Genomic DNA, 65,232 nt, shown 5'->3' on the forward strand with positions numbered 1-65,232 from the left:
ACACTCACCAGCCCGTCCATCTGCTGCTGAGGCCCGTCCTGAATCCTGGCATGGCCCGAAGTTCTACTTACCTTCTTTTCTATCTGTGAGTGTTTGGCCAGCAGGTATGGGCAGCGCTTGCATGCAGTCCTGAAGTGACCAGGAGGGCATCCGAGCCCATGGTTATGAGCTGCCATGTAGGCGCTGGGAACCGAACCTGGGTCCTCTGGGAGAACAACCGGTGCCGTGAGCTCTGAGCCTTCTCTCCGCCCCACGAAGCCTTTTGGCACTGATGTCTCTGCGCACTGGAAAAGGTTGTCTTTGTAGATTCAAATGATGATTTCTCTTCCAGCAGAGAGCCGAGCACACGTTAGGCATCGCTGTCACTGGTGTCTCGGCACACTCCTTTAATGCCGGCATTTGGGAGGCAGAGGCAGGCGGATCTCTGAGTTTGAGGTCAGCCTGGTCTACAAAAGGAGTCCAGGACAGCCAGGGCTACACAGAGAAACCCAAAACCAAACCAACCAACCAAAGTATTACCTGTCTTAATGTTTTGTAAACCTTGTTCTCCATCACTCTCTGGTTGGTTAATGGAAGAGCTGTCCAGCCTATAGCAAAGGTGGGAGAGAATTGGCAGGACTTCTGGAGTTACAGGAACGCTGGAAGAAGGAGGCACAAAAAGACCTGCCTACGAGGCATAGGAGGAGCTGGATGGATGAAACTGAGGAGAGCTGAAGAACCTCATGGTTGGTTGGTTGGTTGAATTTATTTATTTAGTAGACAGTGTTCTGCCTGTAGGCCAGAAGAGGGCGCCAGACCTCATTATGTGGCTGCTAGGAAGTGAAGAGCAGCCAGTGTTCTTACCTCTGAGCCATCTCTCCAGCCCAAGCCTAGTGGTTTTAACCGGTCAGTTTCTGCTGGGTGTTTTGGCTGAAATGATCCAAACTTTTCTTTTTTTTTCTAGGCAGGGTTTCTCTGTGTAGCCTTATTTTCTTCTTCTTCTTGAGACACTCATCCTTTATAGCCCAGGCAGGCCTGGAACTCATGATGTCGTGGGGGATGACCTTGAAATCCCACCTGGGCACTGGGCTGACAGGTGTACTGTGAGCCTGATTCCCGTGGAAACCGGGGGCCCTGTCCAGGTAAACTGGAACGGTACCCTCTGAGCTGGCTGCACGGTTTATCTTTAATCTGCAGCTCTGTTACTCTGGGTCTACCTCCCCCCAGCGCCATTCCCCCTGCCCTTCTGTGGTCTGGAACCGCAGGTGCTCAGGAATAATTCTCAGTATTGAAGAGGTAGTGAGTCCCCACACTTACAAATTAAAAGATTCTGGGCTGGAGCTATAGCTCAGAGATTAAGACAGCTGCCTGCTCTCCCAGAGGTCCTGAGTTCAATTCCTAGCAACGACGTGGTGGCTCACAGCCATCTATAACATGATCTGATGCACTTTTCTGGCGTGCACGTGCGCATGCAGATAGAGCACTCACATACATAAAATAAACAATAAATCTTAAAAAAGAGAGATTCAAAAGTACATCCAGCAGCTGTTGGACATAGGATCAGGTTAAGGATGTGTGTGTGTGTGTGAGAGAGAGAGAGAGAGAGAGAGCGAGAGAGCGCCTTCCCTACACTGCCTGATCATTATTCTGAGTCACAGCCCTAGATCCTAATCTCTTCCTTTGTAAAACTTCCAAGTTGGGGCTGGAGAAATGGCGTGGTTAGAGCACCGGCTGCTCTAGCAGAAGTCCCAGGTTCGGTTCCCAGCACCCACAAGACTGCTCACAACCGTGATTCCAGGCCGGGATGACACTAGCACCCTCAGCTCCCAGGGTACCCTAGGGTCCTCGGTGTCTGGCAGGGAAGGGTGCCGATGCCTTTGAGACTGTACTGCTGCCTTGGCTTGAGGTGAGGTCAGAACAAGGAAACGGGAGGCGAAAATCAAGAGTCTGTGAGGGTCTGTGTGGGCTGCGGCTCCTGGTGGTCCCGAAGCTGCCCCCATCATTCTGTCTTGCCTGTTAAAAAAAATATTAAAATTTCATATGCGTGAGGGTTTTCCTGCACGTACGGTGGTGCGCCGTGGGCCTCGGGAGGCCAGAGAAAGGCGCCGAATGCACCGCAAGGGGCGTCACGGTTGCGGGCCACCGCGTGGGTGCGGGGCGTCAGGCCTGCGAGCTCTGGAGGAGCGGCCGGGGCTCTGACCAGGCGCTCTGACCAGCCCCACTCTGACCTCTCTTTCACCCAGCGACTCCCTCACCCTCCGCCTCGGCCCCTCTGCTTCCCCGATCCCTTTTCTTTAGATCCATCTTGGTGCTCGCTCAGTCGGCGCCCGCCTTCCACCGGGGCCCGCCAGGCCCTGCCCCCGCCCGCCCGGCCGGCCCCGCGCGCGCGCAGCACCGGACTCTGCTGGCGGCCCGCGCCGCCCCCCAGTGGCCTCGGAGGGACCGCAGACACACGCGTCTACGGACGGCTGTTATTTTATTTAAAGTTGTGTGTGTGTGTGTGGGCACGCGTGCCCGCCAGCGGAGCCGTCCAGCTTGTCGGTCCCGGGGATCGAACTCGGGTCGTCGACTTCGCGAGCGACGCCCGGACCCGCTGACCCAGCTCGGCAGCCCGGCTGCCGTCTCCTGGCGCTCCGCCCGTCCCGGCCCGGGCCTCCGCGGCGGCGCTGCACCGAGTTTCCGCTACTTTTTGACCTTTCACCCCGCCGCCAAGGCCGTTGAAAACAAGCCCGGGCTGCATCAACTTAGGGTCCCACGAGCCTCTCTCCCCCCCCCCCCCCCCCCCCCCCCTCGCTGCCGTTCCCCGGGGACGTTGACGCGCGTGAACTCTGACCCGAGGACCGAAACTCCGAGGTCACCACCGCAAGCCCCGGGGTATCGCCGGTCAGGCTCGTTTGCTGACGGGCGTCTGCAACGGCCATTGAGGGGCAAAGTCCCGCCCCCACAGTCCAGCACCGACCAATAGCCTTTCTGGAGCCCACTAAAGGGAGGGGCTTGCCACAGTCTACAGTAGCTCCTTAACAGTCGCTCGCTCACGCCAACTCCCATTGACGGGCGTTCGAGTCAACCAATGAGAACGTAGACCCCGCCTTCTCGGGCGGAACCTGATCTGTCCAATGTCAGCTCGGGCGCCCACCCATATCCAAACAGCCCAATCCGCGTTCGGGATTGAGGCGGGCTAGAGGGGCGGGGCTTGAAGCTACAGCCAACTGCCGCGCACGTCAGCTCCGCGAGGGGGCGTGTCCGCCGTTGAGGCGTGCGACGACGGCACGGCGCAGGGCGGTAAACAAGATGGCGGCGGCGTGTCGGTCCAGGAAAGGGGAGGCGGCTCACGGCGTCCGCGAGTGAGGCGCGAGCCGCCGAGGGCGGCGCCGGCGTGGAGTTTTCTCTCGCGGGCAGCATCTTTCTGCCCGGAGTTCGATTCCCCCCTCGCCGCTCCGGCCTCCTGCCTGTCGTGCGGCGGCTAGGCGGCGAGGGGGACGCGCCGCCCGGGGTGATTTTTCCTCTGTGGGTCTCCGGAAGATTCCCTGCCCCGACTTCGGTGTCCCGGCGTCCCGCGTCCGGGTGGAGTCCGCGCCCGGGGAAGTCTCGGAACTAAGGGGCCGCGCGCGGCGTCGGCGCGGGCCGGACATGGACGGCGCGGACCGGCCTCGGCGCGGCCGCCTGGGCCCCTGAGCGCGGGGCCCTGGTGGCGACCATGACCTAGCGGCCCGCGCGCCGCGACGGCGGACCGTCGCCTCCGTCGGAAGCAGCGTCCCCGGGGACCCGAATTGGGGGGACGCGAGGGTTGGGGGGGCTCGTTGCTTTTTTTCATTCTTATTTTCGTTACTTTCCCTCCTTGAACATCTCCAAGAAAGGGGGGGGAATCAAAAGTGAAGAATTGGCTCCCACGAAGGGGACGTGGACCCGGTTAGGGGACCGGGAGGGTTGCGGAGTCGTTCCCTTTTTTTTTTTTTTTTTTCTTTTTGAACATTTGGAAGAAGCGGGAGGGGGGGGTTCGAACTTGAAAAGAATTGGCGCCCCCGAAGGGGACGAGGACAAGGACTGGGCCAGAATGGACGTGGCAGATCCCCAGCCGCTGGGCCTGTTCCCTGAGGGCGAGCTGATGTCGGTGGGCATGGACACCTTCATCCACCGCATCGACTCCACCGAGGTGATCTACCAGCCGCGCCGCAAGCGCGCCAAGCTCATCGGCAAGTACCTGATGGGGGACCTGCTCGGGGAGGGCTCGTACGGCAAGGTGAAGGAGGTGCTGGACTCCGAGACCTTGTGCCGCAGGGCAGTCAAGATCCTCAAGAAGAAAAAGCTGCGCAGGATCCCCAATGGCGAGGCCAACGTCAAGAAGTAGGTGCCAAGGGCCTGGGGCTGACGCGGGCGCTGCTTTGAGCTCCTTGGGAGGCCCTTCCTCCTGTACTTCCTGGCTCTTTCCTTTCCTCCCTTCCAACCTTCTTCTCCTTCTCATTTCTTTCCTACCTCCTTTTCCTCTCTCCTAACTCCCATATAACTATACATCTACTCCATATATCCTCGAGCATCACTGCATGGGGTCAGCGTGCTGGGGCATCCAGCAGGACTGTCCTCAGGGGTGTCCTAGAGGAGAGAGTGTGGCTGTGACTGTGTGCCTCCTCTCTTGGCCGGGTCCTGGCTTGAGGCGCGCCTGGCTTCCTTGGCGGGCGTTGCCAGGCGGGTGGCTAGTTTGTTTACACAGTCAGAGGGAACCAGTGGGGCCAAAAATAATGGTGAACAGAGACTTGGGGGTGGGGGGGAAGTGGCCAGCCAGTGCTGGCGTGGCTCCCTGCGGGTGTCCTGTGTAGTTGGCGTTGTGAGCCGTGGGGACGCTTTATCGCCTGCCAGGCTTGCTGGAACTTGGGAAACTTCACCCCAGCTTCCTAGAAGGGTCCTTATCTGTGGGGCCAGCACTGGTGGGGACACTCTGCCTGGCTGTGACCTTGCCTGTGAGCCTGTCCCAGGAAAGACTGGGAGCTCCTTGTTTCTGCCAGCTGGGCTCTGCTCTGAGTGGTACCCACAGAAAGGTGGGTAGATAACTGGGCGCAGGTGTGTGGACTCGGGCGGAGCAGGACAGGCTGGTGTCCTAGGCTAGGACCTGCTTGGCCTTTGGTGCAGGAGTCTGGCACTGGGTGACCTGGGGACCCAGCAGCAGGTGTTCCTCCTGGGAGCAGCTGAAAGTGGACTCAGAGGCCTGGTCTGTTCCAATCACTGTCTTAAAGTGGAGGTGCCATAGGCTGCTCATTTCTGGGTGGGTCTGTTGGTCTTCCATGTGAGTGGCCTCCTTTGGCTTTGGGTTAATGGCCTGTGGGAGCCCAGTGTCTGGCTGCTCAGGCCTGGACCCCGGCTTGGGTCATCAGCACTCCAGGGTGCAGTGTCTGCCTGTGGCTGAGGCCTCCACAGCTGTCTATGAACTTGTAGCCCTCACCTGCTACTTCAGGCTTTCCGAGGACTGTGCCTGCTATTGCAGGTCAGGGTGTGGCTTGCAGAGACAGGCTGGTTCAGGTGAGAGAAGTTGTTTTCTAGACCCTGCATTGGCCCTACCTGAGTTAGTGGAGAAGCATGGGGGTGATAGGTGTCGTGAGTGAGCTTAGAGGGGTGTTGGCCACAGTCCACTAGAGGCCACCAGCTAGGGTGCCGTAAAGAGCCTGGGCTGTTCCTCAAGACAGGAGTTGGTCTGGGCAAGTAGGCACACACTTGTCATCACAGTGCTTAGAGAACAGGGCAAGAGGATTGCTTCTGGGTCTAGACCAGCCAGGGATGCAGAGTAAGACCTGGTCTCATAAGGAAAACCGGGGTTGGCAAGATAGCTCAATGGTGAAGGCCTCAGGAGTCACACCGTGAAAGCAGCCCCAGCTCCAACAAGTTTGTTCTGACTATGAAAACCAGGAGGAGAAACAGGCCAGAGCTGCAGCCTGTCTGGCAGACTGCTCTGAGCTGAGAGCCTCATACGGCACGCTCCATGGCCAGGTGTCTATGCTGGAGTGCTGGTGTGGACACACTGCCTGAAGGGTTTGTGCGGTGGACATCCCGAGGCTGTGGGCACCTGCTTGGGGGACCCACACGCACAGAGCCACAGCCTTGAAGGGACAGCTTGGCTGGCAGCTGGCTCAGGCAGAAAGGCCCCTTTGTCTGCAGGAGCTTAATAAACTGCACTCAAGTTGTCTCTCTCATGGTGAAGTGTCCGGAGCCTTCCAGACAAGCCTCTGGGGTCCTGTCCTTCAGTCTGCACACAAAGCGTTCTCCTTCCAGTACCATGCTGTGGGAGGATGCCAAGGCATGGCACAGTGTGGCGCCTCCAGTCCTAGGAAGGCTTTAGGGACCTGTGCCCTTGCTCCTGTCGCCCAGCTGTGACAAGTAGCAAGATCTTAATGCCTACTGAGGGGAGAGATGAGGGAGTTGCTGGTGACCTGCTGGCTCTACAGCTCTGAAGGGCCCGTCTGCCTTGCTGGTGGGGCTTCATGTGGATATGGGGTATGGCCCAATGTGAACCCCCTTTTTGCATGGGCCTTGCTGCCTGTTGCTTGTACATAGATATACTTCTGAGACCTGCTTGCAGGAACAAGTTGGAAAAGCCACCCCAGAATGTGGCAAGGACATGACTTCCAGTCTAGTGTGTGTTTTGTACAGGCCTCGGACCTGGTGATAGCCCTCCACTGAGGTGCTCGCCACTCGGGAGAACGCTTCTGTGTGTTCAATCTTGTTTTTGTTTTGTTTTCTTGTAGCTTTTGGGTTTTGTTGTTGATGTGTTTGTTTTTTAATTTCTTTCTCTCCTGTCCCCTTCCTCCTAGACAGGGTCTCTCTGTGCAGCTGTCCTGAAACTTACTCTGTATACCAGGCTGGCTTCAGCTTCAGAGATCCACCTGCTTCTGTAGGGCTGACAGTTGAACACCCCCGGCTAGCCATTTAGATTGCTTTCATGCATGTGTGTATGGGGGGGGAGGGCAGTGTGTTAGGCTGCGGTGGCCAGCATCCCCCGGAGCTGGACTTGGTGGCTGACTAACATGGTAGTGGGAGCTGAAGCCAGGTCCTCTGCAAGAGCCAAAAGCCTTCTTACTCGGCCAGCATCTCTCTGCATCCCCGTTTGAGTGTTTTAGACATCTCGTGTAGCCCAGGCTGGCCTCCAATCTGGTGTGAACTTAAGGTGACCTTTCATCTCCTGAGCAGCGGGGATGAGGGATGGGTACCACCATGTCAGGCATTTATTTTGCTTCTCTGAGGCACTGTCTTGTCATATGTTTAATCTTGAGCTCTGGGTCTCAAGGATTCCTCCTGCCTCTGCATATGTGTGGTGAGGTCAGGCACCCCAACCCTGCCCCATCTGGTTGCTCTTTGCCAGTTGCAGGTCTTGGATGGTCAGCTGTGGCTGTAGGGCTCCTGTGCCTATGTTCTCCTGGTCCATTAAAGCAAGGGCTCCTGCTGGCCCTCCCCCTGACCCTCTTCTTTCTTAGTTCCCTTTGCCCTCCAGGCTGGCAGTTAGGGCTGAAGGCTCTTCTGACAAAAGCTGGGTCCTGGCAGTATGGACCATGCTTAGCTGAGCTACGTGCCCTTTGCAAAGTGCCTGGCCATCATCTCTCCTTGAAGACAGGGAGCACCTGCTCGGGCAGAGTGGCTTGTGCTGGATGGCCACTGGCCACTTGGAGATGGGGGGGGCAGTGTGCTCAGCTGTTGGGTGTCGCCACACTGTCCGGGATCTGCACCTGTCCGAATTGCTTGGGCCATGGGAGGTGCTGGCAGCTCTCCAGGGGCAACTGGAGGCCACGCCAGTGGCGACTGGCGGGCTCTGTGATGTGCATTACACATAGTTGGGATGTTAGCGAGGTGGGAAGCAGAGCCCTGGACTTTGTCGGCTTTCAGCCTTCAGCTCACAGGACATCCAGACTTGACAAGCTGCTCCTGCTGCCTGCCTGAGGGACTGCTGTGAGGCTGCCCAGTGCGCCCTCATCTACGCCGTGACCACCAGGTTACTTTGTTGTGTTCATGCGTACCCGTGTGTACATGTGGAAGGCGGAGGTCGGCCTCAGGTGTCACCTGGCAGTGCAGTCCACTGTATTCAGATGACTGAGACCTGGGGCTTGTGACAAGACTAGGTGACTAGGCCGGTAGCCAGTGAGTCCCAGGGCTCACAGGTGTACACCACCACAGTCAGGTTTTTATGGGTGTTGGGGGATTAAACTCAGGTGTTCATGCTTGCTTGCCAAGACATACTGTCTCCTCGGTCCACTGTTAGCTACTTACCTTGGCAAGGAATTGATGCTTCCAGTGAGGGAACCATGTTGGTCCCCAGAGCCAGTACTGCAGTCAGCCACTGGACTGTGGCGGGTGGAGCTCCCGTCTGCCCGACGGCAGAAATCCCAGCACAGCGTTCGGGACCAAGCCAAGGTTGTCGGCCTTTCCTTCTCAGTGCTAGCCTGCACATGTGAGGTGGGTGCCCATCGATGAGCTCTTTGCCTTGAGAACCGAGTTGGCTTGCTGCCCTCTCTCCCAGGCCACCTGGTCCGTCTGGGGTGCAGGGATGCCTGTGGCTGAGGGCCTGTCATTTCTCAGCTCCAGCAGGTTTGTGGTCTCAGCTTGGGGTAGTCGGCCAGAGGGCAAGTGTATGCGTCCTGCCTGGGCCTTGACTGGGCTGCTGAGAGGAGCTTGGGTGGAACCCAGCGGAAGGAGCTTCCTCCCTTGCCTGTGCTCGGCTGTGCCGAGCCGGCTTCCTACTTCCTTCAGCACGAGCGTTCTGTTCTTTCTGAACGGGGGCTGTCTTTGTAGCCCAGGCTGACCTAGACCTGCCTCTGCCTCACTCTAGACTACAGGCATATGTACAGCGGCTTCCTTTTCCTCTTCTGCTTTTCTTGGTTACAAAAGACAACATGGGGAGGGTGGCACAGAGCCCTGAGGCCAGGAGGGTGGGGCCCTTCCTGTGCCTGAACCTGCCTCGGCTCCCAGGCCCTTCCTGCCCCCAAGTACTGTCCTGTGGGTGGGAGTGGGGTGCTGGGGGCTTGGTCAGGGTCTTCAGCATTTGACCAGTTTGCTGCATACAAGCAGGAAGTTTTGTTTTAACAAACACTTTATGTAGATGAGTATTTTGTCTGTGTGTTGTTTTAAATGTACACAGTTCCTGGGGGAACCACAAGAGGGCATCAGATCTCTTGGAACTGGAGTTGTGAATGGTTGTGAGCCATGTATGGGTCCTGGGACTTGAACCTGGGTCACCTGGAAGAACTCTTAACTCCAGCCGTACTTGTTTGTTTTGTTTGAAACTGTTTTGTTATCAGTGTAGCCCAGGTTAGCCTCAAACTCATGCTCCTCCTGCTTCAGCCTCCTGAGTGTTGGGTTGCAGCTGTGTACCAGAATGCCCAGTCATCAGAATACTGTGATCCTGGCTTTGTCTCTTTGCTGCCACCTAGCGCTTGACAGAGGCCACTTGAAAGAGGGGTGTGCAGGCCTAGTTCTTCCCTTTAGGGAGGCTTGGTAGCAGAACTGCGAGGCAGCTGCTCACGTCACATCATATCTGCAGTCAGGAGGCAGACTTCCCCTCAGCCCATGCATAGGGGATTCTTCTTGCCAGCCCTAATCTGGGAACTTGGCCAGTGGCTTGGCTCCTAGGTGCATCTAGAGTTGATGATCACCCTCAACCACCCCACCATCCGCTGTGTGACAAGACTTCTCCCGGGGAGACACACACCCTGTCTACTCACCCACACAGGGAGCCCACGCCAGACCAAAGCATGGAGGTCCAGTGTGGTGGACCAATGAGTTTGGGGGAGTCACTTACGGGAGCAGAAATGACTCAGATAGCTACATCGCTGAAGCCAGCCTGGGTGACGGCTCCCACAGCCGGGCACCTGAGCACACTGCACAGCCTGCATGCCTGGCCGCACAGGCTGGAGAGTGTCCTTCCCGAGCGACATGGCTGCCCTGACACTCTTCCAGGCGGCTCAGCTGGGTTTTGTGTTTTTCAGGTTGGCTGGTCTCAGAGTCCTCTTTGCAGCTTGGCTCCTGAGAATGACTCTGAGCAACTTTTATCTCTTACTGTAGGAGGGAGGGGCCTAATGCATCTGGTCCATTTCATGGCCTTCCTAATGCTGTTTTGTAGTGTTTACCTTTAGGGGTTTTTGTTTGTTTGGTTGGTTGGTTTGGTTTTTTGAGACAGGGTTTCTCTGTGTAGTTTTGGCTGTCCTAGACTCACTTTGTAGACCATGCTGACCTTGAACTTACAGCTCTGCCTACCTCTGCCTCCCTGAGCACTGGGGTCAAAGGCATGCAACACCAAGCCCTGCTGCTTTTTTGTTTTTTGGAGACAGGGTTTCTCTGTGTAGCCCTGGCTGTCCTGGAGCTGGCTCTATAGACCAGGCTGGCCTGAAACTCAGAGATCCACCTGCCTCTGTTCCTTGGCCCCCAAGTGCTGGGATGGGCCATCCCTTACCCTCAGCTATGTTGTTTACCTTCTGTCTTAACTTAAAGATCTTTGCTGCAAGAAGAATGTTTCACTCAACTACTGTGCTCAGGAGTGGGGGTCAGACCACCACATTTTATCCTTTTTTTTTTTTTTTTTTTTTTTTTGACATGATCTCTCAACATAGTCCTATCTCCTAGCTGTCCTGGAAGTCAGTTTGTAGACCAAGCTACCCTGAAACTCAGAGATCTGCCTGCTTCTGTCTTCTGAGTGCTAGGATTACAGGCATGCACCACCATGTTTGACTCTAGGTTTTTGAGTATTTGTTTTGTGGTGCTGCAGATGAGCCCAGGGCTCTCCAAGGTGGGTGTCCTGCCTGAGTCTAGCTCTGCCTGCTCTTGCAGGGTCTGTTAGACACACTCTGATGCGTGCTCCCTGCTGTGGGTAAAGTGGTAGAGTTCAGAGGGTGCTCTCTGGCCACTGCCTCCCACAATCTGAGCTCCATGAGTGCAGAGCCATGACGTACTGAGACCCCAGGGTGACTGGAAGCAGGGCTCTCTCCCCCACACTCTGTGATGTGTCCATAGTTGGGGCGGACCTTGAACTGTTTCCTCTCTTTAAAATTGAAAACAGCGTGTGTTTGTGTATCTGGCTGTATGTATATGTACTACGTGTGTGCATTAGCCTGTGAGTCTCAGAAGAGGTTGTGAGCTGCTGTGTGGGTGCTGGGAAGTGAACCTAGTTCCAGCACAGGAGCTTACAGCCACTGCTTGAACCATGTCCAGCCCTGGCCCTATACTCTTGGTCCTCCCACCTTACCCTCCTGCATAGCTGTGACAGACCTGCCAGTCACACTGCCCAGGGGCATGACGCCTATGTGCGGCTGATGGCCTGGGGCGGCCTTACTCGAGCTGTCACGTCAGTTTGAGTAGGGGAGATGGCATAGGCTGCAGGGCAAGGTGCCCTGTCAGGAACTGATGGGAAGGTGGGCATATTGGATATTCCCTTTGGGGTCTTGCCCTGCTCCCATGGTCTTCATTGACTGCTGGGAAGTCACAGGAAGAGTGCTGGGATCCAAGGGCCTGTAAGCACCCCCCCCCCCCACACACACACAGATGACACTGAGCCCAGGGGTTTAGTTGATGGACCTTAGAGGTCAGGTTCTCAGTGCTGGGGCTCCCTGAGGGTGGTTGGCTGTGTCCAGGGACGTTGTTGAGGCTACGTGATCCCCGGCTTGCTGCTGTGCGTAACCCTAAGGGTAGGAGCACGCTCAAGACTCCAGAAGGGAGGGGTGCAGCCACTGCTTACACAGGCCCTGAAGAGAGCAAGGCGCTGGCTCAGAGCCACCTGCAGGTGTGTCTGTTCGGTGGAGTGGGTGCTCCAGGAGGCCAGCTGGGCGCTGCGCGCCGAGCATGTGTGTAATGGCCTAAGTTGGGGCTGCTGGTAAATAGGGTCCAAGGAGAGGCCAGAGGGTGTCTGGTGGACAGAGGTGAGCCGCTTGGTCCAGAGGGGTGTTGGAGAGCACTGCCCATCATAAGAGCAGTGGCTGCAGTCTTTGTGGGGAGGGTGTGTGGGAAGCTCTAGGTGTGGGAAACGTGGGGGCGTCTGCAGAGCAGCAGACTTGGCACACAGGCCGGCACCTAGGAAGTAAAGTTCTAACCGCAGGGTGGGCAACGTGGCCCTGGACCTCAACAGGGCAGTTGATGCTTATTACCCGGGAAGGTGGCATGGATCCACATTGCACTAATGTGTGTGCTGATGTCTCAGTTGGTGTGGTCTGGTCTTGGTTGCAGGGTGCTTCCTAAGCCTGAGAGTGAGGTGGGGGCGGCTGTCCTATTCTGGGAGCCTACAGCCTCATGCCTGGGGCCTCTGCCTGGCCCTTCCTTCTGTTATATGCAATACCCAGGAGACTGGGGGGGGGGGGGGCTCTGTAGAGCATAGCTGTCAGCCGACTCTGCTCAAGTGCCCCCTCTGCCCTCATTGGCATCCGTACAATGAATAGTGGCCTCTGTCACAGTGCTGTCAACTGGTGTGCTGGGTATGGCATCAGCACCCACCCTCCTAGTGGGCTTGAAGCCCTAACCTGACATGTGGGGACATCAGGATGGGGGCCTTGGTTCTAAAGCTGTGGTAACTGCCTGGAACTCAGTGTGGAAATGGGGACTCTTAGGGGTCAAGGGTTCAATCTTAGCTCTGGTCCAGGAATCTTTGAGGTGGCTTCCCAGGAACCCCATGACCAGATGCTGTGGCTCCCTGATGCCGGTGCCCCTCTGGTGCCCGTGGGTGGCTCACATCTGCTGGGGCATCTAGCTTGTGCAGTTTTCCTTTTGTGTTTGTGTGTCCCTGGGGACAGAAGGAGAACAAGGGGCTGAGCTCCAAGGCTCTTGTACCTTGTACAGTGAGGAAGGATGGCTGCTCTAGGCCCTGCGTGCTTAGACTGGGTGGGCAGTGTTGAACTTGGGCAGCACTCAGAGCAGAGCACCTCTTTCTCTCAGCCTGCACACAGCCCCTGCACACCAGCTCTGTGAGGAGGCCAGGAGGGAGACAGCCCAGAACATCTGACTGATGCCCAGTGGGCTGTGTGCAGGGAGACTTCTGGAAGCTGTGGGGCCTGAGAAGGTGAAGGCAGGCAGACCAGGAAGGTCACGCCCACCCAGCTGAGCTTGTTCATGAGGGTGCAAACCAAACTAGAGAGCAATGCCATGCTGGCCTCCCCCATTACAGTATGCCAGCCTCTTGAAGGATGTGCATATTGTGGCTGTTACCACTGTCTGGTGCCACAACATTCAGTCACCGTAAAGGAAGCCTTGTGAGCTGTCCACTCCAGCCATACCTCTGCTTTGGAGTCACTTGTTCTGGACATTAGCTGTCATGGAGGCCCACACTGTCTGGGTCTCTTCACTGGGCCCTCTAGGCTATGACAAGTGCCAGAGCCTTGTTCCTGCTCAGACATGTGTGACACTTCGTTATGTGGCTGGGGCATGTTATGGTATCTGTCAGAGTGAACCTGCCTGCCTGCCCTCTGCCCTTTGGTGGCTGGACACCTTTTGTGGTGAGATCTGAAAGGTGCTGTATTACTACAGACCTGAGCTAAGGGAATCCTCCTGGACTGGCCAGCGGCCCATCAACCTGTTGGACAGTGGCTCTCACCAGTGGTCATTGCTGATGCTGCCAGTTTCTGGGCTGACCTTCAGCCCAGCTGGTGGACACCCAAGGTCATGAGGTGGGACAGTGTTTGGGAGAAGCCCCTGTGGCCGTATCATGGCCTAGCTTCAGGCACATTAGGTGCTGGACCTGTGTCTTACAAGGAGCTTTTCTTTTATGAAACACTCTTAGTGTCCCGATGGTCCCTCCCTGGAGGGATGGCCCCAGGCCCCATCCCCACCCCCCGCTGTGGCCTGAAGCCACCACAGCACAGGTGACCGTCCACTCCCTGGGATTGAGCCCCGGGTGTCACAGGCAAGTTGGAGTCGTGCCCCACCCCTTCCCTGTGTCCTGTGTGTTCCCAGGTGGGCAGCTCTGTGGCGGCCGCATGTGGGCCATTCACAGCAGGCAGGTGGGCTGAGCAGTGTCCTCTATTGCAGGGAGATTCAGCTGCTGCGGCGGCTGCGGCACCGGAATGTGATCCAGCTTGTGGATGTGCTGTACAATGAGGAGAAGCAGAAGATATATCCTGTGGGGTGGAGCGGGTGAGGGCGGCCCATGTGTGGTAGGGAGTGGAAGCCCTGGGCAAGCCTCTGGCTCAGCTGCATTCTGTGGTGCCTGGCAACTCAGCAGGCTGGGTGAGCAAGGCACAGAGCGCCCATCTTATGCCAGCTTGGTCTGACCATTGTGGCTGGCCCGGCCTCACTGGTCTCCGGGACCCTTCATTTATGGCCAGGGCCTTGGTTCAAATGGTTTCCGTGCTGCCCCTTTGCAGAGGTAGTTTGCATGCTGTCCTCTGGATCTGGGCATCCTCGGCGTACTCGCAGAACTGAGTGCCCTGTGCCTGGCTGCAGGCCTGACGCCCAAGCACCCAATTCCTCGCTGGTGTGACGAGTAGACCAACTCATTTCTGGTCCTCTTGTGTCATTATGCTTGCTCCATGTGGTTCAAGGCAGTGTGGCAGCCCTGTGGGGCCTTGGGAGCACTGGTAGGGAGCACAGAGGATGGCCAGAGATCAGGGCAGTGGCAGTCAACTGGCCCAGGAGGGCCCTGCATCCTCAGCAGTGTCTTCACTGCCTCAGTTGCCCTCACCTTCAGGGTAGTCCAGACTACTGTTGCTGGGAGCACAGCTCCCAGGGCCTGCTGTGTGCTGCTTTCCTTAGCGCCCTACGTATATGGTGATGGAGTACTGCGTGTGTGGCATGCAGGAGATGCTGGACAGTGTGCCGGAGAAGCGCTTCCCCGTGTGCCAAGCCCATGGGTAAGTGGCTGCTAGGTGCAGGAGAGGCAGGTAGCACCTTCTGTGGCTGGTGACAGCCATTGTCAGGAAAAGCAAGGTGTTTCTGGGCACCCAGTTCCCCACCCAGTGTGCTTGAGGTTGCCGTCCTGTTAGGCCCTGTGGGTCCACTTCCTTGCTGAGCCACAGTGGTTCTCAGGCCTGATTAACCTTCCAGTCCAGCAGTCACAGCCCCCTGGTTAACACAGACCAAAGGGGAGGGGGTGAAGCCAGAGGGGAAACCTGGCTCCCTGGGCCTGCACGGCAATGGCTGTAGTTGCTCTGTGAGACTCCCAATGAGCCTGGTCTTCTGACTGTCAAGCCTGTGTGCCTGAAACCCAGATTCCTGTCCCTTTGTGGGCCAGGCTTTGTGAGTCTCCCAAATTTCATCGCAGACTGTGTAGACACCATGGTGTGGGCTGAGACCCTGTGGGTCCTGAGCCAGTCCCACCCATTCAGGTACTTCCGCCAGCTGATTGACGGCCTGGAGTACCTACACAGCCAAGGCATTGTTCACAAGGACATCAAGCCGGGCAACCTGCTGCTCACCACCAACGGCACGCTCAAGATCTCCGACCTGGGTGTTGCCGAGGTAGGCACCATGTGCAGGGCTCCCGGGCCACTTCTCCTGGGCGCCCCTGACTCTCGCTGCCCTGCAGGCCCTGCACCCTTTCGCTGTGGATGACACCTGCCGGACAAGCCAGGGCTCCCCAGCCTTCCAGCCACCAGAGATCGCCAACGGACTGGACACCTTCTCAGGTTTCAAGGTGGACATCTGGTCGGCTGGGGTCACACTGTAAGTGTCTTGTGTGTGCAGAGGCGGGACTGCAGATTTTCTCGAGTGTTCTTATGCCTCGTGAGCCACAGGATGTGGTGAGCGGCTTGGACGGCCCAGGTCTGTGGGTGAAGTTCCCCTCCACTCACTACCCACGGGGCTTTGCCACATGTAGCTTCTGTGGCTACACATGGACCACTTAAGAGTTACACTCTCTGGGAGTTGGGGCATCTGGCCGGGCTCAGGTGTGGCCAGCACTGACACTGTCCTCCCATGTGAAGCTACAACATCACCACGGGCCTGTACCCGTTCGAGGGGGACAATATCTACAAGCTGTTTGAGAACATCGGGAGAGGGGACTTCACCATCCCTTGTGACTGCGGCCCACCACTCTCTGACCTACTCCGAGGTGGGCATCTCTGGGTCTCCTGAAGGCCAGGGCAGCCAGGGGAGAGCCCCTGGTCTGTGGAGGGGTTCTGAGTCAGCCCCTGGTGGGGCAGAGGTGGCGTGGGGCAGGGTCAGTGGCCTGACTTGACTGATAGGACAGCCGCTCTGTTAGCTGCCAGCCAGCATGGGAGATCTCTGGTGCCATGCCCGGTGTGTCTCTCTGGGGCCTAGGAAGGCAGTGGGGTGGATATGGGGTGGGGTGTGGCACAGGTAGGCAGGCAGCTGTTCCATTGACCCTCTGTCATACAGGGATGTTGGAGTACGAGCCAGCCAAGAGGTTCTCCATCCGACAGATTAGGCAGCACAGGTGAGCACGGCTGCCTGGCTCTGCCTGCTGGGGTCCGTTGAATGCATGTGAGAGCATGGCCTCAGGTGCTGGACGGTCACAGGAGAAAGAATGTGTTTGGTGTCTGATGCTATCCTGGGAAGGCTGTATGTGAGCGGGATATGAAAGGGGTGCCCAGTGTAGACCAGGGTTAGAGGTTCTTCTACCTCTCCCTTCCTGTCAGGAGTGCAGGCAGCTGTGTGCCTGAGAAGTTGGATCTTCAGTGATGGGGTTTGAGGTGGATCCTCCCACTGAGGGAAGGGTGTGGCAGGAGCTGATGAGGAAGGGCCACAGCAGGCCCTGTCAGGCCTTAAGGGAAGTGTCAGTCTGGACCCCAGCTGGTCCCTGGCCCAGTAGAACCTGGCCATCTGGACATGGGAGTACAGCCAGGGAGCCAGCGGGGAGCATGGGGCATGGTGTCTTCTCGCGGCTTGAGGCCTGGAGCTTTCTGGGTGGCAGTAGAGCCTTTATCTACCAGCTGCTCCTAACACTGGCTCTAGGGGTTCTCTGCCCCTGCCATTTGTCCCCAGTCCTGTTGTCACTTCTTGATGGCCTGGCACTGGCTCAGCTGGCTGTTCCCCAACAAGGCCTTTCAGCCTGTCCCTGTTCAAGGCTGGGACTACAGGTGCAGGGCCCTATTTGCCCACCCCAGTCCAAGGTGCTACGGCTGCCGTCGGTGGGTGGGGGTGTGGGGGAGTGTCGGCGTGTCGGTGCACGTGCCGAGACCCTGGGCCTGCAGCCTGAGCACTGAGGCCTTGCCCTCTGCATGGGCAGCCATGGGGTGTGGGACTGTGGTGGGTCCTCGCAGGGGTGGCACAGTGCCTGATGCCTCTGCTGCACATGGGCTTTTGCAGCTGGTTCAGGAAGAAACACCCGCTGGCTGAGGCGCTGGTGCCTATCCCCCCGAGCCCAGACACGAAGGACCGCTGGCGCAGTATGACTGTGGTTCCCTACCTGGAGGACCTTCATGGCCGAGCGGAAGAGGAGGAGGAGGAGGCGGACTTGTTTGACATGGAGGACGGCATCATCTATACCCAGGACTTCACAGTGCCTGGTGAGCTGGCTGGCATGTCTTGCCCAGGAGCTCCTGCCTTTGTGCAGTCTGGGACTGGCCCTTCCCCAGGCTCCAGCTGGCATGAGCCTCCAGGCCTGTCAAAGCCATCCTGTGGCTATGGCATTTCACTCTGGGCTAGCTGGGGCTCCCTGGGCCCCGTCTACAGCTTCTTTAGGCCTCCCTGGCCGCGTCTAGCAGGAGGATGGGACCCGGAGGGCAGTGGGCAGGTGCTCTGAGACAGCCACCTGAGGGAGGGTCCGGTGGCCCTCCGTCCCGGCCACGCCTGACCTTCTGTCGCCTTCTTCCCCAGGTGCCGAGGAGGCGTCCGAGTCAGGGCTTAGCGAGGACGCATGCGACACACGCATGTGGAAGAGCCAGGGCGCAGGCCCCCCTGGAGAGGAGCCCGAGGAGGGGCTCAGGGCCTTAGTGTAGCTGCCGCCCCATGCCCGCCATAAAGCTTTGCCACTGTGTCTGCAGGTGGATGCTTGCCGCGACTGCCCCTCCCCACTGCTGTCCCGGCAGGCTGCCCAGCAGGGTACCAGAGAGCAGGCCTGGGTCCAAGGCCTGAGCCAGGCCCTCAGCACCAAGGTGACCACTGGCCAGCGCTCTCGGGGCCTTTGTCCCTGTGCCCCTCAGGCCAGCCCCACTGGTAGGCCACTCCTGGCCTGTCAAACAGCTGTGTGAAGGAGGGTGAGGACCCTGGGCTCCTCGTGTCCCTGTAGCAATTGAGGATTCTGAGAGCAGTGCCTCAGAATCCGGAACACCTGCTGGGTGCCAGGTGGGACCCACAAGGACATGTGTATACCTGATGTCCACCTGGAGTCTTTCTGAGGCTGTGGCCACAGGCTGGGCTCCGAGCTGAGAGCTGGTGCCTGCAAGGCCCTCTTCATGTGGGCCCCTCAACTGGGGAGGAGGAACGCTTAGAAGGCTGCTGACTGCAGGGGACACCCTTGGGGCTGCTGAGGTTTGAAGGAAGGCAAGGGACACTGCCTTGTGTCTGGGTGGCCATGGGTCCCATGTGTCACCTGGGATAGTGACGTACAGAGCAAGATTGTGGTTCTGCCTGGTGCCTCTGTAGTGACAGTGCAGGCGGCTTTGTACCCAGTGCCTTGTGTGGAGATGAGGAGGGGTGAGGCGGGGAGGGATTTCCTGCTGCCGGATCTGTCCAACCTCTTGCCCAGTTTCATCCAGAATGGGGGGGGGGGGGGTGCTGCCAGTCTGGGCCACGTCAGAGACATTGTGGGAGAGGAACTCTGGATCCAAGAGCACAGGCAGTGGGGCCTCTGTTGAGTTCCCGCAGCCACATCTCGAGCTAGAGATGCTGCCCACTTGAGCCTGAGGAGCTTTAGGAGAGGTGACCTCCTACCCACCGTGAAGGCAGGCTGCCCAGGCAAGCTAGGCCTGTAGCCCCCAGCCGGATGGTCCCTCCCTGTGCTCAGCACAGCTAGTCAGTAGTCCCCAGGCTGAGGGCTTCATCTCCTTGGGCCTGTACTGTGGGCCTAGAGCCTGGTGGCTCCCTTGGAGAGCTCTGTGAGCTGGTGCTGGGCTGCCAAGGCTAGACAGGCAGGTGAGCATGGGTGTGCTGCAGGGGGGGGCCAGGGTATCTCACTATGGAAGGCATTGGGCCTGGCTGGACAGGCCTTTGGAGCTGCCGAGGGTTGGCCTCGGTGGCGAGAGAGCAGAAGCCTGGCCAGCCCCTGGCGCAGTTGGGGCTTGCGGGCCCCGGGACTTTGGGCTGCCTGCCCTTTGGCTCAAGCCGTGCTTGCCATCTTCCCGCAGGACAGGTCCTGGAAGAGGAAGTGGGTCAGAATGGACAGAGCCGCAGCCTGCCCAAGGCCGTATGTGTGAATGGCACGGAGCCCCAACTCAGTAGCAAGGTGAAGCCTGAGGGCCGACCGGGCACTGCCAACCCTGCGCGAAAGGTGTGCTCCAGCAACAAGATCCGCCGGCTCTCGGCCTGCAAGCAGCAGTGACTGCGGCCACAGGTAGGCACCGGGCACCACGGGTCGCAGGGGTGGGGTGGGGTGGGGTCTGAGGTCGCAGTTTTACAAAGGGCTTCCCAATCTGGGGTTGCCAGCACCAGGATCCGGATCCCGGTGCTGAGTGACTGTCGTTCCACCAGCAGTGTGTCGCCAGGAACTCTGGGCAGGTACCCCGCGAGGCTGCGGTTCCGGGCCTGCCCATCCGGACCCTTCCGGACTTTGGAGCCGAGGGCGGACCCACCGCCCCAGAAGCACTTTATGTCGAGACCACTGGCCGGCTTCGCCCGCATGCCGCCCCGCGAGCCTCGCTGTCTTTGGTTTGGTTTTGTTTGTTTTTTTTTTTTTTTTTAAATAAAACAGGTGGATTTGAGCTGTGGCTGTGAGGGTGATTGGAAATGTGGAGCAGGCGGGGCACAGGGTGGCCTGCAGAGAAAACGCAGAGCGAGCGAATATGCAGAGACATTTATGATCAACCAGACAACACAACTACCCACGGAGGGCGCAGGGCAGGGAGTGGGCGGGCACTCGCGGCGAGGCCGCCCTATCTTTTGGCAATAAATAAAGCTTGGGAAACTTGAAGCTGCCACCTGGGCTGTTCTGTCCGTGTGTGCAGAGCCCGAGGCTCTTGGGGAGGAGCAGGACGGGGCGGGGCCTGTGCACATGCGGAGAGCGGGCGGTTATTGCTGAGGGAGGGCACAGCTGCTGCGAGCGCACACCATGGGGAGGTAAGTGGGTTCAGGGTCTGGGGCAGGGAGCTCCTTTCTGGTCCTCAGCGCCCCGTGGTCCCCTCCAGGAGGTTCACGCATGCTTAGGCAGCAGTGGCGCTGCCAACACGTGCTCAGGAGTGGATGTTCAGCTGATCCTGGAGGGAGGCTGCGCATGCGCCTCAGAGCCTGCCCCCACCCACCTCTGTGGCTAGAGCTGGGTGCTGCTGTCCACCGTACACGGACCAAAAGTCCGACCTCTTCATTCTCCCTGCAGCTGAGCCTGGGTCCTGGAGCCTCGTGCCTCGGGAGGCCACTGCGCCCTGCTAAGTGCCCGAGGGGACACTGCGCGTGCGCACTTGGGATTTGGACCGCGCGCCCGTACACGACAACCCCAGGTTTCTCCTGTTGTCGCCACCATTCCCGTGGCTTCCCCAAGTGCCGCTGGAGGAGCTGCTGAGAGGCGGGTCGAGTCACAGAGCTTAGACCGGGCTGTGGTCGGGGGACGTGGGGGCGGCAGCAGCGACCACCAGCACCGGGGACGAAGCGACTGGCTCGGCAAGGCGGGGTGCGAGGAGTCTCTCGTCGAGGCTGGCCGCCAGCTTGTCCAGCAGGGCCCCGGCGGGCTCCACACAGGGCGCAGGGCCTGGGCAGCCGCCGCCGCCAGGCTCCTCCTCGATGACGGGGATAGAAGGGTCGTCGCCGGCGGCGGGCAGCGCGCGGCCGCCTTCCGGGGGACAGTCGACGCTGTCACCACGGCGCAGGGGTGCACGCGTGGGGCGCGCGGCCCCCGGGGGCGTGACCACGCGAGCCCCGCCAGGGTCGCTGTGCTGCCGCCCCCTCTGTTGCCACTGCTTCCGCGCGTGGGTGTGAGGGTGCGCACGCGCGCGGTGGCGGGGTGCGTCGTCGAAATGCGGGTCGTGGCGCAGGAACTCGTGGAAGAGAGCATCCGTCTTCTCATCGATGCTGTAATCGCGGCGCGGCCTGCGTGGCCAGGCTCGCGGGCTGCGGGGAGGGCTGCGGGCTGCAACAGGAAGTTCAGCGGCTTCGTCGCCCGCGCCGCGGCCCTCGATGCTCGCGTACCCACTGTCCATCTGCAGCAGGCGGCGGGCCTCGCCGTCCTTAGGCCGCAAGGCGGGCGGAGACTCGGGAGGAGGCGGGAAGGCGGGTGCTGCGCCGCCACCCCCAGAGCCCGAGCCCGAGCTGTCCCCGCTGCGCACTGAGTCGCGGTCATTGCCGCTGCTGCTGTGGTCCGACGCAGTGGCCGCGTGGAGCTCTAGCGAAGCACGAAGGCTCCACAGGTCACGGTAGCTGCACTGCGCATGCTCGGCGTCCTGTTCTTGCTGCGGGTCCTGCTGCTGCGCATGCTCGGGCCCCAAACAGATGCCATGCTCCGGAGGAGTCTCGGGGCTTGCTCCTCCCGCCGCCTCAGCTGCCTCTAGCCTGCAAGGCCAGGCCCACGTGGTCAGAGCCTGCAGGGAGTGCCCTGCCCTGCCGGCTGGGCCACTGTTGGTGCATTAGGGACTATGGACATTGAGGGACTCCCATGGAGCCCAGGCCACTCCTAGGTACGTTCTCTTGATGTGCGTGCAAGGAGACTTGAGGGAATGGCCTGAGCTACACTCCAAATTGGCCCCTCGTCCTAGACCGTTACTTCACCCCGCTGGTCATGGGCTGATACGGCCAGGTGTGGATCAGTGAGGCCAAGGGGCACCCCCAAGTCTGCAAGGCCTGTATCCCAGCGGTTTTAGCATTGGGGAGTTTTGCTTTTGCATTGGGGAGGGAGGTTACTTCTGAGAGAAGCAGTTACCAAGGCTCTTGTGAGGGGTCAGGCAGACTTCAGGAGTGCAGGTGGGCAGAAGGGTCGCTGGGACCACCGAGGAGCCCTTCAGGCCTCGGAGCCTGCTGCAAACCGGCAGGGCCAGGGTAGGCCCAGGCCCGCTGCTCTGCTCAGGTGGGTGTCCCAGCTTGGAGACCCTGGGGCCAACAACTGCCCACCTACCCTTACCCAGTCTCTCCCTGCTTCCCTCCTCCTTCTCCGGTCTGCGCTGGAGAGGTGGCCCCCATGAAGTGGCCAAGGTGACTCGAGTTCGTGTCCACAGGGCCAGGAGGGCAGTCCCCGGGCCACCTACAGGGGACGGGGCAGGGCAGGGGCCCAGGGGCCCACCCTTAGCACCTCTATCTACTGAAAAATACCTGCCGAGAGTGGGGGGCGGGCTGGTGGGGCTGGCCAGAAAGGGGCGGGGGGGTGGGAAAGCCACCGAGTCGCCTGCGCTGGCGATGTACTGAATGAAGTCCGCGTGGGGGACATCGCCTTCCTGTTCCATGCTCTCACTGGCTGCCCGCTGCCGCTGAAAATGGTGCCGCTTAGGAGAGCCTGTAGTGGGGCAGAGTGGATCGGGAACAGAGATTAGGCGTGGGCTGAAAGACCTCGGGGGAAGGCAGTCCAGAGAGCCCTGGCTGGACAGGAGTGGCCGTGAGAAAGGACGTCCATTGGCCAGCACGGCCGAGCTCTTGCTGAGGCAGGGAGGCTGGGGTTGGTGGGGCCCTGCATGGGAGAGAGGAAGGTGCTGCCTCTAGGCGGCCCCCACCCCAGCTCCTGGCCACTAGCCAGGATCTTCCCCAAAGAGAACGGCCAATGGGCAGGCCTCCAAGTAGGAGGGTGGGTGGGAGACGCCAGCAAACAGGTTCTGGGCGGCCACAGTGGCCTGCGGCCAATCCGCACCACCTGGGAAGCCAGGCTCTCACCTGGGCAGTCAGCAGGACCACCCCTCCCACAGGAGCACCCCGGAAACTGGCAGCCTCGAGCCCTCTGCCACCCGGATCCTCCCCAGCGCTCTCCCACTGTCACCTAAGCAAGGCCAGGGTGTCCTCCCCACAGTCCCGCCACACTGTACCCTGGGGCCGACAGGCTGCCACCTGTTTTCGTAAGCAGCTTTCTTGGCACAACCACACTCATTTGCGTTTGGAAGCTCCACGGCAGCTGCCGGGATGGGACACTGTCGCCACAAAAGCCCAAACTGTTACTGTCCAGGGCCTTATCAAAAGTGTTTGGGGGTTAGCTGGGTACAACTCATGCCTGCAATCCCGGGGACTCAAGGCCTTCCCCAGGCCACACAAGGAGACAGCTTCTCAAAATAACAAAAAGGCATTCATGGATCCTAAAATTAGTCCACACTCCCTCTGCTTTCTCTTTTTGGAGAAGGGTTCTCATGTAGCCAAGGCTAGCCTCAAACCTGCTACACAGCTGAAGCCGACTGAATTCCTGTCCTCCTGCCTCTGTCCTCCCAAGTACTGGGATATACACCTCCACACGGGGCAGGGAAGCCAGGACCTCCTGCGTGCTGGAGAGGTCCTCTACCACTGAGACTTGTTCTAATAATCAGAACTGTACAGGCCAAAGGACTGGGTGTGGCCCAGGGAGGCTGGGGACTGCTGGCATGCTAACAGATGCCCGTGCACACAAGCCTGGGGCACCCTGCCTAGGAGACACAGGGCACTGACAGCCTTCCTAGAGACGGACATGTTCCGGCCCTGGGCATTCCGGGCCATCTGCAAGGCCTCCAGGAAGACGGCCCCCGGAAGTCACGGCCACTCTGGGGTGCCTTACCTCTCGTGTCCAAACTGGATGCCCGCTGGCTAGGCTCCAGCTTCCATTTCTTGACCTTGAAGTAGGGGCTGGCCCCATCCAGGCTGGCATGGCGGCGAAGCCTTGTAAAGAACTGCAGCACAGTGCCTGCCCCCGAAGAGCCTGGGCCCATCTCCCCAGGCTCTGTCTCAGGCCCGGGCCCGGCGGCCTTGGTACCGCATGTGCCTGCATCTAACTGGGGGGTTGGAGGGGAGGCAGCAGGATGACCGTCAGGCGTGGAGTCCCCTCCCAGCCAGCCCCGGCCCAACCCCTGGGTCCCTGCTGAGCAAGCCTGCAGCCCCTTCTAGCAGCCTTCTCTTTCAGGCCAGCTCTGCCTCCCTGAATCTTGTCTTCGGTGGGGGAAGGACTGTGACTGGAAGCTCTTTTCTCCGGGCTCCTCACCCTTCCCACCAGCCTGGCTCTTAAGGGAATCCTAGGGTGCCGTGCTCTGGGAATGGAGTGGTTCTGAGGGAGAAGGTGGCCTCGAGAAGGGATGCCGAGGGGAAACCAGAGAAGACCCTCACCGAGGCGGCCTCCCCGGAGTCACTGGAGGCCGAGGGGCTGATCTCTGAGAAGTCCACAGAGTTGTAGGGATCACCTGGCAGGGCAGAGCTGGGACCGCCTGAGCGGCCAGCGAGAGCCTTCCCAGGGGGCTGTGAAGCGGAGAGATGGGGAGGGGGGTGGAGTAACAGCACAAAAGGATGAGGGGTGAACCCGCCGTCTCACCCTAGGCAGCCGGGGCCCTCCTCAGCGTGCCCGCCGCCACCTTGCCGAGGATGGGGGCTAGCAGCAACCGTGACCCTCACCTGGAAAATAGCCAAGCTGTCCTTGGGGGTGGTAGCTGGGTGGGGCGTGGCCGCTGCGCTGGCCTCGCCCGAATCACACTCATGGATAGTAGCGATTTTGAGGGGCGGTAGGTGGAGGTGAGTGAGGCGGGCATTCTTGAGGTGATGGAAGTCCCCCTCTGTCAGGGTGTACCTATGTCAGGGACCCCAACAGTCAGCCCATGGCAGTCCCTAGCATAGCATCTACTTTAACATCTTGACAAGCAGGTCTCTAACTTCTTGTTCAAGGATGACTCTGAACTTCGGATTTTCATGTCTCCACCTATTAAGTGCTGGCATGACAGGGTTTTGTTTATTTTTTTAGGACACACTCTCTCTCAATGTAGACCAGCTTGGCCTTGAACTCACAGACTGTCCACCTACCTCTGCCCCTGTCACACTCAACATCCCCCCCCCTTTTTTTTGTTTGTTTGTGGGTTCTTGTTGTTGTTCCATTTTTTTGTTTGCAGATTTTTGTTTTTGTTCTGTCTCAATCCAGCCTCGGTTGGCCTTGACCTTTGCAGCCTCTGCTGGTCATGTGCTGGTACTCCAAGCCTGCTGGTGTTCTTTCTAAAGGCAGGTCTTAACATGCACCCTTGGCTGGCCTGGTACTGCTTATGCAGGCCTCAGATTTGTAGAAATCCAGACTGGAGCGATGGCTGGGGCATTCCCAGCACCCATACCGGGCCCCTCAGAACCACCTGTAATTCTAGCTCTGGGGAAATCGGCCGCCCTCTTCTGGCCTCTGTGGGCCCTTGCACTCACAGGTACCTACCTGCCCGCCAACATATGTAAATGAAAATAAACATTCAAAGGAGTCCGGTAACCCTCCTGCCTCGTCCTGCGGTTTGGATCTCTCTACTAACCACCCTGTGGAAAGCCGGGGCCCCCGTTTTCACACCAAGTAGCTGTGACCAACCCCTTGACTTCCCTCACCGGCGGCCCTTGTCCTGAGCCTTGCGGCTCTGTTCAAACAGGGCAGCCTCGTTGAAGGACACCCGGCGGCCGGTGGAACTGGTGGCTAGGAAGCGCCCGGTCTCGGCGTCCTGACACTCGGGGTCTTCCCTCCTGCAGTCGGGGTCTGTGAGGAGAGCCAAGAGAGGGTGGGCCCGGGGTGGGCCGCGCGTGTCTTGCCGCCAGGCAGGCCGCTGGGCGGGGGCGGGCCGGGAGGGGGGCGGGGCCGAGTGAGGGCAGGACGGGGCGGGCTGGGCGGGGCGGCGGGCACTCGCTCATCCGCTCACACACTCACTCGCTCTCAGCACGCGCCTGTGCGCACCTACGCCTGGGCGTTAAGGAAACAGAGATGAGTCGGACTCGAACTGCGCCCAGTCTGGTGGGGGAGACAGACAGACAGACCGTCAGGCGGCCCGAGGGGGCGGGCAGGGGACCGAGGGGCGGGGCGCGGCGGGAGGCACAGTCAAGCGCAGCGAGGGGTGCTGCAGGCCAGGCCGCGCGGGCCCCTCACCTTGTATGGGGTGGGTGCCGTTGTCCAGGTAGGTGGTGGTGGTCTTCTCCGCTTCCTCCATGGCCCTGAGGAAGACAGGCGAAGGGTGAGCAGGGTTGGGGACGCCCACCTAGGAGGTTCTGCGGGCACCTGGGCGCCTCCCCGAGAGGCTCCGAGGGCATGCACCTGTTGAAGCGCTGGTGCACCTCCCAGCAGCGTTTGCAGAGCAGAAGAACGCCAGACAGCACTACGAGCGTGCCCCCGACGAACAGCGACATCACCACCACCAGCAGCACGTAGTTGTCCAAGATGGGGTCAGGCTCCGCCTGGGTGGGGGCGGGGTGAGCGCACAGGGACTGCGTGTGTAAGGGCTCTGCTGCAGGGAGGAGTTTCCATCCCACCCCTCTCCCTGGCCTCCAGGAGTCACCCACCGTGGGACGGCTGGTGGCATTTTCCCACGAGGTCGTCAGGGCATCGGTGGCGGTGGTGGCGGCCGCGGTGGCCATGGTGGCCGTGGGCTGCATTCTGAGGCTGCGGGCAGGGCAGAGAGGCAGCTCAGGTTCAGCTCTGCCCGGCCCTCCCGACAGGAGCCCCTGCAAGCCAGCCCCCATCATCCCCGCGCACAGCAGCCGTCACCGGGGTGACTCATGGACAGGTGGGGCCAGAGGCCCCCCCCTCCCCGCCTCCCCTCCCCCAAGGGCGCTTGGAGCCAGGGCTTTTTTCCCAGGACCTCTCTTTCGCCATCTTTAACCCACAGAAGGTGCATCGCGCGTGCGCAGCGCTGTCTGTGTGTGTGTGTGTCTGTGTCAAGCGTGGGTCTCCCATGTCCCAGCCACCTGGCTGGCCGGTGTGGCCGGCCCAGCAAGGTTGCGCAGCCATGCCCAGGAAATGTTAAGCACCCTCGGAGGGATGGGGACAAGAAGCCTCCGAGGCACGCTCAGGAGACAGCCCTGGGGTCCTTCGTGTCTCAGGGTCTCGTGAGATAGAAAAGCAACTGAAGACAGCGCACCTGAGGCGCGGGAGGGGCTGCACCAGTGACACCCCCCCCCCCAGTCACGACACCAGCCGAGAAGGTCCCCGTGCCCCCCCCACTGGTGGGAGTGGAAAGGACAAAAGACGCTCATCTGTTCCTGGCCTGAAAAATCTGGTTCCCATGGCGACGGTGCGCAGGGCCGCGCCGGGGGGCGGGTTGCCAGGCAGAAGGAGGCGGGAGGGGGCGCGGGGGAGGACGCCCACAGGGGCGCCCCGAGCCGTGGCCAAGATGGCTGCTCCACTAGGCCTTCACCAGTAGCGAGGAAACTGAGGCTGGGCCACACCGCGGGGCGGGGGCGGGGGCCACACTCAGGACTGCACCTGCCTCACTCGGGGAAGGACGAGGTTCTGAGTGTCGGGGCAGCTCTGGCCAGCCACCCCTAGTTCCCACACTGAGCGTGAGCACGCAAAACCCGCTCCCACGGAAGAGGAGCCTGCAGGCTCCGGCGTCGTCAGTGTTTTTCGGACTCAATGGGGGGGGGGGGGGGCGGAGTGAACAGATGTGTCCCTAGAAAGGCTACGTGTCCTCAGCGCTCCGAGGCAGAGGCCGGCGGGCATCAGTGTTGGCGGGTGGCAAGGGGCGCATAATATGGGTCGGAAAACCAGTTCAGGCTGGAGGGGGGGTGGGGCATGGTGAGGATGGCAATGAGGGGTGAGGAGGAAGATGGCTGGACACCCGAGGCGAGGAAGGTGGGGTCGTGAGGGCAGGCGGGACCGCAAGCCTAGATAGGGGTCCCACAGGGCGCCCCCCCAGGCCCCCCGAGAAGGATACGGTGGGGGAAAGCGCAGAGTCACGAGGATCCAGGGGGCCAGAGCGACACTGCTCTAGTCCTGTCACTAGGGTAAACTGAGGCCGAGGGAGGGCATGGGCGGGCTCCCTCTCCGGGCTGCAGACGGTGGGCGGGGTGCAGGGCGGCTCAGGCCGTTCCCACGCTCCGCTCCCTCCCCGGGGCCACGCGCAACCGCGCGCGACAGGACTGGTGGGTCAGGGCGGGCCCCGGAGCTGGTCGCCATCCCCTGGCCGCGCGCATCGGCCCGCCCGTCCCCGCCCGGCCCCGTCGCCAGGGCCCGCCGCGCCTACCTCAGCGCCGGGGCGTGCGGCCCATGGGCGGCGGGAGGGCGGGCGGCGGATGCACGGCGCTCCCGGCTGGCTCTGGAGCTCGGTGGCCGCGGAGCCGGCGGAGAATTTATGAATGGAGACAGCGGCGCGCGGGGGTGGCGCGCGCGAGAGGAGGGGCCGCGCACGTGATCGCGTTGGCGGTGCGCCCGCTCCGGCCCCTGGCTCGGTGTCCCCGGTAGCCGCCCGGTCCCGCAGCACGGCCGCCCCCGCCGCTCTCGCCGCCGCGTCTGGCTCGCTGCGCGCTGGCCACCGCCTCCCCTTCCCTTCCGGCGGGGGCGGGGGGCGGAGCCTGAGCGCCCGGCGCCCCCTCCCGCGGCCCCGCGGCCCCGCCCCCCTGCACCGCTGCACGACTCAGCCTACCTGGTGCTGCAGCATCCCGGAACCCAGCGCGGGCGGGGCGCGCGGCGCCCCCAGCGGAACACGGGACCTTGGGTCTTGGGGACCCTGAGTCTTGGGGACCCTGGGCTATCCAGCTTGTCACCTGCCACTCCGGGTGTTCGGTTCCAGCCTGCGGGTCCCCCTCCCCCCCTCGGTCTACAAGGCATGAGACCTAGGGACCCCACGTCCCGCAACTCGCCTGTTTTTCCCGTGCTGCTCTTCTGCGGGGTCCCTTACAGGCCCGCCAGATTCCCACTGCCGCCCGCACCTCCTCAGAACTTGCACCCAAAACTGGCTGTGATGGAGATCAACTGCATTCGAAACCGTCTGGATCAGGCGTGCGAGGCCACCCTCAGCTACACGGAATCCTCAGTCAGCTTGAGCTGCATGAGACCCCCCTCACAAACAAAAGTGTGCTGAGATGGCCCAGCACGTACAGGTGCCAGCGGCCAAGAACCCACGTTCCATCCCTAGGCACAACATCCAAACGAAGACGGCCTATTCCCACAAGCTGTCCTTGGCCAGCCGAAGATTTGCTGTCCCCTTGCCCACTAAATGAGTATAATGAAATTTTAACTTGCATCCATACGGGTCCGTAGGTCTGTCATGGATGACTCATACCAGACAAACCCTTCCCCTTGCAGTGATTTTTTTTTTTCCTTCCGGTTGGTGCTTGGGTTCAAACCCAAGGTCCGTCTCATTCTAGGAGCCTATGTTTCCAGGCCCTACCTGCTGGTTCCCTGTTGTGGCCCACAGTCAAGTAACGGAGGTTGGCTGCTTATACTGATCTCCAGGACAACAGTCCCCCCGCCCCGCCCCCAGTGAAGAGGATTGACACAGACTCACTCAGGACCCGGACCCGAGGCTGGCCTCAAGCTCAGGCCATGTCACCAATCCTGGATTTCTAAAATGCTGTAAATCCTCTCCGTGTGTGTGTGTGTGTGCGCTTCTGAGGGCAGGAAGAGGGTGTGACTTCTAAAGCTGGAGCTACAGGCCTTGAGCTGCCCCCCACGGGGGCCGGGAATGGAGCGCTCCATTAACGGCCGAGCCTTCTCTCCACCACCTAGGTTAGTTAGGTTCTTAAAGACTTGTCTGCTAAGGCACAGTGGCTATGTTGAGCGGACAGGACCTGACAGACATGTCCTAGGTTTGGGTCCTTGCTTCGCGGAGCACCGAGTAGATACGGGGTCCTTGGGTTGGTGTGTGTGTAAGACGTGCGCAGGACACACCTGGGTACGAGGATGGGCGTGTTCGTTACCCACTGACCAGGCAGAGAATCTCCCGGGTTTGACTGAAGCCGGGACTGCTGGCTATTGCGCAAGTCTGAGCCCCAGGGGCTATGCTTTGGAGAATTTAAAGAAAAAAAAAAAAATTACACTTGCGTCACCCAGACTCCGGTTCATGAGTGACCACGACCCTCTAGCTGCCGGCTGCCCACCTAAGGTCCAATACTGCACCCTTAAGTCGCGCCTCCCTACTGTTTACCCCACCAAATCTAAGCCCGCAATTTCTGTTGCGGGGCGTGGGGGATGGGGACCGAGACCTGAGCGGAGGCTGGAACCTGCGTGATCGCGGGGGCAGGGCGGTGACGTCATGGCCGAGAGCGAGGCTGCGCGGACACGGCTGACGTCAGTGGGGCCCCTCGGCCGCCCGCGCACGCGTCTTTGCGTCAGCGGCGCGCGGGGGCGGAGGCCCACGGGGAGGGGGGGGTGACTGCGGAGAAGAGCGAGCGCGTCTTCAGGCTCCGAGCGCCCTCTGCCGGCGCCCGAGTGCGCGCCACGCAGTGAGGTCTGCGTGCTTCCCTTCTCCCGGCGGCACCACTTTTATTACGCGTAGGCAAGTTCCCACTGTGTAGACCGGGGTGGTCCCAAACTCAGGAGCCCCGTTTGCCTCTGCCTCCGAAGAAGAGCTGGGATTAATCGCACATTGGTTCCATTTGGTTTTTTTAACGATGTATTTCGGTGCGCACTTCTCACTGTATGTCGTGGAGCTCGGTGGTCCCCTTCCGATCACTCGGCTGGGACTGCAAGAGCGCGTCACGACACCGGGCTGCTAGCCTACATCTCAATTTTTCTCCCCCAACAGGTTTCTTCTTTGGACCTCGAATACGCACTAAGCGCCTCTACGCTGATCGACACCTGCCACCAAGCGGGCATCCCTTCCGCGCCAAATGTCCCCTCCGGCGGGTGGGTGTCCAGTTGCAGTTCAGCCTAACCTCGTCCTGAGGACCCTGGGCTTCGTTTGCAGGTCGAAGGCGAGAAAAACTACACCTCCCAGAATGCTCAGCGCGTTCTGCAGTGCGCGCAGCCTACAGGGGACCGTAGTGCGCGCATGCGTACTGTGGGAACCGTGCCTCCCAGAAGGCCACGCGCGCCGTCCTCCTCGCCCGCCCTCAAGGCCGCCTCGCCGTCCCAGTGTGTCCGCTGTCCACGCCGCCCGAGATTCACGGACGCCCCCGCCGCCATGCTGCCCGCCGCGCTGCTTCGCCGCCCGGGCCTGCGCCGCCTGCTGTTCCAGGCGCGAACCTACGCCGAGGCCGCGGCCGCGCCTGCCCCCGCCGCCGGGCCCGGACAGATGTCCTTCACCTTCGCTTCCCCGACGCAGGTGCGAACTCGCAGCCTCCGGGGTCGCCAAGACCCTGACTTAACCTGTGGTGGGTGGAGGATCCAATTGTATTGGGTCTCAAGTTCCAACCCCACGGGAACCCTCTCCGCGGGCCTCGCCCCCTCGGTAGGGTCACCCCGGGCCAGACCTGTCTTCACTGAAACTTCATGCCCCACCCCTAAAGGCCTGGACCTAAGACTCCACCCTGTATGTTGGTTGGGGAGAGGTCTCCTATCTCGGGAACCCAGATTTTGCCCGCTGAGCCGAGGGGGTGTCACACGGATCTCAAGCCCCACACCTGGGTGGAGGTCACTCAGGCCCCATTCTCTGATGTGTCACCTGTATTCTAGGTCTTGTCCCTGAGGTTCATATGAACCCCAGCCTCCACCCAAGGCTTAAGTGGTGTCACCTGGACCCCAGGATTGATATGGCCCATAGTCCTGTCCTCTTGGGGATTTACATGGATCCCAGTTATTACCCATGGGAGAGTCCCCAAGATGTTACCCAAGCAGGAGTCACCACTACCCAAACCCAGACCCCTTTTTGGACCCAGATCCTGCCACTGAATGGTCTCAGAACAGAAGCCCCAGCACTGGTGGGATTGCCAGGCTCCCTATCCCATTGCGTTCACCTGGACCAAAGCTCTTCCCTGTGCAGACCCCAGCCGGGGGTTTTCAACTCATACCTGTCCTATTCATAAGCCTTAGGTTGGCCTTAGGTTTTTGATCCCCTCAAAGCAACTTTCTGGAGTGGTGGGAGGACAGCCATAGGGTTTCCCAGAAACTCCGACTCCAAGATGCCATCCCAGGGGCTGGAGCCTGTCCTGCACGGCCCTGTGTTTGAGCCACCTAGACACTCCTTAGACTCAGGTGTCCCATTTCACAGGTGAGCAAGCTGAGGCTAATGGCTTCCATGCCCCATCAGAATTTCACCCTTGTTGGGCACAGCAGCACATGCCTGTAATCCCAGTGCTCTGGGAGGCAGAGGCAGGCAGGTGGATTGCTATGAGTTCAAAGTCAGCCTGGTCTACAAATTGAGTCCAGGACAGCCAAGGCTGCACAGATAAACCCTGTCTCAAAAAACCAAAAAGAAAAAAAAAAAATCCTCCATGCGCCCATCGTACAGCAGGAGAGCGCAGTCGCCATGGTGCCAGGGCATTGCCTACCGCATGCTGTACACTCTCTACAGGTCTTCTTTGACTGTGCCAACGTCCGGCAGGTAGATGTGCCCACGCTGACCGGAGCCTTTGGCATCTTGGCCTCCCATGTTCCCACACTACAGGTCCTGCGGCCTGGGCTGGTAGTGGTCCACGCTGAAGACGGCACCACAACTAAATACTTCGGTGAGTGGGGCCCATGTCCCCCACAGGCCAGGGAGAAAGCAAAGGCAGCAGGCGGGCACAGCCCGCCCAGATGGAGATGTGGTCGTCTGGGCATAGAGGGAAGTGAGCGGCTGAGCTAGCCTGCAGGGTAGGAGGAAGCCCGATGAAGGACCCTCCGTCGCCCCTTCTCCAGATGGAGGGGAGTGTCTTGTGTTGTCTCGGGGCTCGGCGTTGAGGGGGACCTTGAGAAGCCCTCTAGGCAGGGGAGCCGCCAGCATCACCGGTCTAGCCCTCCACGCCCCCGGCCCTGTCTGTTCTGCGTGGCCATGCACGGGCAAGGGGTGTGCAAGTGTGCGCGCGCACTCATGAGGGGGTGGCTGTGGTCTGTCTCCCGTCCTCATTCCTCTCACGGAGGGCCTGAACCTGGACTTTGCCCTCTTTTTTGGCTGGGCAGGCTGCCCAGTGAGCCGCAGCCGTCGCTGTGCCTGCTCCTGGCATTAGGGTTACTAGAGGCACCTGGGCTTCCCCCCCCCCCCCACTCTGCTCGCACAGCAGGTGTGCTGGGCTTCTCAGCTCTGCAGCCCCTTCACTTTCCTGTTTTGTTTAGCTCACAGCGGGGACTCCTGTAGCCCAGGCTGACTGTGCGCTCCTGAGCCTCCTCACCCCACATGCTGGGTGACAGGTTTGTCACCACACCCAGTTTCCTTCGTGCTGGGGATTGAACCCAGGGCCGTGCATGTGCCAGGCAAGCACAGTACTGACCGCGCCTCAGCGTTAGCTCCTCTTTCACTCTTAGTTTGAGAGGACATCTCTATGTGTTGCCCCAGTTGGCTCTGAGCTGGTAGTCCCCTGTCTCAGCCTGGGGATGAGGTCAGCCCAGGGCTGGATGACCTGTGCACCAAGGCCAGGAATCCTTTTGCAGCGCTTACATGCTGGGCCTGAGCCCCAGGCTCAGGGTCACCCTGGACAGCTGGCCATGAGCACACTAGGAGGTAGAGGACTCCTGTGAGCACAGTGGCAGGTGGAGGACTCCTGTGAGCACACTGGGAGGAGGTGGAGGACTCCTGTGAGTACAGTGGCAGGTGGAGGACTCCTGTGAGCACAGTGGCAGGTGAAGGACTCCTGTGAGCACAGTGGCAGGTGGAGGACTCCTGTGAGCACAGTGGCAGGTGGAGGACTCCTGTGAGCACAGTGGCAGGTGGAGGCTGCTCTGGCTTCTGTCCATAGTGAGCAGTCTCTGACATCTCTCCGTAGTGAGCAGTGGCTCCATCACTGTGAACGCGGACTCCTCGGTGCAGTTACTGGCTGAAGAAGCTGTGACGCTGGACATGCTGGACCTGGGGGTGAGCATCGGATGGGGAAACTGAGGCTCTGGGCAGGGCAGGTGTGGTGCTGGGGTGGGGCGGGCCACAGTGTGGCACTGCTGTGCTCACCCTGCCTGCCCCTCGGCAGGCGGCCCGGGCCAACCTGGAGAAGGCGCAGTCGGAACTGTCGGGTGCTGCGGATGGGCCAGCGCGGGCGGAGATCCAGATCCGAATTGAGGCCAATGAGGCCCTGGTGAAAGCCCTGGAGTAGGCATGGTCGTCGCCACAGGCAGGTCTTGGCAGCCTCGGGGGCTGTGCGGCCGGTCGCTGCTCTAGTTGCCACCAGGGGGCAGCAGTGCCCCGGTTACTGGCTTAAAACTTCCTGGTGCGTGCCTGCCAGGTCATGGAGGTCTTCCCCCAGGCTGCCCACAGCCCGGGATCCCCATGCTGCCCTGGAGAGCTGGCACTGATTGCCCCAGCCTGTCCATTAAACACCAGGAACCAGCTGAGTGTTCTCGTTTCTAACTGCACAGCACAAAGCCAAGACCCTCCCCACCCCTGCCTGGGGTTCCTGTATCTGGGCCCCCAGAGGCACTTGGACAACAGTGGGTGGGATTCACTGGCTGTTGGGGTGCCGCTTGCCAGGGTGGGATGGGCAAGAGACGGTGGGTGTGGCTAGCGCTGCTGGCCAGACTCAGCACCTGACCACCAGGGAGGACGGCCCTCCCTTTGAGGCCCCCTGCTCCACCCACAGGCTCTGGGAAGAGGCAGGTACCACCTGCTCCCACGGAGGCCCCGCCCTGGGCACACCCAGCCTGTGGGTGGCCCTAGCCTAGCTGGCTACCTTCCCGGTGCCTGGTGCGGTTGGCACCTCCTTAGGCACTCAGGCCCCTAGCTGGCCCCGGGTGGGGTGGGGTGGCCCTGGCACACCCCACCCTTTTCTAAACCACCCCCCCAACCCCACCCTGACGGCCAGGTAGTGTGCTGACTCCCCCACCCCACCCCTTCAGGGGCTGACACTAGTCCTGGGCTTCGAGGAATGTGAGGAGGGTCAAAGCCTGCCATCACCAGTCATCTGAACGTCCTGGACAGTGGCCAGCAGGCCAGCTTGGGCCTGAGTGAAGCCTGTCGCACACGTCAGGGCCCTGTGTGGGTGACTCCTGGTGGCCACATGTGCCTGATCTGGGCTTGAGTGTGCCAGAGCCCTCCAGACACTTGCAGCCTGGGGGTGTTCCCAGATACTTCATGGGAGGGTCATTCTAGGGCCCCACCTTGCCTGGCTCAGGCTTAGAGGTGTGTGGGCCCCAGAGGTCATTGAGGTCATCTTTCAGGGCCTGCCTAGGCCCCACCCTCTGTCCTCAGGCTGGGATCCCAGGTCCTAGCTGACTGGGCCACCAGGGGCCTTGTCAATTAGAACCAAAGACACGGGCTGGGCAGATGTCAACAGGAGGCCCTCAGAACAGCCCAGCCTGGGCTAGTACACCTTCTAGTGTGACTCCCTCATACCCCCCACCAAAACCAAAGAGGCATCTCCGGCAAGGAGGCACGAGCTTGGAGCCCAGCCTCGGGACAGGACACCCTGTGCTGCGTCCTGGGACAGCAGTCAGGCAGGGCGGGGCGCCCAGAGGTTGGGACCTCCTTGAGGGCAGGGCCTGGACAGAGCTCTGAGTCCTGGGGCTTCACACCTAAGGGCAGTGGACCATGGAGGAAGAAGGGCCAGGAAGCAGGAAGTGTGGGCAGTGGATTTCAGTCTAATGGTCCTGCCAGAGCCAGCCCACCTCACCTGCCCCAGTGCACACCATCACATTCTTCCTGGGTCCAACCTTGCCTCTGACCTGGTGGTAAAGGTCTCCCTACTTCCTGAACAGGCTCTGTTCATCCCTCAGTCCCTGGGCCTCCAAGTGACCCTGGGGGGCTGGGAGTGTCACCGAGGGGGCCCAGCACGCCTGTCCAGAGTGATCAGGCAGAGCACGAAGGAGGGCAGGAAGGAATTGGCCTGGGAGGGGCGCCCAGGGTAGGGGTGGTAGAGGTGCTCCGGCCAGATAAAGCAGGAGACCTGATAAGTGGATAAGTGGACAGGTGGCAGTAGAGTGGGGACAGGATGGAGGGTGCAGCCTCATCTTCAGGAAGCCCTCTGCCGAGGCCACTCGAGTGACAATCTGGTTCCTGGCTAAAGGGCTGGCTTCCTGCTCCATAGGGTGGGCAAGCATCCACCCCAACGGCTAGGGCCAGCGTGGACCCCACAGCTGGGGCTGCAGAATGTCCCCATAGGAGGTCTCCTTTGTTTGTCTGGCTACCTTGTAATTGGCCCAGAGGGGCTGGAGATGCGGACACGTGCTGCCAAGCCCAATGACCCGAGCTGACTCCTGGGACACATGGTACAGGGTGCGTCGGGGACTGGGCTACTCATGGAGGTCACACAGGTGACTGGCCTAGGCAGGCCAGGGGTGGTTGAATCGTCACAGAAATGGCCTCTGAGGTCACCGGGAAAGGATGCGGAGGCCAGGCCATCAGGCAGCTGTCCGGGGCACCCCGCTGCCTGCCAGGTGACACTGCCCTGTTTTCCTGGACCCAGGCTGCTGACTCAGGAACCCCTTCCCGTCCTGCCCCCCCTTCCCAAGGCGGGCGCCCCCAGGCGGAAGCACCAGGACAACAGGAAAGGAGGCGGGGCAGGGAAGCGGGCCAGACCCCCCCCACTACAATGTGAGATGCACCTGAGTACTGGTGGAGGTAGGAGTTACCCGAGCCAGTGGCACCCCTGAGGGACTGTTCTGTAGGTGCTTCGAAGCCCTACGGCCCGGTCTCCCAAGCCCAGGCCAGCAGGCAGGGGGGCAGATGCGTCACCAGTGCCCGGCCCCCCGCCCCTTGCCCGCCCAAACTCCACCCCAGGGAAGGCGGCGCGGATAAAGGCTCAGGGGCCGCCTGCCTGTCCCCAGACCCGCACGGCCACCTCTCGCCACGGCCCGCACACAGGTTGTCTGGAGCAGTGGGGACCCAGGACCGACGGTGCCCGGTGAGTAGAGGGAGGCCGCAGGACCGGGAGAGGGGTCCCCACTCGTCGAGGATTCCTTGGGCTTTCCACTCTTTGTTCTTTGAACCGTCGGCGTCCCGGGTGCCTCCGGACAAGGAGCCCCCGCTTGTGGGATGGGAGGGGCCGCGTCCTATGGGCACCGCCCTGTTGGGACCGCTGCCCACGCCCCCTCCCTCTTTCCAGGCATTGACCTTGAACTAGTTGCAGATAGAGACTCAATTTCCCTGTCCGTGCGGTCGTAAGTCTCCGCGCGTAAAAGCAAAGGTTCTCGACGGAGCCTCCCCACCTGCCCACCCCCAAGTCTCTGCGCCCCTTTCCCCAAGCAAGACGCACGGGCACTCCTCCCCCGGGACCCGGGTAGCGCTCCCGGGCGGGGACTGCAGAGGGCGCGCCGGGGCTGCTGACTCACCGCTGCCCGGAGCGGGGCGCGCGCGGGCGCAGCCGGGGACGCCGCGTCACGTCACGGCTTGGGCGGGAGCACCTCGGGAAACGGGCCGACCCGGGATGGGGTGTGGGGGGGTGGCAGAGAAAACAGGGGAGGATGGGTTAGGTTGGGACGCGAAGTGGCCCTGGTTCGGGAGGGACGGATCTAATCAGAGCCACGTCACCGAGCTGCAGGGCCCCGCCCAAGCCGCGGGCCCCGCCCAAGTTCTCCGATATCATTGCATCCGCCCACCCATGGGGGCGGAGGACTGGCCCGTCCTTGAGAGCCCAACCCGCGACCCTTGGCCATGAGGCTCTGGGCTCCAGCGACAGCTTCCGCAGGCCGCTGCTTCCCGGACGGAGCCAGCGGGGAGGCCCCACGATTTCCTGTTCCTCTCTCAGTCGGGAACAATGGCCGGGCCCACGGCCTGCTCTCCAGAGCGCTCCCTCTGCGGGGGGGTGGGGCCGCGCTCCCGCGGAGGGTGGGAGGCGGGCCTCTCAGCCTCCTGACCGGGGTCCGCTACCCTCGCCCTTTGTTGCGCTCTCTGGGCCTTATGAATGGTTCTGGACTCGGGTGGGGGTCGCGGGGGCGGGTCAGGAGCGCCATCAGCCCAACCCCCTTGGCGTCTCCATTGGATGCAGGAGGGATGGGGCGGGGCGAGGGGGCGGGCCTCGCTGCCACGTGGGGCAGCCCCGCGGCGATTCCCATTGGCCCGGGCGTGCGACGGACTGGGCGGCCTGTGTGTGTTGATTGGCCGCCGCCTGGCCGGCGGAGTAAGTAGTGAATGGGAGGGGGCGGTGGTCCCGCCCCTTGGAACGTTGATACATGATAACTTTTTTTTTCTTCGTACTTTCACCCCCAGATCTTGCGAGCGGCGGCTGCGGCTGTTGCTAAGGGAAGGGACGCGCGGGGTAGCACGACCCGAGAGGGATCCAGGCACCGTGCGAAGCGGGGTAGCTCGCCTCCTTTCTGTAGAACCCTCCCCGTGCCCTGCCCGGGTCGCCATCCTCCGCCCTTGAAACCGGATCGCGGACCCCACCCCGGGGCGCAACCCAAGGAGCCCACGCGACCCCGGAGCGCCGCTCGGATTGTCGCCTGCCGGCTCCACTGCTAAGGTTGGGACCTTCCCCAAGGAGCGCCCGCGGAGCGGAGGAGGACCTCGTTCGGGCGGGGGAGTCCCGGCGAGGATTGGAGGCCACCCGCGGACCCCAGTCCTGCGCGCGCCGGGGATGGAGCCGCAGCCCGGCGGCGCCCGGAGCTGCCGGCGCGGGGCCCCCGGCGGCGCCTGCGAGCTGAGCGCGGCCACGGAGTCGGCCGCACCCATGAGCCTGGCGATACACAGCACCACCGGGACCCGCTATGACCTGTCGGTGCCCCACGACGAGACTGTGGAAGGGCTGCGCAAAAGGCTGTCCCAACGCCTCAAAGTACCCAAGGAACGCCTGGCACTGCTTCACAAAGACACGTAGGTAGAGCGCCGCCCCCGCCTGCGCGCCCCCTGGCACCGGGCCGCCCCCTCGGGCCCGGGCCCCGGGCGGGAACAAAGAGCGCGCCGCGCGGGGAAGCAGGGGGCAGCCAGACGGGGGGCGGGGGCGCGCGGCGCGCCGTGCGCGCTCTCGGGCGCCCTCTGCTCGGCCTTACTCGCCTGCGCCCCCTCCCCCGTCGGGGTCTGCACAAAGGCAGGAGCGCCCCGCGGGGCCACAGGACGCCCAGGAACTACGGGGGTGGCACGGCAGATGTGGGCCCCCGGGATGGCACGGGGGGGGGGTTGTCCTCAGCGCCGGGAGGGGGTGCAGAGCCACCCCCTCCTGTGCCGGCGGTCTCGCCGCTTCCGCATCTGCTTGACGGCCCCCTCTGCGTCTGGCTGTCTCCCCATCACTTGCGTCTCTCTGCCCCCCTTTGTTCTCGCTTCCCCACACCTCCCCCCAACCCGGTATTTAAATCGCCTCCAGGCCAGGGAGTCCCTCACCCCCCTCCCCGTCCCCTCGCGGGCCTCTGGGGACACACGGTGTCCATCCCCAGCGGAGGGGCCTCAGTGGGGGAGGGGCGAGAGGGGGAGGGTCTTCTTTGTTTGAGCAGCGGCCTGCGACCGGGAGGGAGGAGGGGGAGCCTGGGTCGGCAGAGCCCCGGAAGGCCTCTCTCTAAAAGAGCCCGCGGCGCCCACAAAGACGGGCCCGGGCAAGAAATGGGGAGTTGTAGGCAGGAGCTGGCCTGGAGGGGGCTGCGGGGGAGGGTGGCAAAGAGCCCACGGGGGTGCAGGTGATAAGAGTCTCGTTCCTCGCAGGTGTGGGGGGTGCTTTAACCCGGAGTAAAGTCATCCGGTGAGGAGGGGGGCTCCCAGGACCAGGAGGCCTCCCCGAGGCACTCGGAGCGCCCTGGGGAGCGAGCGGTGGGGTGGGACGCGCGCTCGTCCTCCCCACTCCTTGCGCACGCACAGCCCTCCTCCTCCTCGGCCTCCGCTTCCGCGTCTCTGTGTAGTCTCCCGTCTCACCCTCTTCCTTCCTACCCCCAGCCGGCTCAGTTCGGGGAAGCTGCAGGAATTCGGCGTGGGGGATGGGAGCAAGTTGACGCTCGTGCCCACGGTGGAAGCTGGCCTCATGGTAAATGACTGAGGGGCGCGTGCCCTGGAGGCTTCTGTAATCTTAACCCTGGCCACCTCACTCCATAAATGCACCATCTTGTCCCTTGGAAAGAGCTCTCCCACCCGACCCCAGTTCACAGGGCCCCTTCCCCAGCTCCCTGCTCTAAACCCACACTGAGGTCACTCTTCATCCCTCTCTTTGTAGTCTCAGGCCTCAAGGCCCGAACAGTCCGTTATGCAAGCCCTGGAAAGTTTGACCGAGACCCAGGTAAGCACCCGCCACCGTCCTGACCCGGAGGTGGGCTCTGGCGGCAGCGGCCACGCCTAGGGACACCCTTAGAGCCTCCAGCTGTTTGTGCTTCCCTGGTGGCCTGTGGGGGAGGGGAAGAAAGCCCCGCCTTGGTGCCAGCTTGGCCTGGTCACCCCGCTTCCTCTTCCTCCCTACCTCCCCCAGCACCTGACCAGCTGACCTTGAGAACTTTTCTCTCCCACGGTGGCTGCCATTGGTTGGGGGGAGAAGGGCCGATCTTCCCACCAGCCCTGACTGTGGGTGACCTTGGCCCATGCTCACTGGAGCTTGTCCCCTCCACAGCCTAGTGTGTGCGCCCTCCCACTGTAGAGTGTGCGCCCCTCAAAATAAAAACTCCGTGGGGGGTGCCTTTGGAGAAGTAGGGTGACAAAACAAGCTGCCGATGCAAAGGGGTGGGGAGTCTCCCAGCCCCCCCTCCTCTCTCTGGTCTTTGTTCTCTGCCCCAACAAGGGGAGGGGCAGGCAGGGGCACCCAGCCCTAGGCCAGGGAGGCCTCCACAGGATGTTAAGAAAACATTTAGTAAGCAGCCAGGAGGGAGGCTGGGCCTGGCTCTGAGGAGGGTTCCCAGATTTGTTGAGGGTTCCCCCCCTTCCTTTCCGCATATTCTTGGCCACAGCAGGGCCCTGCTTGCTCACAGCGGCCCAGCTTCTCTAGTTCATTGGCACAGTGGCAGAGCAGGGGAGCAGACTGTGGCCTCCCCTGATAGGGGTAGTGGGCAGGGTCCCAGGACCCTCCCCTGCCCAGGCCTGGATACAGGAAGCCTGCCCGTCCAAGGTTCCCACTGTGGTGGCAGACGTGTGGTATACTGTCTCCCCAGCTAGGGGCGCAAGGGCTCTGGAGCTGGGTGGTCCGGCCTCTGGGTCCTTGGAGCCAGAGGTGGGGGCTGAAGGTGACTTCTAGCCCCGCTTTGAGCAGACTTGCCTGCTGGTCTGTGGGGGATGGGCCTGGCGTGAGGGAACTAGAAGGGGCGTTACGTGGAGCCTTGAGAGCCCCACAGTGCATCACTCACCTGGCCACCCATTTGTGCCTCCCACCCCCACGAGAGAAAGGGGTGACCCCAGGTGCTCAGGAAGCTATTTCAAGCCTGTAAGGGAGTAAGGCGGAGGAGGACCTGGGGCGGGGAGGCGGGAGTTCAGGGTCTGGCTGCTTTCTTGCCTGCTCACCCCTTCATCCCCTCCCCATGGGGCCCCAAGTGGAGAAGGTTACTCCAGCCCTCTGCCAGCAGAGCCAGGGGAGGGAGTTGCGAGGCGGCCTGGTGTGACTCATAGCCTCTATGTCACTTCTCAGAAACCTCCACTCCCCCCCCCCCCCAGCCTCTGGGGAGAACAAGGCTGATGCCAGGGCCCCACAAGTGGGGGAGAGGGTGCCCAGTGCATCCAGGGGTCAGGTAGGCCCACAGAGAAGCCCCCACAGTGTGCGAGGCCGGGGAGGGGGCAGACAGCCAGCAGGTCAGAGAGCGCATGCTTACCAGAGCAAATGGAGGCCCTTGGGGACAGGCCTCCAGGCCCTTCCCCTTCTCACAGCCCAGGACATATAAATATTTATCTTGGGAAAGCAAAGGTTGAGTGGGGAGGTCCTTCAGGATTCAGCTTAGCTGTTAAGAGAGAGCCTTACAGGGGTTCTCCAGTGCTAGACTCACAGGCAGGCAGGATCTGGAGGCTGAGGTGGGGGAAAGGAGAGGTGATGATTTGAGGGAGGGCAGTGACCATCAGCTGGGCCCCGCCCATCTGGTCCCAGTTTCCCCTTTAAAGGACCCAAGTTGGCTGGGGAGAACCAGGGGCTCCAATCTGACCCACCTCTGTCCCCCCCACAGCCCCCAGCGACACCCGGGCCAGGCCGGGCTGCCGGAGGAGGCTTCCGGAAATACAGATTGATTTTATTTAAGCGTCCGTGGCACCGACAGGGACCCCAGAGCCCAGAGAGGGGCGGCGAGAGGCCCCAGGTCACACACGGCGGGGAGAGCTGGGCCGGGTTGGGCCGGGGGCATCGGGAATGAGAACGCCGTCCACTGACGGCCGTCTCCCGCCTCTCTCCGTAGGTCAGCGACTTCCTGTCAGGCCGCTCGCCTTTGACCCTGGCCCTGCGCGTCGGGGATCACATGATGTTCGTGCAGTTGCAGCTGGCCGCCCAGCATGCCCCACTCCAGCACCGCCACGTGCTCGCCGCCGCCGCCGCCGCAGCCGCTGCGGCCCGGGGAGAGTCCAGTGTGGCCGCCCCGGTGTCCTCGCCCTGTCGGCCGGTGTCCAGTACCGCCCGTGTGCCCCCAGTATCCAGCAGCCCTTCACCCGTGTCCCCCTCCCCCGTCACCGCCGGCTCCTTCCGATCCCACGCAGCCTCCACCGCCTGTCCTGAGGTGAGGATGGGAATCTTCTCTGCACTGGAGGGGGGGGCGGGGCTGGGGGCTCCGGCTAGGTGGCCTTGGTCATGTGCAGGGGAGCCCGGACTGCAGATGGGAGCCTGGGGCTGGTCGGAGGGCCCTGACGCTGCCCTTGGAGGCTGGGGAAACTGAGGTGAGGAGTGCCCCCACCGAAGTACCCACTTGTCTCGGTCTCTCTGCAGCAGATGGACTGTTCTCCGCCGGCCAGCAGCAGCGCCACCTCTACCCCAGGCAGCAGCCCCACTGCCCGCTCCCGCAAACCCGGTGCCGTCATCGAGAGCTTCGTGAACCACGCTCCGGGGGTCTTCTCAGGGACCTTCTCTGGTAGGTGTGGCCACACCTGGGTGTTGTTGAACTCTAGAGCTTGAGGTCCCATGTCCCCGCTGCGCTCTCTAAACCTCTTCCCCCGGGAATCTGGGGCGCGCACCTGTGTGACCCGAGACAACATAGGGCATGCCACCTGTGCCCGTGTGGTCACGTGGGCTCTGCTGAGGCTGCGCTACTGCTGGGCCACACCCTTTTTCGAGATGGGCTCTTCTTTAGGTCCCCCAGCCGTCTTGGGAGTTTGGTTTGGCTTTGTGTTTTTTTGTCTTTTTGGGGTTTTTTTGGTTTGTTTTTTGAGACAGGGCTTCTCTGTATAGCCTTGGCTGTCTTGGAACTCTTGTAGATCAGGCTGGCCTCATACTCAGAGATCCTCCTGCCTCTGCTTCCCAGAGCGCTGGGATCAAGGGTGTGCGCCCAGCATTGGCTTGGGGTTAAGACCTTGCTGCAGCCTCCTGAGTGGCTGACAGGTGGGCGCCACTGGACCCAGGCACTGCACCTTGCTGTCTCCTTCCCCCACACTGAACAGCTGACCGCCTGGGGCTCACGGGGGCTCATGGTCCTTTCTACTAACAGGCACACTGCACCCCAACTGCCAAGACAGTAGTGGGCGGCCGCGGCGGGACATCGGCACCATCCTGCAGATACTCAATGACCTCCTAAGTGCCACTCGGCATTACCAGGGCATGCCACCCTCGCTGACCCAGCTCCGCTGCCATGCCCAGTGCTCACCTGCCTCACCGGCCCCTGACCTCACCCCCAAAACTACCTCCTGTGAGAAGCTGGCAGCCACAGCTCCCACCTCCCTGCTCCAGGGCCAGAGCCAGATCCGAATGTGCAAGCCCCCTGGTGAGTGCTCCCCACCCAACCCAACCTCCCTGTCGGTCAAGGCTTTCTCTTTGTGAGCTGGTGGCAGAGGGAACAGCTGACCTGCCTGGGGTCCCCCTGGAGCTGGCAGCCGCTCCCCTCCCCCCCAGACCTGCCCCAGCTGGGAGAAAAGGAGGCAACTGTTTGTTGCTGCACAGAGGGTCCTTGTGAGCTCCGGAGGGCCCCGGCCTCACTTCCTCCTCCCCCCTCCCCAGGCCCATCTCCAGATGGCCTTTGGCTCTTTCATGAATGGCTGAATCAGTTCAAGCCCCTAAGATGGGCCAGACGGGCCCTCCCCCACCCGAGCCATGGGATGGTCGTGGCCACTGTGCCCTACCTAGATCACCTGCCTCCACAGCCCTGTTCTCCAAGGAGGGAAAGTGAGGCAGAAGCTTTGTAGCACCTGTTCTGGAAACAGGTTCTTTTGAGGTTGCTTGTTTGGCGTTTGTATTTCATTAGCGAGATCCCCAGTCTCTCACCAGGGGCCTCTAGGCAGGGCTCTCCCTGCTCAGTCAAGCCTTCAGCTCTCTTAGTCTTTATTTTCAGAGGGGTTTCTACTTTGTTGTCCAAGCTAGTCTTGAACTTGGAGTGTTTGGGTCTCTGCCTCCTAAATAACTGGTGACCAGTGTACCCAACCATACCATGCCATTTCTCCTTTGGTCTCTTGAGACAGGGTTCTTACTATGTAGCTCGGCCTGTCCTGGAATTTACTCTGTAGACCAGGCTGGCCTCGGGCCTCCTGCCTCTGGAATTACAGGAGTGCGCCCTGCTTACTTCCTGCATTTCTGTGACTAAGCCCTGGTGCAACACTTAGTCAGCCCACAGCCCTACCTGCCCTCCCAGCATTCGCCAGGAACGGGAGTAGGGCTGGGGCATTGTGTGTCCTGCCGTCCGGTGGTGCTCCGGCCTGAGAGTCCGGGCTCAGGGTTCATGGAGGCCTGTCCCCTTTTGTAGGAGACCGACTGCGACAGACAGAGAACCGCGCCACGCGCTGCAAAGTGGAACGCCTCCAGCTCCTGCTGCAGCAGAAACGCCTGCGAAGGAAGGCCCGGCGGGACGCCCGGGGTCCTTACCACTGGACCCCCAGCCGCAAAGCTGGCCGCAGTGACAGCAGCAGCAGTGGGGGCGGAGGTAGCCCCAGCGAGGCTGCAGGCTTGGGCCTCGACTTCGAGGACTCCGTTTGGAAGCCTGAAGTCAACCCGGACATCCAGTCCGAGTTTGTGGTGGCTTAAAGGATCCAGTCCCCTTGGGTCTGTCACGTCCCGGACCCCAGACATGGGCAGGGGGAAGCCACAGCACGGACGCTGAGCAGCCCAGCTCTGGGGGGCAGGAGGTTACCTCCATCGCCACTCACCAGCCTTTCTGATTCTTTTTTAGCTCCTCCCCCTGATTGTCTGCCCTGCATCCCTGGTCACATACCCACCTCTTTCCTCCCTCACCATGGTCGCGGCCTCTGCGCCAGGGCCCTTCCCTCCCACCTTCTCCAGCTCCAAATATGTAGCAGTCTGTTCCCAGATGGCCCAGACGGAGGAAGCCACCCACCCCAGCCCTTCCGCTCTGTGCAGCTCTCCCCACCCCCACCAGAAACCCGATTCAGGATTTTAACTCCACGTAGATTCTCCAAGAAGCACTTTACAGATGAGGGTTGGGGACCCAAGAGGAGTGTCCCCCACCCCCACCCCCGTCTGCAGACTTGGCCTCCATTCCAGGCCAGCTGGATCCCCCGCCCCTCCCGCCCTGGAAACTAAGAGATTCAACAGGGAAATACTTCTTTGTCCACAATGCCCACAGCCTTCCTTCTGCCTCAGTCTCTCAAGTGCTACAATGACGGGCCTTTGCCAGTATGCCTGGCCGGCCCTGCTCTCGCCCCAAAAAGCTGGTTCGATGGCAGATGCTGTAGCTGGTGGCTGTTTGTTGGTTAGGTGGGGAGGCTCCTTTTCCTCACAGGAAGGGACAGGCCTCCAGCCACCCTTTCTGCAGGACACTGCCCCACTGTCCTCTCCTTCCTCCACACACCCACTCCCCTAACCTTCCTTCCCGATGGAGCTTGGGGGACTATTTATAGATTTTGTTTCTCTGACTGAGCCAGTAATGGTTGCTATTCTCTAGGAAAAAAGCAAAACTGGGGGGTAGGTGGTGGGAGGGGTCCCCAGCGAGAAGCCCCTGTCCCTCTCCTCTCCAGGCCCTGCTGGGGACGTGAACCGAGGGACCACCTCACCTGTAAGGCGGGATGGGGAGTGGGCTGTCGAGCTGTGACAGCATTAACCCCGCTCTGGGGAGAGCACGCTGCTGGGCCACTTGGCCCTCCCCTCACACTGGGGCCGGTTCAGCAGGGGTCAATCTGTGGTTTTCGTTGTTTTTCCCTCCACATTGAAAATTTTCGTGATAACGGGATGTGTGTCCACCCCAACACCTGTCCTCGGATCCCTTTGTTCTAGTGTGTGGACCCCGTCTTTGCCTCCTCACTGTGTTCAACCTTAATGGTTTGGGATGTGAACGTGTTGACTAGCTGTAAAGGTCTTTGTGGGGGGTGGGGTGGGAGGGGATCCCGAAGGGTAGAGGCCAAGCAAGAATTCGGTTTGGTTTGGTTTTGTTCTCAATTTTTTTTTTTTTTCCAAAAAAGAAAAGGGAGGGTGGGCTAGGTGGGTGCATTTTTTTAAAGCTGTCTTGGATACCTATTTAAATGTGTGTTTTGGGTTTTTTTAGGATTTTTTTAAACTGCCTGTGAAGTGTCCCTGGGCTGAGGGTGGAAGCCTCAGGCGGGAGCCCACCCATAGTTCTTCCCTCTGACGGACTTCCCCACATAGCATTAGCCGCCCTCGGGGGGAGGGGGAGAGAATCCGGCTGTGGGGCTCCACCTCGCCCAAGTCTTTTACTGAAAATTGAGGGGTTATAAAAAAAAAAAAAAAAAAAAAGCTTACACGAGCACCGAATTTCAAATAAAAAAAAATGAGACGTAACCGTAGCCCCCGTTTGCTCCTTAGGGATTCCAGAGGCCCCTTGTTCTAGGACTGAGGTGCCCTGGTTCCCGAAAATGGTTTCCCAAGCCGCTTCAGCTCGGGTCTGGCAGGAAGCTGCCTAGGGCGGAGGGAGGGAGGGCCTCGCCACTTCCTGCTACCCGGGGCCGGAAGTCCTTCTGGGCGTGGGGCCGGGGCATGCCCTGGGCGACGCTTTCGCCTTCACTTCCCGGCTCCACCGTGGGCAGGAGACGGGAACGTGGGAGTCAGCAGAGGGGCAGAGCTTCCCAACTCCCGGGAGCTCGGACTCTGGGAAGGACTTTGCAGAGTCTCACCGCCCGGCGCCTGCCGTAAAGTGATTGCGCCAGGCAGTGTGGGGTCGGGGGCGCTGCGGGTTCGTGCTCTCGGGGAGCTAGACCAGCCAGGCCAGGTGACTAGCCCCTCGGTGCCCACCCGAGGGCGGACTCCTTCGGTCCTCTGCTCCCCCTATGCCCCCTGGTGATTGTGGGGACTTGGCACCTCCGTGCCTTCAGAGTTCGAGCTGACACAGTTCTCTGTCTTTCAGCCTCTTAATCCTCTGTCGTTCTGTGCGCTGCTGTGGTCAGAAGTAGTTACACTCCCATTTTATAACCCAGAAGACTGAGGCCCCAACACAGCTTTGGGCTTGGAGGTGTCGACTTGTAGGAATCTATGTTTTCAGCCGGTGAGGGAGCAGCTGCTTCCCCGAGGGTGGCCTGGGACTCCTTAGGAGCTTTCTGCCCCTCCCTCCGCCCAGCAACCCCAGATCGTCCCACGCCCACACCCGGAAGGCGGGTGACCCATCAAGCCTAATCCCTGGAGAGTTCATGGTCAATACGCTCAGATATTTGGGGACCACAGGACGTAGGTGAGGGGCTGGTGGAGATGGTTGCAGGTGCGTGCATGTTGGGAGTTTAAGGTCACGACCTTTTGAGGCTGTGAAACCTCCAGATCACCACAAAGCTTTCTGCACCCCGCCAGCGCTCAGGGCGAACGGACTAACCACCGCAGGGCGATCGCACGGTCCCCGAGTGGAGGCCCAGTGCGCAGGGCAGGTAAGGAGAGGTAAACCGAGGCTCAGGACAGCAAAGGCAGCCGAACTCGCAGAGGGGCGGGGTCGGCTCCTCGCTTCCTTCCGCACCCCCCGCCTGCACAACACCCCATTGAGGAAAAAGCTGAATGGGAGGGGGCGGCCCCCCGGAAACCTGAGATGGAAACGCGGTTGCCAGGGAAACGCACCGAGAGAGGCTCCCGACGTCACCGCAGGACGAGCGCCCCGTCCGCCCCCGCCCGCGCTTCGGCCCGGGGTCCGCCCGCCCGCGGGGAGGGCTCATTGGTGGAAGTGCCTGTCGGTCTTCCGGGAGCGCCAATTGTTTGAGGTTGTCCTCTGGAGGCGGGGCCTCCGGCCTGGCGAAGCCGAGTGCGCCAGCTCGGAGGCGCTGCCGCCCCGCCCCTCTGCCCGCGTGTCTGCAAACTTGGGGGCGAGAGTCGCAGCTGAGGCTTGACGGCTGCGGCTGGGCCTGGACGGAAGAGGGGGCGTCCCTGGGGGTGTCGCACGTGGACCCCCCAGCACCGACACGCCACGTGCACCGCGCTTTGCACACCGGCGTTTCCTGCCACATCCCCTTTGGGTTGACTGACGCCCCCCCACACACACCCGGTTCTCCTGCATTTCCCAGCCTCTTGGGAGGACTTGAAGAAGGGAGGCGACCTGTAGGAGGGGGCTTTGCGGGAAGAATAGGAGTTGGCCAAGTATTGCTGGAAGAGAGAAAGGGTGTGTTGCGGGGACAGCAGTCAGGTAACGTTGCGAAGGGGATAGGGAGCTAGGAAAAACAGACGCTGGTAAAGGCTCTGAAGGAGATCCCCCAAGTCTAGACTTGAGCGGTGGGGGCGGGGCGCCTGGCCATGACCCTGCTTATAATCACCCTTTGGGAGGTGGAGGCAGCAAAAGTAGAACAGGTTTGCACGGCACGAAATTCCAATCATCCGGAAGAAGCTGCGAGGGCTGGTGGCAGGGATGGAGGATGGGGAGGGCGAGGATGTTAAAATGCACGCTCGTACTTGGGAGGAGGAGAGGACCCCCGGGGCAGGAATTCCAGGTCGCCCTCAGCTGTCCTGGCCTGTGGTCTCCTTAAAGAAGTGGGAGAGAGGTGGGTGGCGCACACCTGTCCACTCAACGCTTCAGAGGCTGAGGCAGAAGGATGACTGCGCGGTCATAGCCGAGCAGTGCTAAATAACAACCTTGTGCCCAGGCTGGCCCAGGGTGAGAAGACCACGGGAGGGGCTGGCGACCAGCAGTGGCGTGACCTGCCAAGCCTGCCAAGAGGGTAACCTCGCAGATGGGCAAGTTCTGTGACCAGGCAGCCGGGGGCGGGCAGAAAGAGGTCACTAGGGGTCATGGCTTCCTGCCAGAGTCTAGAGTCCCCTGGGGGGAGGGGTGGCCACGTTCCAGCCGGGACCTGGCAGTAAGCTCTGAGAAGGCAGAGGTCTGGAGGTGGTGGCTCTGCGTGGGCAGCCGGGAGGAACAGAACCCGTGGAGGAGGCCAGAGATAGTACCCACAGGGCATAGCCGCCCCCGTGGGGCCTCAAGCAGCTCCACCCTCCTGCCCGGCCTTGGGAAGGAGGCTATGCTGGCGGCGGCTGGGCGTGGAGTCTGATTCCAGCCCCACCCACGGCCACCCAGTCCTCCCCGGTGTCACGCGGGGCAGGTGAGCCGCTCAGCCTGCCAGGTGGAGGAGGAGGGCTGTCACCTGGACGCCTCCCTGTTCCTGTGCAAGGCTGGCTGGGTCCCCGGCTCAGTCCCTTCAAGCTTTTCTCTATTTCTGTCTCCACACAGACCCCCTCTATTTTCGTCCTTTCACTGGCTGGCCCACCCTTCCCCTCCCTCATTTCCGCCCCCTTCCTCACCCTTCCTCCTCCCCTTACATTCCAACCTCCGCCCCCGCCCCCAGCCACAGGGCCAGCTGCTGCTTTGGGTGTCCAAGGGACTGATAGGGAGGTGGGTTCTGACTCGGGTCAGAGGTCCTCCCTCAGAACAGGCGGGGAACTGGAGAGCGTGCCCTCAGCCTTCTGGAATGTGGGCGGGACAGGTCCCTATTGAAGGAGGAGGTCATCCTTCTCCCCAGCAGGCAGCCGCAGACAGCTGTCATGCCCCACAATCCCTGAGCAGAACACCACCAAGCTGAGGCCTCTGGACACTCAGGGCAGCAAGCAGCTGCACTGACCAGAAGCCTTTATGAAGACTGTGCACCAGGCTCTCGTTGCACAACACCCACCCTGTGAACCTGATCCTGACCCCACACTTTGGTTCTTGCACACCCAGGGCCAAGCATCTCAGAGATAGGTGAGGTCAGAGATTGGGAGTTCAAGGCCAGCCCGGGCAATTTAGTGAGCCCCCTGTCCCCCTTGGCTTGTAAAGGACGAAGCAGGCTGGGTGCATAGCTCCGTGGTAAGCGCTGGCCGCCTTGCTTGCCTGTTCTGTGTTCCCCACAGGAAAAAAAAAAGGAAACTGAAAGAGTTGGGGTCTCTTTATTGTTTTAAATTGACTTCTTTCATGTGTATGGGTGGTGTGTGTGTGTGTGTGCGCGTGTGTGTGTATGCGAGCGCATGCGCCATGTTCGTGCCTTGGGGCCGGGTTGGGGCTCAAGCCACTGGAGGACTCCTGTCGGAGCCTCTGTGACTGCAGTTACAAATGCCTGTGAGCCACTATGTGGGCATTAGGAATTGAATCCAGACCCTCTGGAAGAGCAGCCAGTGCCGCCAGTGCCCTTGGCTGCTGACACATCTCTCCAGCCCCAAGCATTGGGATATTTGCCCAGCAAGTAGTGCTCAGTATACCTAGGACTAAAGACAGCACCCTCCCCCAAACAACCACAGGCCAGCCAAGGAGAGGCAGGGCTCCCTGCTTCTGGACTGCCTCTGATACGACTGGTGGGAAATTGGTGTGTTGGTTGGAGACAGATGTGCCCTAAGAAACTGACTGCCCGTTGTTGGCTTGTCATCCTGGCACTCCAGAGGGAGACATGGGAGGCTCACTTTCCATACAGACAGTCATCAGGGACAGCCTGGGCTTGGTGAGACCCTAAGTCTTCTGCGGAATGTTGGCAGTACACACAAATCGGGGCAGGTAAGTGACAGCTGAACAACTGACATCCGAAGAAGACAGAAGGAAAGGTTCAACTGCCACCCTTGATCCAGTCCCCGCCAGACCCTGGAGGCTCCCCAGATCCCACTCACTTCTCAGATGAGGCAATGGGGCCAGGGAGGCGCCTGGGTGCCGCCTACCCAGACAGCTGGGCCCGTGGGCTACGGCTGACCCTCTGGGGTGGGTGGACAGGTGTTGGGACTGTCTGCCTGCTCGGGGACCCTCCAGGCACATGGAGGTTGACAGATGCGTCCTGACCTGAGGATTTGCACACACATGTGACTGTCCCCATGCAGCTCAGTGCAGAAGAAGTACTGCAGGCCACCAGCCCCAGGCAGAAGCCACTCCGCTCACCTCAGTTTCCAGGGAGCCTGTCAGTGGGTTAACCCTGCGAGGGAGGCCACAGCACAGTCAGCTGTGCGCGTGGGTGGGCGTACTGTGAGTGGACAGAGTGGAAGAAGGCTGGCTCTCCGGGATGATGGGTGGAGGAGGCCCTCACAGAGCGGCATTTGAGGACCCCTGGGAGTAGATGCCAACCCCTCCCCTCCAGCAGCTATAGAAACCCAAATAGATCCTTTCCCAGGATGGTGAACCAGCTAGCGTCTGGGGTTTCCTGGGTGTTGTAGCAGGGCGCCCGCTGCCTGTCCCTGCTCCAGCCACCCTGTTGTGGTTTCCCAGTCCCAGCTGTTCATAGAGACAGGCAGGCAGGTACGGGGAAGCCCGAAAGGTCTCTCCGGGATGCAGGCAATGTACGAGAGACTCAGGCATGTGCACTTGACTGTGAGGCTGATGGGTCTGCTGCAGAGGGTGTGGGCGTGCACGTGTCGAATGACATGTGTGGCGTGTCATAGGATGCGTGTGCTGTCTGAGGCGTCCGTCCCTCTGCCGCTCAAGGCCCAGGTCTGGGCAAAAGCCTGAAGGGCCAGGCCTCCCAAGCTTTCAAATTCCCATTCCTGGGATGTGACTCAGGGCTGAGGGGAGGGATGAGTCACAGGAACTTAGGCCTAGCCTGCCCGGCCACAGACCCCCTTCCAGAAGCAGAGGGTAGTCCCCGTGAGTGGCAGGAGGCCAGCCCTCAGACGCCTGGGGCCTCCCGAGGAGTCCGAGCCCACCCAGCCAAAGGCGAGCTTAACGCTTACAGCAGGCTCTGGACTCATCAATTGGAAAGGCCCGGGTGACTCCAACACGGTGCCCACCCCGGAACGTGAGTCACGCCACCAGGCATAGATGGCTATATTAGCAACGTGGGTCCCGGCCCACCTCAGTCACCACCACCCAGCCCTGCCCTGAGCATCTGCCTCCAGGTTGTGCTCATGGTTTTCGGCGTCACAGCGCCCCATCCACCCACCCTGTCCTTAGGGAACGCAGGTCAGCCGTGCAAAGATGACTATGTCCTCTTCACACACACCTAACGAAGCCAATGCCCCTGTCCACGGGAGCCAGATGTTTCTTCAAATCCTCACGTTTCCATCTGGGTCCCTGCGGGTCTCCTGCCCACGTGCGCACATGTGCGCCACACCTGGCAACACACGCACACAGACTGCGTCCTCCACCCTGGCTCTGGTCCCAGAGGCTCTGGGGCCAGCTGGGCGGCTTCCAGGCTTTGCCATCACGGTCCCACTTGTGCGCCCCCGCCGGGCAGAGGCCAGGTGTCCCCGGCCCCCGCCCAGCCGAGAAGGGGGCGGTAATTACGCGGCCTCGGGGTGCCCCCCACACACGCGCCTTTCATCCCGGGCCACGCCCGTCCCCAACCCAGACGCTCATTACTGCCTCCTTCCTGGTCATTAGCCTAGGTGCGGGGAGGACCGGGAGGGCAGACGGGTATGGGGTGGGGGGAGCGGCGCGGTGCAGCGCCCCGCATTGTCTCCATAGCGACACCCAGCGTGGAGTGGGGTGCCGTGTGAACCAGAGATCAGGATTGACTGGGCTGGCACCCGGCATCCCCTCGGATCTATAAACGACCCTTGAGATCCAGGCCGGCCCCCAGTGGCCGCGGACGACAGTGACCCACCGGGCGACGTCTGGGCCCAGTGCTCTGCCCAGCTCGGGAGCGGTCCTCGAGTGTGGGGTCCACCTGCTCTGGTGGTGCGGCCCAGCCACCTCCCAGCTGGGCACCGTGAAGCTAAGCCGGCACTGTCCTGGTCTCTGTCCGTGATGACGGTCCGCGGTGGCGACGTCTAGCGGTCACAGCGTGGCCAAGCAGCTGGCGGCCGCCCGGGAAGAGGCGGGACCTCAGTCCCGAACGCTCCGGCCGAGGCTGCAGCGCCCTCTCGTGTCCTCGTCGGGCAGAGAGAACCATTTTTGAGTCGCGCGTGGTTCTGGGGTTCACAGCGTGGGTGGAGATGGGTGTGTGTGTAAGAGGGCTCCAGCCGCTTGTAAAGCCCACCAAAGGAAACAGAGGGTCCTGGTGGCACGCCGAGCCACCTGTGCACGCGGGCACAGGTGAGTGCCCGGGGAAACACACCTTAGACACCAGTACACCAAACACGCAAGAGACACACCCTGGAGCGGTGTTCGCGGGTCCCGTTTGCACGCTTTTCTGGGGGCTCGAAATGGCCGTGAGTACTGGTGGAGCGCAGCCCAAAGGAGCTGCCTGGTAGTAGGCTAAGTAAGTGGGTGCTGGCTGAATGAATGAATGAATCAATGGATGAATACGCAATTCCCAAAACCAGGAACTGGTCTCTGAATGGGGAGCAGACTAGGGACCCAGAATGACCCTGGGAGCTGAGACGGGGACCCAGTTTTCCTTCCGGGGGCCCACACCAGCACTGCCTCCTCCGGCTGTGCTGGCCTGTGGTCCAGCGGTCCCAGGTTCCCTGAGGTTGTGGTGCCCTCCCCTCCTGGATGGCGCACGTTGAGGGGAGGGGAGGCATGTTGGTTTCTCGGCTCTTTTTAATAACCTCCTTGCGTGAGTGGCTGACGCAGCAGGCTGCTCTGACGGGGATGGGAGGGCTGCGTGCAGGGAGTGAGGTGCAGAGGGTGGCCATGAGTCACCAGCCGCCATCCAGGGGGAGGGGAGCGTGGAATTCCTGAGCGCTTCTGGCATCCTTCTGCTGGAGACAGCCGGGTCACGGGTCACCCCGACCAACCTCATCTGAGGGTCAGTGAGTCTGGGGCTTGGAGCAGGGTTGGGCTGTCTCAGCCCTCAAAATCGCCAGGGGCAGTGCCAGAGTGTGGGGTTCCCATCGCTGACATCCAGGGAGATGTCTGCACTGGCTGGGTCCTCAGGAAGAAGGCGTAGAAGTCAGAGGTGAACTGTCTTAGATGGGGGTGAGGATCCTTGCAAAGATGACTCAGGCCCCCTGGGTCTCATGACCCTCAAACCGGAGTGAAAGGAGAGAACTTGACCCTCTTACCCCAGCTACCTGGGAGGTGAGGCTACAGAGTTCAAGGACAGGTTTCGAAACTTGGTTGTCTCCAAAGAAAAAGCTGGCTTAGTGGTGAAAAGCCCTATTCGCTCTTGCAGAGAATGTGGGTTTAATTCTCATTTTCCAAGTGGGGTTCACAATTGTCTGTAACTCTGGATCCAACACTCTCTTCTGACCTCTGTAGGCACAACACATACAAACGGGGTGAGCAGTCTCTCAGGCAAAACATCCATACATGTGAATAAATGTGGGGTTTTGGTTTTGTCACACACACAGATATATGCGTAGTCCTCACTGTACTGGAACTAACGCTGTTACCAGGCTGGCCTCAAATTTACAGAGATCCACCTGCTTCTGCCTCCCAACCAAATGCTGGGATTAAAGACGTGAGCCACCACCGTCCCGCTATAAATGTATTTTTAAGAAGGCTAAGGACGGACGTAGCTTGGCTTAAGTCTGTGCCGGGAATCCTCCAGCAATGGGCTGGGGCCGTGGCTCGGATAGAGGCCCTGCCTACGATTCCCCAGTGAGAGGCTAGAGGGCACAGCTCAGGGATAGAACCCCTTCCACAGCATGCTTGAGACCCTTAGGGCACATGAAGGACGCGGGTACATGTAGGTGAGTGTTGTTCTGCCAGTTGTGCGGTGAGGGGTATACACCTGGTTGGGGTGGAAGTCAGGGTCCAAACGGCAGCGGCAGGGCAGGCTGACACCGTAGGCAGACTGAGTCTGTGCAGGTGAGGAAAAGGAGGCAGTGTTGACATCGTGGGTAATCCTGGGATGGAAACCTTAGGGCTGGACTTATGGAGTGTCCGGGAGCCTTGCGGGTACAGAGAATTGTTGGGCATCAGTTGTATTGGGAGGTTCTTTTGGACTAGGGTAATTCGGGAGGATTTGGGTTCGTGGGCAAGAATGGAGACGAGGAGCCAGCGAGATGACTCAGTGGATAAAGGCGCTTGCCGCTAATCCCCAGTTTGCATCTCTCCAAGGAGAGACTCTAGAAAATGGTCTTCTGGCTTCCACACTTCCACCCACAGGCGTTAGCAAGTAAATGTAAAAAAAATAAAATAAAATGAAAAGAAAAAGACTGGAGAAGTGTGAATAAGTCGACCAGTCAAGGTTCGAGCCATATTTGGGAGTCCCACTGAGGCAGCAAATGCTCTTTAAAAGTAGAGGCCTGAAGCTCTTTGTTCCCCGCCGCAGGCCAACCAGGCGGGGACCAAGGAAGTGGGTCAGCTCCGCCCCCGAAACGCTCTGACCCCGCCCCCTGGTCGCTAGCGGGTGGGGGAATGCGGCTTAGGCACATGGCAGCCAATCACAGAGCTCAGCGCCTCCGCGCGGGCCGGGATTTGGCCAACAGAGTCCCGCCCCTCCAGCGAGGCAGCTGCCGAGCCCGAGGCGCCGGATTGGCCAAGGTGGCGTAGTAGGCGGGCTCGGGGGCGTGGCTCCAGGGGCGGGGTATATCAGGCTGGACTCGGGCGCGCCTCCTCGCACTCGCGCGTTAGGAGGCCTGGGTGTTTGTGGCGCGCTGTCTTCCCTCCCGCGTCCGGGACCTGCCCGACTCAGCGGTGAGGGCTCGGCGGACCGGCTCCGAGGGGCCCGGGGCGGCGGGCGGCCTGTGACTCTCGGGCGAGGCGGAGCCGCAGCGGCACGCCCCTGGGACTTGGGGGCGGGCCCGGGTTGGAGTCCGCCCCGCCGGCGGCAAGGCGGGCAGCGGGACACCGGGGCCTCACGCTTCCCCGTGGGCGTCCTCCACCGCGCGGCACCCCCCGGGCCGAGGCCGCCTTTAATGGTGGGCTATTTTGTAAAATGGCGGCCGCGAGGCTCTGAAGGGCTTTGCCGGCGAAATGGCGGGACTGCCGAGTGCCCGGATGGAATGGCGCAGGGAGCGCGCGTGGCGCATGCGCTGCTCCGGGGGCGGGGCGCGCCTAGTTCCCGAGTCTTGTTCGTGGATGTGGAGCTGTGTCGCGTGTGACTCTTCTTCAGCTCGGTTTTCTCCTCCCTCGTGGTTCCATGTGGGAAGAAAGCACATGTAGTTTTGAATCTTGCCCTTCTGCGTCCCAACCTTGTTGCCCCTCAGGTAGAATGGTCCAAGTGGTCGGGGCCTGGTTGTCCCCAGCCAATGATGGCTTTGCTTAAGTGCCACGCCTCTTCCTGTAGCCACACCTCTTGGGCCAAAATTCCAATCCACAATGCAAAAGCCATTTCTCTAGTCCTTAGTTGAGTGAACCTGTCGCTCCACGTTGCATCCCATAACTGTCACACCTCCCAGACAGAACCCTAAAAGCGTATTTCAGTGATGAAGCTTCTCTGGCCCAACAACTTGTAGCTAGTGAGGATAGGAAGTCGCTTTGTGTCCCCAACCACACACCCCCTCTTCCAAAGTGAAGAAAATGCCAGCATGCCAGTCTAGCTGGGTGATCCAGACCTTGGCATCCTCTGCCTAGGTATAATGAAGGGGCACTGCAGGAAAGGGACTAGAGTTCATTTGTATTAAGTCCTAGAACCATCATTAAGGTCAGCCTCTTATATGACACAGTCTTACATGTGGGTTTAGGATGGTTTAAAAAGTAGGAAAGATTTCCCTGGTTTTGTTTGTTTTGAGACAGTGTGTATCCCAGGATAGTATCCGACTTGGTCTGTAGTTGCGTATGGGTTTGGACTTCTGATCCCTGTACCTCCAAATCCCAAAGGCTGGAGTATTTGTTTTGAAACAATCTCCCAAACTGTCCCACAGTGTCCTTTATTTCCATCTTCCTACCTCAGTGGCTCTAGTGGCTGAGTGACAGGTGTGAAACACCAGTTGTGGTTCAGGTTTCCCAGGAAGGCCATGGGTCACTTTTATATACAAAAGTATGTAAGGGGGGAGAAGAGGCAGGAGACTCCGTAAGCTTGCAGTGGCCTGCCACATCCAAGCACTTAGGCTAATGCAGGGAAATGGAAGGCCATCCTGGGCTTTAAAGGGAGGCCCTGTCTTGAACTTTGTAAAGCCTAAGAGTATACTACCTGGGGGGAGGGGTGGCTGAGGCAAAGCAAACATCTGTGGTGTTTGCACAGGCTGCCATGGCATCAGATGAAGGCAAGCTTTTCGTGGGAGGGCTGAGCTTCGACACCAACGAGCAGGCGCTGGAGCAGGTCTTCTCCAAGTACGGGCAGATCTCTGAAGGTGAGGCTTGGGCAGAGAGCATTGTTCTTGGTTTCTCCTCTGGAGGCACTGGGCATAACCAATGCCTCTCTCTGCAGTGGTGGTGGTAAAGGACAGGGAGACGCAGCGATCCCGTGGCTTTGGGTTTGTCACCTTTGAGAACATTGATGACGCTAAGGACGCCATGATGGCTATGAACGGGAAGGTGAGGATCAGGTCAGGCAATTTGGGTTGCAAGGGTCTGGTGTGGAATGGGGCACAGCTGACCCTCTCTCTATCCCACAGTCTGTGGACGGGCGGCAGATACGAGTTGACCAGGCTGGCAAGTCTTCTGACAATCGGTCCCGCGGATACCGGGGTGGCTCTGCAGGAGGCCGGGGTTTCTTCCGCGGGGGCCGCAGCCGGGGCCGTGGGTTCTCCAGAGGTGAGTGCTGGGAGGCCTTAGGCGGCTGGTGGTGGGACTGCTGCAGGGGTAGGGACTCAGTGACTCTGTTCTCTCTGGCATCTACAGGAGGAGGAGACCGAGGCTATGGAGGTGGCCGCTTTGAGTCCCGGAGTGGGGGTTACGGGGGCTCCAGAGACTACTATGCCAGGTAAGCCAGAAGGGAGCCTCAGGGAAGTTCAGCCTTGGTGGCAACAGCTGGGCCTAGGCTGTGAGAAAAGGGAGGTTGCATCAGCTGAAAGGGCGAGCTGCTGCAGGTGTTTTGTTTTGCTCTCTGCTGGGCACCCAGCTGGCACTAGGACTTCGTATACAGGGCGGGCAGCCTCCACACTGCACCCACTCTTGCCAGCTGCAGCTGGTGTAGGGAGGAGCCCTGTTGCCACTAGAACTATGCCCTGTAGTGTCCATGTGTGTCCTTCCACAGCCGGAGTCAGGGTGGCAGCTACGGTTATCGGAGCTCTGGCGGTTCCTACAGAGACAGTTATGACAGTTATGGTAAGTCTGGCTCCAAGGACGCCACCTGAGTGGCGTGCGGTTGGGCTCGGTGAACCCTTGTGTCCTCAGAGCATCTTAGGCTGCTCAGCCTGGGGTGCAGTTCCCAGGCCTGCCAACTGGACAGGGCAGGTGCATGGAACCCTGTGCCACCTCCTGCGCGCGGGTGGAGCGCAAGCTCCAGTGCCTTTACACTGTCCCGCTTCTGTCCTCAGCTACACACGAGTAAAAGCCCTCCGCGTCCAGATCGTCCTTCCATGGCTGTAATTAAGATGGGGGAGCTTCGCTGAGCGTTGTGTAGTGAGCACCTCGTTCCCACTTTTGTAGTCCTTTCCGTTCCCACCCGTCGGCAGCCTGCTGCTGGCCCGAGACGGCCTCCTGACTAGACTTCTTTTTATGAAGTGCTGTCTATTTTTAAGCGTTTTTAAAAACGTTTTGGAAAGCACTTCAGATTTTACTGTTTACCATGAGCCATGGGTTTTTGTTTTTTTTTTCTAAATTGTCTGGTTGTGTGGGTTTTGGTTACTTAATTTTTTTTTTGGGTTTTTTTTTTTGTTTTTTTCTTTTTTATGTGGCCGACCATGAAGTCTGGCGCCCCACCCCTCCTGAGATGAAATGGACTTGATTTGAGCAAGCCATGGCTCTCCAGCTCCCCAGCTCCACTGTGGAGCACAGCAGGTCCCGCCCGTGGGGCACAGGTCCGTGGGGACGCAGCAGTCCAGGAGGCTGTGGAAGTGTTTATTTATATTGTCCTTTTTTACTGAAGATATGCATACTCCATCGATGTTGTATTCACAGTGGCTGAGGAATTCTTGTACGCAGTTTCTTTGGCTTCACGAAGCCGATTAAAAGACCGTGTGAAACGAACCTCGCTCTGACCATTTCCCTTTCATTGCCGACTGAGCTGCGGCTCCGTGGCCAGCAGAGCAGCTAGGAAGGCAGGGCAGTGCGGGAACGGGAGTGGGCAGTGCTGAGGGGCAGCGGGGCAGCAGAGGCCTCGGCGTGCAGGGCCGGGTGCAGGCAGGGCCGGCGAGGATGCCTGCCCCGCCAGTTCCAGGCATTCTCTGCTAGCCTCCGAAGCCGCAGCCCTCGGGGGACAGACGCGAGCCACAGACCCTCCGAGACTCGCCCGCTGCTCCCCCGCTAGCTCTGTGCAGCTGGCCTGTGCCTCGAGGTAACACCTTCCGGCGTGTCGCATCCCTCCGGTTTATAGCTCACTTGGACGGAAACTTAGGCCTGGGGTTGACCTTTGAGTCCTGGAAGTTGAGTCAAACTGGTAGTACCTCCTTCTGGTCCTCCCGCAGCCGGCCAGAACCACCGGGAACCCTGCCTTCGTGGACATGACTTGTTCCTTGCTCGCAGGTCCTTGAGACCTGTGCTGCTGCCTTTAGTTTTTGCCCAGAGTCCGTGAGGCTGCTGAGCGGCGCTGCCACCTTGGGCCATGGCCACCTTGGGATGAACCTCGAGGGCGCCGCGAGGGTGGGGGCAGAGAGGCGGGGAGGCGGGAGGGCGCTGCAGGCCCACGGGGATGCCGGGGTCACATGCCTCTGTTTGGCAGGATGAAGGGGACCCAACCTGAAGCCTGGAAGGATGGCTGTGGTGACGCCGGTCCTAGGGTTCCACAAGAGCAGAAGCCAGAGCCGGCGCACAGTTGCCCGGGTGAGTGCGCGGGGCCGGGGGCGTCCCAGGAGTGGACGAGGCTTTCCCTGACCCATCTCCTTCCTCTTGCAGACATCCTGAGCTGGCACCGCTCCCAGACGGTGCCTAGGGCTTCCTACAGGAGCGGAAAGCGAAGCTGGGCTGGCGCGGTCCGGGGCAGGACGTTGTGGGGGGCGTCCTGAATAAAGAGCTGTGACCCAGAACCCCGACTGTGTGGCTTGGGGCTTAGATGTGGCGCGCAAGGGCGGGGGCGCCTGGGAGCCGCGGGGAGGAGCCTCGGCGCCCACCTATCTGCACAACCGGGCGCTAAGATGAGCAACCCAGGCGTGCGCGGGGCATTGTGGGCGGGGCGGGGCCTCCGCACTTCCTCCTCGGCTCCGGCATGGCGCCGCGCACGATGCTGTTGCTGCTGCTGCTCCCGTGCGCCACCCCGGGATCCGCCGAGAACTCCAGCCTGCCAGCCGCACCTTACAACTACACGAGCGGGGGGCTCCGGGACACGGGCTCCGCGCTGCTTCGCCTGTTCTACGTAGTCAGCGGGCTCTGCGGCCTGATCTCGCTTTACTTCCTCATCCGGGCTTTTAGGTGCGTTAGTGGGTCCAATCAGCATCTAGTGAGTCACCCGAGGGGTGGGTGGCCGGGAGGGCACGTGACTCGGCATCCAGCCTGGTTTTTATTCCTGACTGGGTTTCGTGGCGGGGTAGCAGCTTCCCCAGTGCAGAGGTGAGAGGTGTGCAGAAAACCATGCCGGACTTTGCGGACTGCAAAACTCCTACTCTTGGCTGAGGGATAGTTTTTGCCTAGCATGCACAAAGCCCCAGGTGCCATCCCCAGCCCTGGGTGCTGAACACGCCTGTCATCTCAGCACTTGGGAAGTGGAGGCAGGAGGATCCCTTAATTCCTGCAAGACGTTTTTTGTTTTTTTTTTTTTTTTAAAAAAAAAGCCTTCATTTTGTGTTTTTATCTAGCTGCCTGTGGTCTAAATAGAAAGCTGCGGCTGATAGGCAGCATCCATGCACCTGCCTCCACGGCTTTGACCATGTCCGGAGCTGCTCTTGTAGCTCTTACAATGGAAGGATTCACACTGGGCATTGGCCACATGCCTTGGGGATGGGGGGGGTGCGCAGGGAAGGGAAAGAAAGGAGCATGACTGGAGGCCACCAGCGCCGAGGTGGCTTCTGAGGGGGGTGTGTCCTACAGACTCAAGAAGCCACAGCGAAAGAGGTATGGACTCCTGACCAACACAGAGGAGCACGAAGAGATGGCGTCTCTGGACAGCGAGGAAGAGACTGTCTTTGAAACCAGGAATCTGAGATGGTACGAAGGACTTCATGAAATTGAGGCAAGGGTTGAGGGTGTAGCTCAGAGGTAGATCCTCCCTTGGAATCCCCAGTGAGGGACTGGGTGGGGGGACCAAGGAGGCGGGGTAGCAGCATGCACAGAGTAGAGCTGCACAAAGGAGCAACAAGTGGCTCCAGCAGGGTTCTGAGCGGGGCTCTGTGTCCTAGAGAACCAGGACCTTCTCAGGCATGTGGGCCTTTCCAAGGCCCCCGAGGGAGCCTTGGAGACCTGTGGTCTCTTGCTACCCTGGCGCACCTGGAAGGGGCACCTTCCGCAGGCTGGGCTGGGGTGGAAGGAGGCCCCATCCAGCCATCATCCCTCAATCCCTTGCCCTGCCCTGTTCCTCCCCTTGCAGATGTTGAGGTGGGGATGGCAGGCCAAAAGGACGAGAAAGCGCGTGTAGTTCTGCAGGCTCTGACGTCAGCCTTCCTGGAGGGAGCTTGCACGGCCCCTGGGAGGGTGCGAGGGCCAGGACAGCACAGAGACCTCGTTGAGACCAGCCCACAGACCTGAGGCCCTCCAAGGCTGGGCTGATTTGTGCTGAGCTGCCCCCCTGCCCCCCAGAAGGAACAAGGCGACCCAACGACGAGATGTGACGGAGCAGACAGACCTTGGGATATTCATGTACACCTTCCTACTGTTTGGGGGACAATAAATGAAGCTGCCGCGGCTTTGTAGCTCACCTGGAACCTCCCCCTTGATGCCACACCCAGGGGTCCAGGCGAAGTGAGGGGGGTGATCCCTCCCTGCCTAGGATGAGGCTCTTCCTGTTGGTGTCACTGTCCCTAGAGATACCTACCCATCCATTCCTCAAAACAAACTCGTTCCGAGGCTCCCTCCCGTGACACCCTGGCTCAGTGGTTTGGCACCTATGGCAGAGTTTCCGAGGAGCCATTGCATTAACCAGTCGTCTCCCTCTATGTTCTCAGTTTTGGGGGAGAGGGACGGGGTGCCTAAGTCACTTGCAGCCTGATTTCCCTTGGTTTTCCCAGGCTACTTTCCAGACCACTCGGCCTGGCCATAAGAAGAAGCTGCCACCAGGTGGCAGCCACATGCCACCCAGCCTCCCAGGACCCGCCAGTTCCTCTGGGCATAGGTCTCCAGCCCCTCTGTCGCTCCCCTTCAGAACCCTCAGACCTTAGTGTCCCAGTGGCTGGCCTGGGCTCGTCCATCCCCTGCCCTGTGGGATGCCCAATCTTCATCACCCCAGTGGGCTGACCTGGGTCCCGGAGCTGCCGGGTCCTACTAGGGGTGTGGGTGCCAGGCTGGATGGTGACATCGCTCCGTCCTGTGGTCGGGAGGAAGAGCCTGGCCACAGCCCAGCTCTGTCATCTCTGCCTGTCCCCTCTAGTGGCTGGGCCCCTGCTCAGCCCAGGCTACTCCCCGCAGGAAGACTGCTCTGCACCCCCAGCTTGCACCCAGGGGAAGCCAGAGTTTCTGAGTCACTCTGGGGCCCCTGGGCACTGTTGGTCACTCCCCATCTTTGTATGGTGCCTGCTGGGATGGGCCTGATTCCCGGTCCCCCCGAACTCTGTGATCTGCGCCCCTGGTCCCACAGCTCAGCCGTTGCTGGAGCTTCAAAAGGCAGGATGATTAGTCTAATGAGGTCAGGAGAGACCCCAGCCCCGCCCCAGCCTCCACTTGCAGGGAGAGTGGCCCCGCCACCACCCGCCTGTCAGCAGTCACTGCACCCCGGCATTAGTACGGATAATTGGCAGTTCCGTCAAGGTTAATGCACTATTAGCCGGCGCTCTGCACAGCTGAAAGCCAGGAAAGGGGCCTGTCAGGCAAGATGGAAGGCCTTGGGGCCTGGCCAGCCTGTGTGTGCGCCTGGGGCAGCTCCCAGTGCCAGATTCATGCATAGTGGGGGCAGGGCCTTGAACTCAACACAGTGTTGCCACCTGTACCCATTCGAAATCTGAGCCCTGGGCTGGCAGAATTGCTTGGCAGGTAAAGCCACTTGCTGCCAAGCCTAAGTTCCAACTCCTGGAACCCACACAGACGGGGCAGAGAACTGAGTGCTGTAAGCTGTCTCCTGACTGCCACACCCCAATACACGAAAAATAAAAGAGCCAAGGCCTTTCCTGCGGTCCCCCCAAAGCACCTCCTGGATGTGGACAAACTAGGCCTCTGGGGGGGGGCACCCTAGCTAGCCTCAGATGCTCCATCGGGGACTTGGGGACAGGACCATGTCCCGGACCAATAACATCTCCCTAGGAAGTCAGAGTTGAGAGCTGTGACCACACTTGCATGGGCCTTCCTCCAGGGTGCCCTAAGATCCTCTGTAGGGCTCTCAGACTCTCCCCTCCGGACCTGGGCAGGCACTGGAGTTGCGAGGACACAGGCACAGCTGTCTTCTGGGACTCTTTGACAGTTCTCATTGTGGGAAGATAGGTTTGGGGCCGGGGTCTGGCCTGTGCCATAGGCATGAAGGGAGAGGACCCTATCGGAATGGGGGATGACTGGAGGAGGATGAGGAGGGAAGAGAGACAGGAAGGAGGGAGGATGGCTAAGTTTGAGAAGAGGAGCGAGGAGAAAAAAAGAGGGAGGAAGAAGAGGAGGGAGGAAGAAGTCCCTTTGGGGTTATGCTTGCTAGTAACCCAGAGATGATTATTTCTTTGGGCCACAATGGGTGCCAATTGCTGTGGCTGGACAAGCACCCACCCTGTCCTTACTCTGCAGGTGGCCAGCTAAAAGGGTAAGGGGAACTTGTGGGATCCAGAATCCACCCCCCAACTGCCCAACCCTGCCTCATCTCAGGCGGGCAATTTGGTACAATTTATTCTGTAATGAGAAATTCCTCTCTGCATATTTTTAGCCTCCTGCCTGGCAATGTAGCCTCTGATGGCTGTGTCGTAACCCCCCACCCCCAGACACTGAGATCAGAGCCTGAGGCCACAGTGGCAGGTGAGTGGGCCATGGGTGACCAGCCAGGGTGGATGGGCTAGATTGGAGGTAGGGTTGGCCCAGACCCACTAAACGTCCTTATGGTGTAGATCAGTTCAGAGGGTGGGCCGTGGCCTGAGCAAGCAGCCCCAGGAGACAATGAAGGACCACAGCAGGCTGGATGGATCTTAACCACCATGAAGCTAAAGCCACCCCTGACCCTGATAACCCCTCACCTTCACTGATGCTTCCCCATAGTAGTGCTCCGACCTCTGACTGCCTCCCGGTCAGGGTCTGGTTTCTAGTGACCACTGACCCCTTGTGCTAGGGCAGGCTGCTCAGGGAGGGGACAGGGCTTCCCACGCTCCCTATCGCTGTGGGACCAGGCAGGGTTCCCTGGAATGGCCTTGTGAGGCCCTGCTCTCCCCTCATCTCTATGTTCTCAGGAGCGGCAGGCGGGCTTGGGAGGTAGAGTGGGGGACAGCCGCCTTTGTTCCTGTCCCCGCTCCGGATCTGACCTTGAGACAACAGACAAGAACAGAAGGCAAAGCTCTCTGCTCAAATCCACTGGCGGCAGGCAGCTCTCAACTCGGTGGCCCCAGCATGCAAATGAGGCCTGAGGATGTGGCCTCCTTGCTAGGTGTCCTTGTGACTGACTGGCCCTTGTGAGTGAGAACCTAACAGATCCAGTCCAGTAGACGGGACTCCCATCTTGGCCACCCTCCCCATTCCAACGTGGGTGTTCCGATCCCAGACAGGGCAGCCTCCCGACACTCCACTCACCTTTATGGGCAGTGCTTGGACATGTGGCCCTGTGTCCTGTGGCCTCCTGTAGGTGTCACCAGGGCCTGCCCTGCAGATCTCAGACCTCACCCTCGACAGTTCAGTTCCCTGAACAAAGCCTGTTCTAAACGAGGCACGGAAAATGTCTACAGAGACAAGGGTTTCCGTGGTCAGATTGGTGGCGGTGAAATCTCACAGATAGCTGTGTGTGTGTGTGTTGGCAGTGTGGAACTTGGGAAGATATGAGTTCTCCACCATCCTGGCCTTGTGGGTCCCAAGTTACGTTGCGATCTTAAGCCTCCTCCAGTCCATTCTAGAGTCCAAATGCTCTGGGGTCCCCACGCCCAGCACTA

At 60.6% G+C, this 65,232-nt stretch overlaps 5 protein-coding genes across 16 annotated transcripts; 4 read left to right on the forward strand and 1 right to left on the reverse strand.

Moving 5' to 3' along the window:
* Nucleotides 1–3,259: 3,259 nt before the first annotated feature.
* On the forward strand, nucleotides 3,260–19,954 carry Stk11 (serine/threonine kinase 11). 3 transcript variants are annotated; one of them, XM_055607804.1, is made up of 10 exons: nucleotides 3,260–4,323; nucleotides 13,957–14,040; nucleotides 14,688–14,777; nucleotides 15,252–15,384; nucleotides 15,452–15,588; nucleotides 15,849–15,976; nucleotides 16,264–16,321; nucleotides 17,194–17,393; nucleotides 19,173–19,378; nucleotides 19,516–19,954. In XM_055607804.1, exons 1-9 carry the CDS (start codon nucleotides 4,034–4,036, stop codon nucleotides 19,364–19,366), a joined length of 1,314 nt encoding a protein of 437 aa, XP_055463779.1. In that variant the 5' UTR covers nucleotides 3,260–4,033; the 3' UTR covers nucleotides 19,367–19,378; nucleotides 19,516–19,954. The 3 variants fall into 3 exon arrangements, with proteins under 3 accessions (XP_055463779.1, XP_055463780.1, XP_055463781.1); XM_055607805.1 differs by having other exon boundaries at nucleotides 19,519–19,954; XM_055607806.1 differs by lacking the exons at nucleotides 19,173–19,378; nucleotides 19,516–19,954 and adding an exon at nucleotides 17,704–19,164.
* On the reverse strand, nucleotides 19,826–37,229 carry Cbarp (CACN subunit beta associated regulatory protein). 3 transcript variants are annotated; one of them, XM_055607798.1, is made up of 10 exons: nucleotides 37,175–37,229; nucleotides 26,407–26,506; nucleotides 26,162–26,301; nucleotides 25,997–26,061; nucleotides 25,468–25,612; nucleotides 24,514–24,685; nucleotides 24,232–24,360; nucleotides 23,690–23,903; nucleotides 22,276–22,456; nucleotides 19,826–21,522 (listed from the first exon to the last, which is right to left on the reverse strand). In XM_055607798.1, exons 2-10 carry the CDS (start codon nucleotides 26,497–26,499, stop codon nucleotides 20,562–20,564), a joined length of 2,100 nt encoding a protein of 699 aa, XP_055463773.1. In that variant the 5' UTR covers nucleotides 26,500–26,506; nucleotides 37,175–37,229; the 3' UTR covers nucleotides 19,826–20,561. The 3 variants fall into 3 exon arrangements, with proteins under 3 accessions (XP_055463773.1, XP_055463772.1, XP_055463774.1); XM_055607797.1 differs by lacking the exon at nucleotides 37,175–37,229 and adding an exon at nucleotides 28,089–28,333; XM_055607799.1 differs by lacking the exon at nucleotides 37,175–37,229 and adding an exon at nucleotides 26,985–27,006.
* Atp5f1d (ATP synthase F1 subunit delta) lies at nucleotides 30,844–34,240 on the forward strand. The gene is made up of 4 exons (XM_055607808.1): nucleotides 30,844–31,109; nucleotides 32,298–32,451; nucleotides 33,685–33,773; nucleotides 33,883–34,240. The coding sequence occupies exons 1-4, from the start codon at nucleotides 30,969–30,971 to the stop codon at nucleotides 34,003–34,005; spliced, it is 507 nt and encodes a 168-aa protein (XP_055463783.1). The 5' UTR covers nucleotides 30,844–30,968; the 3' UTR covers nucleotides 34,006–34,240.
* Midn (midnolin) lies at nucleotides 36,446–46,610 on the forward strand. 4 transcript variants are annotated; one of them, XM_055607801.1, is made up of 9 exons: nucleotides 36,446–36,747; nucleotides 38,052–38,654; nucleotides 39,702–39,789; nucleotides 39,976–40,038; nucleotides 41,894–42,022; nucleotides 42,119–42,433; nucleotides 42,643–42,781; nucleotides 43,355–43,627; nucleotides 44,600–46,610. In XM_055607801.1, the coding sequence occupies exons 2-9, from the start codon at nucleotides 38,419–38,421 to the stop codon at nucleotides 44,875–44,877; spliced, it is 1,521 nt and encodes a 506-aa protein (XP_055463776.1). In that variant the 5' UTR covers nucleotides 36,446–36,747; nucleotides 38,052–38,418; the 3' UTR covers nucleotides 44,878–46,610. The 4 variants fall into 4 exon arrangements, with proteins under 4 accessions (XP_055463776.1, XP_055463775.1, XP_055463778.1 ...); XM_055607800.1 differs by having other exon boundaries at nucleotides 36,447–36,747; nucleotides 42,640–42,781; XM_055607803.1 differs by lacking the exon at nucleotides 41,894–42,022 and having other exon boundaries at nucleotides 36,448–36,747.
* Nucleotides 46,611–55,602: 8,992 nt separating this feature from the next.
* On the forward strand, nucleotides 55,603–60,072 carry Cirbp (cold inducible RNA binding protein). 5 transcript variants are annotated; one of them, XM_055607758.1, is made up of 8 exons: nucleotides 55,603–55,699; nucleotides 57,189–57,297; nucleotides 57,375–57,481; nucleotides 57,562–57,700; nucleotides 57,788–57,869; nucleotides 58,143–59,689; nucleotides 59,769–59,869; nucleotides 59,942–60,072. In XM_055607758.1, exons 2-6 carry the CDS (start codon nucleotides 57,195–57,197, stop codon nucleotides 58,240–58,242), a joined length of 531 nt encoding a protein of 176 aa, XP_055463733.1. In that variant the 5' UTR covers nucleotides 55,603–55,699; nucleotides 57,189–57,194; the 3' UTR covers nucleotides 58,243–59,689; nucleotides 59,769–59,869; nucleotides 59,942–60,072. The 5 variants fall into 5 exon arrangements, with proteins under 5 accessions (XP_055463733.1, XP_055463734.1, XP_055463736.1 ...); XM_055607759.1 differs by having other exon boundaries at nucleotides 58,143–59,384; XM_055607761.1 differs by having other exon boundaries at nucleotides 58,143–58,213.
* The last annotated feature ends 5,160 nt before the right edge of the window (nucleotides 60,073–65,232 follow it).

The sequence above is a fragment of the Psammomys obesus genome, unplaced genomic scaffold (assembly GCF_907164565.1).
Source record: "Psammomys obesus unplaced genomic scaffold, mPsaObe1.curated_primary_1811, whole genome shotgun sequence".
Taxonomy (NCBI): Eukaryota; Metazoa; Chordata; class Mammalia; order Rodentia; family Muridae; genus Psammomys; species Psammomys obesus.

Bases quoted from the DNA above. Each gene is read 5' to 3' on its own strand.
- Atp5f1d (XM_055607808.1), top strand. From the start codon at position 30,969: ATGCTGCCCGCCGCGCTGCTTCGCCGCCCGGGCCTGCGCCGCCTGCTG. The intron at 32,452-33,684 runs GTGAGTGGGGCC...ATCTCTCCGTAG, and splicing joins CACCACAACTAAATACTTCG to TGAGCAGTGGCTCCATCACT. The intron at 33,774-33,882 runs GTGAGCATCGGA...GCCCCTCGGCAG, and splicing joins TGGACATGCTGGACCTGGGG to GCGGCCCGGGCCAACCTGGA.
- Stk11 (XM_055607804.1), top strand. From the start codon at position 4,034: ATGGACGTGGCAGATCCCCAGCCGCTGGGCCTGTTCCCTGAGGGCGAG. The intron at 15,589-15,848 runs GTAAGTGTCTTG...TCCCATGTGAAG, and splicing joins TGGTCGGCTGGGGTCACACT to CTACAACATCACCACGGGCC. The intron at 15,977-16,263 runs GTGGGCATCTCT...TCTGTCATACAG, and splicing joins ACTCTCTGACCTACTCCGAG to GGATGTTGGAGTACGAGCCA.
- Cbarp (XM_055607798.1), bottom strand. From the start codon at position 26,499: ATGCAGCCCACGGCCACCATGGCCACCGCGGCCGCCACCACCGCCACC. The intron at 24,361-24,513 runs GTGAGGGTCACG...TCCGCTTCACAG, and splicing joins ACAGCTTGGCTATTTTCCAG to CCCCCTGGGAAGGCTCTCGC. The intron at 23,904-24,231 runs GTGAGGGTCTTC...CCAACCCCCCAG, and splicing joins ACTCCGGGGAGGCCGCCTCG to TTAGATGCAGGCACATGCGG.
- Midn (XM_055607800.1), top strand. From the start codon at position 38,419: ATGGAGCCGCAGCCCGGCGGCGCCCGGAGCTGCCGGCGCGGGGCCCCC. The intron at 40,039-41,893 runs GTAAGCACCCGC...TCCCCCCCACAG, and splicing joins AAAGTTTGACCGAGACCCAG to CCCCCAGCGACACCCGGGCC. The intron at 42,023-42,118 runs GTCACACACGGC...CTCTCTCCGTAG, and splicing joins GGGGCGGCGAGAGGCCCCAG to GTCAGCGACTTCCTGTCAGG.
- Cirbp (XM_055607757.1), top strand. From the start codon at position 57,195: ATGGCATCAGATGAAGGCAAGCTTTTCGTGGGAGGGCTGAGCTTCGAC. The intron at 57,701-57,787 runs GTGAGTGCTGGG...TGGCATCTACAG, and splicing joins GGGCCGTGGGTTCTCCAGAG to GAGGAGGAGACCGAGGCTAT. The intron at 57,870-58,142 runs GTAAGCCAGAAG...GTCCTTCCACAG, and splicing joins TCCAGAGACTACTATGCCAG to CCGGAGTCAGGGTGGCAGCT.